Below are 72,089 nucleotides of genomic sequence, written 5' to 3' on the forward strand. Positions count from 1 at the left end.
TAAACAACTCCTTCCCTAATAGACTACAGTATTTAACAAGCTGAATAAGTTGAGATAATTCGGCTGGAGTCCATAACATCTGGCTGGGATTCCGCTGGAGCGCTCGTCCCTTTAATGGAGTGTTTGGAGGAATTCTGGCAAAAAAAAAAAAAGAAGACGCACTGGCCCTGCCGCTTAATAAGCATGCCACATCAAAGATTAACATCGAAAATGCTATTAAAACTCAAGGACGAGCCGGAATGATAATTAGGAAATGCAATCACAAGTATCAGGCCCAGATTAATTGAGAGGCGGCAGCGACGGCGGCGGCGGCAACGTTTGCCTGTTATTTTTCGGGAATGCGCTTTTCACGCTGACGGCAAGCGGCTGCGGCGTGACGGGGGGTCGTGTGCGGCGGCGATAACGGCAAGGAACAGATCAGCACACAAGCAGACTGGTGATATAGTTCCATCTCGCTGTGAAATTCCTGGAGATTAAAATGCCGTTGGACGCGTAGCGCAAGGGGAAGCTAATGAGTCCTTCTCGCCACCCCTGACTAATGCAGAGGCCTGGGCTCTTTATTCGCAAGCGACACCCGCACCTGAATTCATGGCACGCGGTGGATATTACCGTGGCAATGTTGTTGTGAATGCATTAAAGGGAACTTTCGTCACATTCCATCATGTGCTCCGTCTTTTCATACCCGACCTTAGGACGAGATTCTTTCGCCACAAGATACGCTTCCATTTTGAACGCCTCCTTTAATGCGCCTTCCATGTACACTGGGTGAACATGAAGTTATGAACTTGGGTTTTCATTTGCGGTTCATTCCTTGATGAGGTGTAACGCATTACCTACACTCTCTATCCATCTCTCTCCTCTCTCTGTCTGTCTCTCTCTCTGAGTGACTGAGTGAGACTGGAATGAGCAATGTTTTTACTTTGAGATCTCATTAGCACAATTATTTGATTTCCCATTCAAAGGATAACAGTCATTTACATTCCGTGCTTCACTTTCATCAATGGAACCATAATACTAATTTGTTCGCCGACAGTTACGGCTCTTTGTTCATCGAATGCCTCCATTGACATAACGGTCCTTATTTAAGGGCTTCCTAACAAAAGCCGGGGAATTGCAAGAAACTTGCATGCGTCTTTATGCGGCATTCCCTTGAGGAACACAATGGGCGCTTGTCAGGATAACTCGGGCACTCTAGCCTTTATGCGGTGCCCCTGCTAAATAGACTCTTTTAGGGGGGGAAAAAAGAAGGCAAGATTTATTAGGATTAGCTTCCAAAAGCCTATAAATTATGCATGTATCCCTAAATTACCTATCAAGACTAGTCCTGCTGGGGACTCGGCCCTAAATGAGGTATAGCGAGAGGATTGCCAATAAGACAAAAATATCTTCTCTAAGACACAAAGCCTGACAGACAGCCAGAGATAATCGTGAGTGCGCTGCCAACTCTCCACGTGGCTTCACCACGTTGGATTCACCATAACAGCTCATCTCAACACGGCAAACCCCAGCGGTCTCGTTCCCGTGATGCTCAGGCATTTCCAGAACGTCCATTGCAAATTCCCCCGTGTTGGTAATGCTCTTTATTCAGAATTCATACATGCCCACGCAACTTCAGAAGGCCTTGACCAAGGTTGCCCATTTTCTCGGTTTACTCAAACTAGTATACACCGGGAACACTTCAGTTCCTCAAAGGCCGATGTCGCCATTGTTTCCATTCCCCAGTGAAACGTAAGAAAATACGACCAACACAGTGGGATTTTGATATGGAGGATGACGGGAGGCAGGATTCCGTGTACCAAGGCCTCAATCTCATCAATTTGGTCTTTTAAGCCGCTACGACTTGACAGGGACAAACCTGTGAGGTGAGGGACTTCCGTATATAAGTCCTCTCCTGGCAGTTTGATTGACAACTGGACGGACTGATGAGAGTTCTTCGCCCACAACCTTTTGACAATGGCATAAAAGGCATCACACCCAAGCTACCCAATGTTTATCGACTACGGTTACTGGTCAAAGGCAGGTTTTGACAAGAGTTGAGCTGCTAGTTCTCAGGGTTTTGCCAAGAAACCCTGTAAGGCGTTGGAACAGTTAGATATTTGACGAGGAGCATCCGCTGTGGGGATCTCAATCGAATGCGCTTCAAGAGCAATCGATACCGCCACTTGATCTTACTCATTTGTGTTTCTTGTCTTCCACAGGGATCCGCGGGACAGTGACGAGGGGAATACAATGTCTGTTCTGAAGTCGTGGCTTTACTCACTGGTTGTCTCAAGCCCGATCGGAAGCTCGTCCCGGTAATATCACACCAATCCGGACTTTGGTTCCCCAAAACAGCGATTGGATAACCATGATAGCCAATCAGCTCCTGGTTCTGCTAGCGCTGCCCGTGCTGTGGCCGAGCACCGCCCTGCCCTTCCTACCCGGGAATATTGGGAATGTGTTTGGGGCGCCTGACAACGACGGCAGGATACTACACCGCTCCAAGCGTGGGTGGATGTGGAATCAATTCTTTCTGATGGAGGAGTACACGGGCAGCGACCATCAGTACGTCGGCAAGGTAATGTGTCAAAACATATTGTCTGCAGCCTTGTGCGTTTCTCGACAGTTTAGCTTGTTAAAGGAGTGTTTGATGTAATTGGTTGGAGAGGAACCGACTGAAAGTAGAAAACATTCCTTTGCCAAAATGTCCAAATTGACTTTGACGCAATCAGATACACAGCGAGACTGTGCGAGTGCGTGGAATTTGCTCCCGTTTGCCTGAAGCCCTTTTCTGTTTGATATAATACCTATTCACTCGTCTGTCATTTCAAACCTCGAACGTACGAAATGCGACTGTCACCTCACATATGGATTTAATTAATTTCCTGTAGGACCAGAAGACGTGGAAGCAACAGGGGATTAAATAGAACAAATCTCAACGTTGATATGAAAGGAGTGGAAACACAACAACGAGTCACTTCCGCCGACCTTGCGGCGCGGCATGTTGCATCTGAAGAAGATGTGAAGCCCCCACTCCAGCGGTGAATGGGTCGTCCTCTAATTCAGCCAACACAATCCCTTTTTTCCTTCCACGCCACACCACTAAAACATGCATAACTGTAATTATTATCATGGCCTACTGGTAGTGATGCAACATTCGAATAATTTGTTTGTAACGAGCAAATCTTTTCAATGACTCAGGAGTCACACACAAATGAGTGGGCGAGTGAGTCGACTCAAAATAATAATTACTGCGGACCCCTTTAAAGGCCATGCATAATTCCTATTGAATATGACTTAATTACTCTTTCAACGCATTCCACTCAAACAAATAATTTTGACAAATTGGAATAATTATTGTGAGGATTCCATTCAGAATTGAGAGCTGAAACGAAACTTCCGACTCTTCCTCGCGTGTTACACCAACTGAACAAAATCAACCAAGAGTCAGAACTCTTTCGACTCAACTTTTTTTTTACTGAGTGACTCGTCAAGAACCAAATCTCAAAAAAGAGCCGAACCTCTCATCACAGCTAATAGTTCCCTCTTTCCGTGTGAAACTTGATCTTGTTGTGATGAACACAGAGCTGCTGTTCGGCTGGAACTGATGAATCAGATGAATTAGTGCAGCCTTGCAAATTTGATCCTGCAACACAAGAGCTAAGTTTCATTCTTTATCTTCATTTTGTGGGATTTAAAACATTTTCACGGTGCCACCTGGCGAGCCCCCACGGCACCGTCATCCAGTCAACGCTCTGATGGGAATCACAAAAAAAAAAGAGAATAAAGTTTTCACCCACCGCCTTTCCTCCCCCACGGCCCCCCGCCCCTACACTTCCCGAAGATCCGAGCCTTCTACTTATACAAATCAGTGGTGTTGCTGTCAGCTAACCCTTTGCCAGCCGTAGAAAGACAGGTACGGCGGTTATCAACTTGAGGGGAGGCAAATGAGGTGACTGCCGACAGCCAATTTCCCTCAGAGGAAGCCGGCTTTCATCACGCACCTCATTCTCCGGAGTAAACAAGTGTCTCGCAAAAAGGGAGGTTTGAGTCGAGGGAGATGACAACTTGCTTTTACGGAGACCATCATCCTGATGTGTTGAAGAGAGAGAGCGTCGGAGAAACAGCAAAATAAATGGGACAGGGGAATAGGAGATGAAAGATATATGTATGTACTATATGGTGAAAAGTAACTTAGTATTTAGAATATTTTGCGACTGTCCTTGCATTATCCAAGTCGACTTTTTACTCCACAACAGTGACATGATGGTAGTTCAGTTAGACTGGATCCATAGATAGAGATACAGATGGATAGAGAGAGATGGAGGGATGGACAGTTTGATAGATAGACAGATGCGATAGAGAGATGAGATGAGCTAGAGAGATGGATTGATGGATATGAAGCAGTAGTTTGACAAACCGCGGATCCGCCCGTCACCGCATAATTCAAGCTTCGTGACTATTAGTGGAATTACGGTAACATCAATATCGCACGTTTCAGAGAAATAGAGTGATAGAGTGATACATAGAGGTGTAGAGGGAAGGCACAGCGGTAGAGAGAGGTGGCTCAGAGTGAGATGGAGATTCTCGGGACGCAAGATGGACAGGAAAAAGGGAATAGAGAGATGGAGTGGGAAATAGAGTGGTAGAGAGAGAGAGAGAGAGAGAGAGAGAAAGAGAGAGAGAGAGAGAGAGAGCAGAGCAAGGGCTAAAAGCAAAAGCACTTACGAGACTTGATGCTGTTCCTCGTAAAAGATCGTTTAATGGCCGTTGCAGTGCATTGTGGGAGACCTTGTTTATTTCCCATTCAATAAAAGTGCCCTGAGCCTCAAACTCTGTCACCACAGATTGATTCCCTGATTACTGTGATCGGCTTTGATTCAAAAAGAACACTCGCAAACTCTTGAAAGTGAAAAAACCTCTCATCGCTTTTGAAATAACAACCCTTAAAATGTAGTCTGTAAAAAAAGGAACCAACTTCTTTGCTGGGAGAAAAAAAGAAAATAGTAAAAAAAACAACAAATATTTAGGTCAGTTTTTTCACCCAAACCTTTTGTTATTATTATTATTATTATTATTATTATTATTATTATGGCCTACTGATTAGTTAGTCTTGCAAGACTCGCAAACGATTAGTGCGCCGCGAACCAATCTTCTATATGACTCCTTTATCTTCAATTCACAAAAGGGGGAAAAAATAACTACTAAGGTCCAAATTAAAGACCAAGGCAAAACAAAAAGTCGAATCTGTAAATAAATTGAGCTACTTCCTAAAAATGCTCAAAACAAACATATTGGTCAGTCCTCCCAACCTCTTTTCCGCCACAACACTTTGGACAATGAAATGATCCCATGACACTGACTCTTCTTCTTATGATTGTTATTATTATTATGATGATGATTATTATTATTATTATTATTATTATTATTATTATTATTATTATTATTATCATTTACTGATAGCTAGTGATGTAAGACACGCAAACGATTCATTCGTATTTGAACACCTTTTCAAAATGATGGATTCACTCTGGTAAAAGAGCTGTTCGTTCATGACTCAGTCGCAAAAAAAATAAATAAATAAATAAATAAATAAATAATATTCTATTGATGTGAAAGAAGGTGAATGCATTTGGCATTATTTATTTACACATTGCATTCCACCAGAATATATCATTGCGACAGAATTACGGTCACAACTCAGATCCGAACCCAGGGCCGGCTCTTCCTATAGACGATATAGGCAGCCGCCTAGGGCACACCGACGGCGCGCCCGCCAGCAATGGGGTGTGAACCAAGGCGTGCCAAAAACGTGTGTTTTCATTTGAGATATTGGTTAATTTTACTTTACATCTCCTCCTTATGGAACGAAACAAGCACCGTGCATTACGGGGACACCTTCTCCGTCACTCTCTTACACACAGCCCTCCTGCCCTCGCCGACTGTGCTCGTTCATGGTTCAGGAAGTCCTCCCTCTCGCACCGTGCGTTGCACCCACTGAACCAAAAGAACGAAGAGTCGGGAAATTGAACAAATCTTTTACTGAGTGACTCGTCAAGAACCGAATCCCAAAACAGTCGAACCTTCCATCGCTACGAATCGTTCTAATTTTTGGTGTGAAACTTGATCTTGTTCTGATGAACACAAAGCTGCCGTTCTGCTGGAACTGATGAATTAGATGAATTAGTGCAGGCTTGTAATTTGGATTTTGCAACACGAGAGATCGTTTCCATTATTCCTGTATTTTAAGTGGAACTTGAAGCACTTTCACGATACACTAGAAAAACACTGATTCAGAGCACGGTTTTATGAGCGTCCCCTTTCATGCATTTGGCATTCTTAATCCATTGTATCGCACTATTCAGTATTCACAATACCATCGAGAAGGACGTTTAGAGTCTTTTATGGACTTTTTTTTCAAGTGAACAAAAATATATTTCATTTCCAGCTGCCTTGCTATACATTGTGCCTGATAAAGCCAAAAAAACACGCTGCCCTAAATGAGAGTATTCAAGCCTCGACTTTCTAGCCCTGTCGCTTTTTCGTGCTTTTATTTCACTTTCGATTTTTTTTTGTGAATGTGGAAATGTGATTTAGCATGGTCCTGCATGGTCGTCCTCAATGTCATAGTGGTTCTTAAAGAACAGAAAAAAAATCAGACAGATAGATAAATCCATTCGGAAACCCAGTATTTTAGAAATTATTATTTGCTTTTTGTTGAAAATGTCTTTTATGGTAACTTTTGCCAAGTGAAGAAATGGAATAATTTTAATTAGATGATTAATGGATAGACAGACACGAGACAATAAACAAGTACAATTAGGCAATACATGGAAAATCAAAATCAAAATAATATGACGAAGAATGATGAATCTAAATACAAACAAATATAAAAAGAACATTTTTTAAAATAATAAACTTAAATAAAAAAATAAAAACAATAACAATAGCCAAATATGTACAAATAAACAAATATAGGAAAATATACTGAAGATGCAGAATGTGATTCTATGCACATGGTTGAATTATTGGTAAAGGCATATATAGGGAATAAATTATAAATGACTAAATATGTATTTACTAGGTTATTACAGTTTATAGTGTAATAAAGTTTTATTTTGTGTTTTTAACATTATATTGCACAGAACCCAACCTGCTCTAAACTGCATAAAAGCAGTCTAGAAAATAGCCAAATATACAAAAATAGCCAAAATAACTGCACAAAAATAACCAAATATATACAAATATGCTGAATATACAGAATGTGATTCTGTGCACACGGTTGCATTTTTGGTAAAGGTATATAGGGTATAAATGATAAATTATCACTATATAAATAATAGGTTATTACAGAGTCTATGACATTATAAGAATACATTGCACGGAACCCAACCTACTCTAACCTGCATAAGAAGCATTATAGGGGGTTTATAGGATGGGTAAAAAAAAAGAAAAAAAAAACGTATTGTTTGATCAGGACAGAGAGATGGAGGGATGGAGGACAGGAAAAGAGAGAGGGGAGAGAGAGAGAGAGAGAGAGTAATTATTCTGTATCCATTCCCAGCTCTGTTTTGCTATCTCCACTTTGCAGCGCTGAGCTCTGCTTTACCACGGGGGCCTGACCAGAATTGCCAATGATTTGGCGTCTTTACCCACAATTCCGGTCCTCAGTGGGGTTTTTTTGGGTGGTGGTGGTGGTGGCGGTGGCGGGGAGAGAGAGGTGGGGGGGTGGGGGTGTAACTCATCAAGTCTCTCTCTCTCTCTCTCTCTCTCTCTCTCTCAAAAGTGTGTGGGGGGGGGGGGGGGGCTGTGTTTGTGCTTGTAAGGCCTTGGAAAAATAAAGGCCTGAAAGCGGGGACTAAATCTATAACAAATATGGAGGCTTGTGCTAACATTTGTTTTTTTGTTTCGGCTTCCAGTCGATCCTGTGTGGAATTCTTTTTCCTTTTTTTTCCACTCTGGGACACAGATTTAATACAGTGTTGGTGTTTTTTTTTCCCTCTCTTTCTGCATCGTGTTCGTTCTCTTGAAACACTTTGAAGAAAATCATGATTCTACTCGAGTAAATCTTTGAATCGTTCAACTTTGGAAAGAGTTCTCTCAAACTCCCAGACGTCATATTTTGGCCCATTTGGCAATTTTCTCAGTGTATTTATTACTTTTCTTGGTTATTTTTGAATATCTGTCTAATTTTATTTGACTGTTCTTTTGTATGTTTGCCTGTTTTTGTTCATGAGGCTATTACTCTCTTATTTGGCTGTTTTCTCTATATATTTGGCATTTGTATTTATTTGGCTATTTATGATCCTAATTGGCTATTTTTCATTTTATTTGGCAATTTTCGTATATTTGGAATTTTCCTCGTACACAGAAAATGACCTCTGCCGAATAAACTGATTTGGGTTCTAATCCCGATTTGTTGACCCCAAATGGATGTCCCTGAGGACAACTGGGGTCGAATTGTGTCTGAACCGTTATTGCTTTTGCAGCGTGAGCGCCAACAATGTTTCATCTAAAACAATTATTTTACAGGTGAGGGGTTGTCTCCCAATAAGAGACAACCGGGTCGTTTGGCCGTTCATTTGCCAGACAGCGAGCGCTCTCCTCGCCCCGGAGGGGAAGATGCGTTCACTCGTTACCATCAGCGAGCTGGGTTCAGAGAGGCGTCGGGTAATCAGAGTTCAAGGTAAAGGACCTGTTCAACGGCTCATTGTCGGAGGAAACAAACAAAAAGTAGAAGATCCGTAACGCCTCATTCTCCGCCAAGGCCGTCAAATTCCAATCAGCCCGCAGAGCGGAGCAGACAGAGGGCAGGCGCGACAACCGGCCCCTTTGATGGCGTCTCTCTCTCTCTCTCTCTCCTTTTTATTTCATCTTCACTTCCTGCACTCCCGGGTTCTGCCTTCCCCTTTTCCTCTTTCCTGGAGCAACGGAAGCACGGCTGGGGAAATGCGCGGCAACAATCGGCGCAAAATTGCTGCAGAGAGACGGAGAGTGATGAAAAACAGGCTTTGGGGACAAAAAAATAAAAAAACCCAAACAAACGAAAATATCCTTTTGACGTGATGTCACAAAGGATGGGGTCTTGTGATTGCGATGAGTGACAATTAAGGGGCTGGCGGCTGGTGTGCACACATTTGAAGGGAGGAAACGCTTTCGAGAGCGGTGGAGAACGGTGGAAAAAAAAACCGCGCTGCTTCCCCGCGAGCCCAGAAGAGCGGCGCCTCGGCGCTTTGTGGAACAATCCGCGCCTGTCTCATCAAAGCAGGAAATGAAAGCCGAGCGCTCGACTCGTGGCGGCGGCGGCGTCTTCCCTCCCAGACGCGCCGAGTCGTAATGATGTGAACCTCCTTGAAACAATACAATCAGACGCACGGAGTCTGATCGCTGTGGCGTTATCTCTCCGAACAGGGGATAACAGAGCACACACAGAGTTACGGCATAGGACCGATAGCATTGTGGTTCGCCGGGAGATAATCTGAATCGAAAAGCCCATGCGAGCAACACAAACCGCTCCGTCGTTCACGGGGAGAAGTGAGTGGAGGGGGTTTCGCCGAAGTCGCAATCTCAATCACAAATTGAGTCTTGGTTCGTTGATCCGTGGCCCAGATGGAGATTTATTTCAGATCTTACAAATATTGAGCCGGACCGCTCTGCTTCAAGGCCGTAGGGGAAACGGGATTAATGTAAACTGAGGCGCGGTACCTCCGAGACACCTCCAAGTCGCTCTGTATACAACGTGTTCGCTATCATGTTCATTTAAGCCAAATGCCCACGCTTCGTATTGATTCACTGATTTGATGGAATGCGTTGGAAGTATGAGGGCAAGCAGAAGATTGAAACACAACACGTTCTCCCGAGTAGTGACACCAGACTTGGGATACAACGACGCCAAGCGATTAGTTCATAACCAACGATTAGTTCATAACCAACGATTAGTTCATAACCAACGATACGCTCCGGGCGAACAAATTGATCTTCAGGAGTCACTCCAACAAAAGTTGTTAGCTCACTACTCGGTAGCTGCAACCAGACGCACAACTGAGACGAGCAAAGAGTCTCAACAAGATACTTCAGTTTTGATTCAGTGAGTGGGACAGATTGTAAGGGAATCTTCGACTCGCAAAGTGAAAAAATAATAATAATAACGAATGAGGATGAGGATTATATGAATGTGGAAAAACAGGGGAAGCGATCCGGAAATGGTTAGCGATGCAAAATTGGTGAAAGATTCATTTGTAGCAAAAAAATGTACAGGACTTTACAGGACTCAGGAGTCAAATCTTCCCTAACTTTTAAATGGGAGTTTGCTTTCCTTTCCAGCGAAATAAACCATCTCGACAGAATTACGATTCTTGTGGGAATTCCATCCACGACTGGGAGCCCGACCGACTCTTCTGACCCTCTTTACAACTGAAGAGCCGTAAAAATTTAACAAATCTTTTTTTTTTTTTTACTGGAGTCACTCCTAAAAGAGCCGAATCTCCACAAAAAAAGAGCCAAACTTCTTAAATCACGACGACTGATGTCCGTTTGGTATCACCATCTCCTTAGAATGTAAAAATATGACCCTACCCTGGAGATATCTAGCTCTATATATATCCCCTAACTGATCCAACACAATAATGAGCCTGAATCAAGTGTCCGTCACACCGACGCTCCATTACTCTGCCGTGACACTTCGGTTTCGGCCGCTCCGTCCTAATGGATGGGTCACGGGCCGGGACTAATTTTAGCAATTGTTGCTGCGGACGTGGCCGGATCATTTTTCAGAGGCAGCGTTTTGGGGTGGGATAACCAACGGCTAAAATCTGATAAGGATTAATGGGAGTTTGTTTCTTTATATATTTATACTTTTTCAGAAGGAGTATGATACTGATTTTCAGCAAATCATGGACTGTATTAAGACATTCGGGGACATTTCGGACAAAATAAATGCAGCTGTGATCATCCCCCGCAGTGTTATCTTTGCTTACCACTTGAAATATGGCACCACTTTCCAGATGGGAAGAAACAAATACTTTTGAATTAAAACAACTTGGCTTTGGAAGGGAGTTTTGAAGGCGGTTGTTTATGTTCAAATATAGAATATAATGAGAGTACCCCGAGGCAATAACACACATTCATATAAAAAGGGAAAAGATTGACGGCATTTGCTCCGTTTTCTGCGTTTAAAATCAAAACAGGCCAGGAAAAGCCAGTCAAATAGCACACACAAACATTGAATGTGTGTTTATGTGTGTTTATGTGGAAGCATGTATGTGCATCGGTGATGCATTAATGTGCGTCAAAAAACAATATACATTATCTTGTCTACTTTGCTCAAGCACATTAATGGCTTTGGAGATAATGCTCTTAGCAGGGCAACAATGCTGTAAAAAAAAAAAAAAAAGTATGTAAATTTCTATTGACTGACATACCTTTTGTTTTGTTGCCTCAAACGCATAGCGCTATTTGCGTAGAAAAACAACAAAGTATTTAAGATGCACACTTTGGATCTTCGTACCCTACAATCTGCTGCAGTGACAAAACAAATGTTTCCCATGGGGATGGTGAAGGACGATGAATAAAGTTCACTGGAATGTGGATCTGGAGGTGTGACATTCCCCCGTTGACAACAATGGCACCTCCACTGTGGAACCATTTTTAGCTGTTACATTGAAGTAATCATTTAGTAGTGATTACCCATCAATCATGTACAGTACATGATTGATGGGTAATCACTACTAAATCCTGTGCATACAGCAGAATAGCACTTTGTATATTCTGTATATTATATATATATATTGCTAGCTATTTCTGTGTATTTGTTTATTTTTAATTTGATTTTACTGAGATGTATTTAAATTTCAGACAAGCTATTTTTGTTGTATATTTGGCAAATTCATTCTTTATATATTTGGCTTTTTGTCTGTATCTGGCATTTTTTTGTATATTTAGCAATTTTTTATGTGGTTGTTTTCTTAATTTATCGGGCTATGTTCTTTCTATATTTCGCTAGTTCTGTGCATTTGGCTATAAACTGTAATTCATTTATATTTTTATGTTAAGTGTCTTGCAGAGAAACACACCAACCTTCACCACAACAAATATCCTCGTTTATGAAAGAAAAAGCACAAATAATAAATAAACGGATACCGATACTTGATTGTGACGGATCTAATCCAGAAACTCCCCAAACTTTCCCTGCAGCTGCACTCCAACATGGACAAGGGCGACGGCACGGTGAAGTACGTGCTGGCGGGCGACGGGGCGGGCACCCTGTTCATGATCGACGAGCGCTCGGGGGACATCCACGCCACCAAGCGTCTGGACCGCGAGGAGAAGGCGTCCTACAGCCTCCACGCCAAGGTGCTGGACCGCCGTACCGACGCCGAGCTGGAGCCCGACACCGAGTTCAACATCAAGATCCACGACATCAACGACAACGAGCCAAAGTTTGCCAAGGAGATCTACTTCGCGAGCGTGCCCGAGATGTCCGAAGTGGGTGAGTGACTGGCGGCATTTTATCGTTTTTTTTTGAGGGAAGGGGGTCATTCATTCAAAATTTAAAATGATCAGGCCTTCCTCAAAACTCTACCACGTTTAATAGCAAACCAAGACCATTTAAACCTAAAGATTAACAATAAGAAAGAGAAAAAGAAACACAATGCAATAAAAAATACACCTAAAAAAATATATTATAGCATCGGCGGTGATTCCTCCAGTATGGCCAGTTCCACCAGGTTTAGCGAGAGAGAGACATCATAGTGAAGATAGACAGAGTTGCAGTTTGGGATCCCAAAATTCAAAGCAATAGCAACATTTTCAGGACTACAAATTTTTAAAATTAATATATTATAGCGTTTCCTACGAATTTCCAAGGCTTTCTACTCTCCCTGCTACTCAGCTTGTGAGCAAGCCTTGATCGATTGTTGAATAGCAGTGTTCATCCGTTTTTATCAAAGAAAGGTTAAAAATATGGCAGGTCGACGGGAAAATATTTAAACAGGAGGACGTCGGGAGAGAAGGGAAAAATACGGGAGAATCCCGGCACAAACATTAGGGTTGCCAGGTATGGACGATAGCGATGGAAGGCGGAAGAGGAAGGACACATTTTCCCACCATATTTCAACAGGACTTGTAAATGACTCAGGAGTTGGGGCTTCACTCCAACAACGGGGAATCGTCTCCCCGCAAATAAGAAATAATGACTGAGGATGAAATGAATGTGTGGTAAAGGTGAAGGAATTTGGCCATAACTCATACTGAATGTGACTGATTTACACTTTGCATTCTTCCCAAGAAAAGATATTTCAACCGAATTAAATGACTCTGGTGAGAATTCCGTTGACAAATCAGAACTGAACCGACTCTGCCGACTCTGGTTGCACCGACTGAATCAAACCGACGAAGAGTCGGACAGGCTGAACACATCATTTACTTTTTTCGCTGAGTCACTCGTAGAGAGCTGAACTTTTCATCACAAGCCGTTTGTCTGACTGATGTTCTTTTTGCTCGGCTTTGTTGATTGTTTGTTTTGTTTTTCTTACGGGGCTGTTTTGTTGTTAATTTGCTCGGCCAGAACTCATTGGGCATTCATAACCGTAACGAGCTTTGTCGTACCGCCATTTTTTTAATAGGCGGCGGAAATATGGAAAGTTTATATCGTCCCAGTTTTTCTAATTAAAGTGCTCACTTCATTGCACACCACTTCATTCCATTCAAGTGGTTTAAATAAACCAATTGGCGCAAATATAAACAAACCAGGCAGAAATAATTCCGTCAACTTGAAGTCAATCCGTAATTACGCAATGCGCAAATTAATACACAGCACCCAATCTGCGGCAAAATCAAAAAGCTAATTGTCTATAGGACAAACAACACAGCAGCCGCCACATTTGATTTGAATTCATCACCCCATCGATCTTTAGACTTCCCAAATCACAATGAGGTTTATTCAGCCGAGTACATATTCATATACTAGGAGCTTGCTTGTCTTATCTACAGACACTTAACAATAAAACTAGTGTGAAAAAATAAAAAAAGAGAAATAATACAAATAAAATAAATGTAATAAATAGAAATACAGAAATAAAAAAACAATAGCCAAATAGAAAATAGACAAACAAAGTGTGTCTATGCACAGGATGGGTTCTGTTCAATTACTTGTATTGTGTTTATGGTATTACTGCACTTACTGACTTATAACTGCAGCCTACAGTGTTATAACACTGTTATCATATTGATTTTATATATATATATATATATATATATAAATAATTTAAACTGATAAACTTCCTCATGTGCTGGGACTGAGCACACTGGTTAATTTAGCCAGCCGGCTGTGAAGCATCACTGGGTTCCTTTCTCTTGCCGGTGAGGAGCGAGCGGGACAGATGTTCGGCCGTCCAGCTCTTCATTAGTATGCAGAGAGACCAGGCCCAGGTCCCACAACGCCAAGGACAGTATCTGGATTAGACAAGCACTTCCAAGTGGAATCGCAGGGCATTTAGGAAAAGGGGAAATATGCAATGAAACAACCAGGATAGGAAGGATATTTATATATATATATATATATATATATATATAAAAAAGCAGGAATCAAACAATAATTCAATAAAATCACAGAAAACAAAAGTTGATGAATAAGAGCCCGTGTTCCATCTTAGAGTGTTATGGTTGGACTCCATATTGCCATTATAATGATAATAATAATAAACACGATTTAAATATTAAAAAATACATAATCGATATAAAAAAAATATATAATTTTTACATTTCTATATACATAATTTATATAGAAATATAAACAGGAGCAAGTTAAAAAAAAATACAACAAAGAAGTAAGACAGAAAGGAAGCAGTAAATAAAAAGTGTTGCTCGTAGTGTGCTTACAGAGTTCTTTAGTTATGGTTTGAAGGTGTGTCTAAAATAGGGTCTCGTGTTTTTTGGAAGGCGGTTCCACCCAAAAACTTCTGTTTGGCATATCTTTAAATGCAACCCATGGATTCCTCTCAAAGCATACGCTCTTTTTAATGATGTTGCCCCTGTGTCTTTGAAGTGTCTAAATCTTTAAAAATCTGCTTAAGCCGACCTCAGTTGAGAGCAAAACTCAACTCAAAGTACTTTATAATTTCTTTCCTCTTTACAAAAAATAAACTCACTTGTAAATGGAGTCAGAAAGAAGTTTGTAGCTTGTGACCGTATTTAACTTCCCATGAGCAAGGTGCTGAATTAAAAGGTTTTCTCATGAAGGAGACAGCTACAGTAGTCTTTTACTTGGGCTCCGTCTGCTTCAGTATCAAGTGTTCTGGACTAAATGACTTAACGGCATTGCGGAAAAAGGGCCAGAACTGTTCAGCTTGATCAACCTCATCATCGTTTAGTCAGCCAAACTCACTGGCTCGGTCTGTTTCGCTCATTGCTGTGATGCTGCACTTCGTCCGCCACTCGGGCTCCACCTCCATTCCAATTTGGCGATTTGCGCTAATCACTCGCTTATTTCAAAGACAAGTAAAACCCAGAAGCCCAAATCAAACCAATCATGATAGAATAAAGCAAATTATTTCAAAGTACAACTTGTGCGATTGTACTCCCGCCGATCGTCATATCATCATCCCGTCCCATTGATGTCGTTTGTTCTCCGGCAGGTACATCCGTTGTCACGGTAACGGCCACTGACGCTGATGATCAAACCTATGGGAACAGCGCCAAGCTGGTGTACAGCATCCTGCAAGGGCAGCCGTACTTCTCTGTCGACTCCGAAAACGGTAAGAACCTCCGCTTAGGTTATGATGTTGCACTTCCATTATTACTGTATTGATCCAAATGTGTCGTCTATCGGTCTGTAACACATCAAGCTTTGTGTTATTATGCAAACAACAACCCACCGGTATTGATTTATTCTTTGTATCAAGGCCAAAGAATTGATTCATTTTTTTGGGGGGGCGATGAGAAGCCTTGAGTTTCATGGCTGGAGTTTTGTGCAAGCCAACACCGATTAGTGTGATACGGGCTGAGCATTGATCAGTACACACGTTTTAAATTCTTTGTCCGTTAAAAACACATTTCTTTTAAGTATTAATTGAAAAAGATAGTTTGCTCTACAAATTGAGAAAAGTGTTTGGAAAATAATAATTTCCTTCCCTTCTTTGCAATCAGAATCAAGCTTTGGTGGTTGTCTGCCATCGAGGGTTTTCTAGCGCTGGCGCACGATTAATCGCATGATATTTTCCATTAATCCTGATTAATCAGGGTTTTTGAATTCCCTCAAATTTTAGTCTACTGAAAATGTTTTCGATTTAGAAAGCAGGGCATTGCATTAGAGCCTTACTATGAAAAACTATGGCAAAAAAATTTATCAAAATGTATTTAATGGCATTTTCACGCTATATTAACCAGGAAAACCCGCCCGTTATTAATGTGTCAACTATCACAGCCCTAGTTTTTACAGAAAAATTGGAATTCTGTGAAATTTAAAAAATATTCAGATTTTTGTTTTTTTTTGGGGGGGGGGGGGGGGGGGGCATATTTTCTTCCTTTTTCACTAAAATTGTAATTGATTACAATGGAAGAGTCGGAGCTGAAGAAGGCAGCCTCCTCTGCCCCTTCAAGACACTGTTCAGAGCCTGTACATTCAAAACTCTATGAAGTTGGGTACTTTTATTTCTTTTTTTTTCCGAGGTTATGAGCGACGGCACGTCAATGTGCGTTGCTCTCCGTCGGGGACTCACATTCACACTTCAAAGGCAGAACTTGTTCAAAGGAACCCGGTCGCGTTGGTTACCAAAAACAGTCCCTAAAATTAGACGCAACCGACCGCCTTACTCCTAAGTAGTAAGAAGGGATTTGGGTTTTCCTTCTCCTCAGGCACCATCAAGACGGCCCTGCCCGGCATGGACCGGGAGGTGAAGGAGAACTACCAGGTAGTGATCCAGGCCAAGGACATGGCGGGCCAGATGGGGGGTCTTTCCGGGACCACCACGGTCAGCATCACCCTGAGCGACGTCAACGACAGCCCGCCGCGCTTTGCCAACCGTGAGCCTTTCTCTCTCTCTCTCTCTCTCTCTCTCTCTCTCTCTCTCTCTTATTGATCCATCGCTGGACTCGAAAACAAGATTGGAGTTATTTTATGACGCGAATAATCCATCACCCTTGCACACTCATGCGCTAGGAAGACAAAACACAAATGATGTAAGCAATAATGTGCAGCCAGCAGGTCATTATTGCAAAATAACCGCCGACAGGGTGAGAAGGATCTTGTATCAGTCTGAAGGGGGTATTATTTAGCGATAAAGACCGGCTGACTGCACGTTACACCCGCCTATAAACGCCGCTATTAAAGAAAATAACAGGGGGACGGGATTTTAACCAAATAATCAGTATCCCTAGCTGAAATAGTCCACAACATTGTTAGGTGGTTGTTCATTACAACGGTCATTTTCATCAGACAGTGGTCATTATTCAGAAATAATTGATCTCCGATTGACGCTGTTGACCAATCACAATAGAGTATCCCACAGAGCTGTGTTGTAATTAAGGGATTAAGGGATAATGTTTATTGTCGCCAAAACAACCCAACAGGGTGATATTGTTTGACTACAAAACTAGTTTAAAAGCTTACGTTTACTGTTATTAATGTAAGTAATTCAATGATAAATAATAATAATAAAGTCTTCCATTGTAGTTGGTATTACCATCAGCTTGTAGGCAGAGTGATAAGAGGGACGTGAATTCAGGCAGATAGTGGTTGCCCGCGACAACTGTCATCATCATCACCAGATTGCCAGTACTGACCAATCCGAAGCCAGTATTCAACAGAGCCACGGTGTAATAAGCTTATTTTATCCGTCATTTCGTCCTTCATTTCCAGACTCTTTTCGCGTGACGGCGGCGGAGTCGACGGAGGTGGGCGGTGCCGTCGGCCGCATCAAAGCCGACGACCCCGACATCGGACGCAATGCCGAGATGGAATACAGCATCGTGGGCGGACACGACATGTTCAACATCGTCACCGACCAAACCACGCAGGAGGGCGTCATCATCGTGAAAAAGGTCGATTAAAACTTCATTAGCCTTCCTCGCCTTCATTTGAAGGCCTCTGGGAGTTCCAGTGAAAGACACGCTTGAATTGAAATAATTTGAGTGGGAATGAATGTGAGAGAATTTCATTTTTTTAGGAGGAAGCATGAAAGACCATCAAAAAATAACTGAAAAAGTTCCATGATTTTATTTTTTTTATATGTATATGCATATAAATGCATATTTGTTTGTATCATTTTATTCATTATCGACGAACACTATTGAACTGTGGCACGTAAACACCTTATTCACAATATTATTACCATCATATTCTGATTACGCCCCCCCCCTATTCCGAGTAAAGTATGAACTTTAACTTTCCTTCTGTTCATTTCCTCTGGAAGGGAATCGCTTTAAACACTTCACTTCTCCTAGCTCCCTCAAAGTTTTATTAAAAAGGCGACGTGCCGACTCAGAATCCATCTTCCAGTTTCCACTTCCCCATTCAGATCAAACACCATCAGCTCCTCTTTCTATGCCAGGTCACTCTGTAAAGCCTCAGCCAATTATGCAAGCCATTTAAATTCAATGGAAGAATTGGATGGTAGCTGGAGATTAAACGCTCCCCGCCGATAACATTTATCCGTGTAAGAAAGATATACGTCTGAAATAGTTTTTAAGCCGCGGAATAAAACCTGGAGATACTCCGGAGCCTCTGAAATGAATTACAAAAAGCCTTTTTTTTCTGCTGAAAAGGCTTTTTTTTTTTTTTTTTTTTTCCTCCTCCTTTTTTTATGGTTCTCTCTGAAGAAGATACTCAAGATCAATATGCTTCACATTTTGTAACTCGGCCATTTCTCCCAGCGTGAATGAGATAAGCTAGAGCACAACGAGTTCGCTATTTAAAAAACTGCAGAACACAGAGTCTTACTTTACTGTCCTTCACTTACTTTTATGTACTTATACACACACTCACTTGTGCAATAACACTGTACAAACTGTAGTAAATTAGCAATATTCATATATAATTTATTATTATTTATACCCCATTTACCCATACCAAGAAGTTATCCAGTGCATAGAATCACTTTTGTATATTTTTATATATTTTACCTTCTGTAATGTATCTTTCGGCTATCTGTGTATATTTGGATATTTGATATAATATTTCATTTTTTTCAGAATGTGAAGCTTGTTTTTTTAAATGCCTAGAAACCCAACAATTCTCACCATGACACATTCCTCGTTTATTTTACTTTACATTCAATTTCATTATTATTATTATATTTCTAGTCTATTCTATTTTTATTATTGCAATATTACTATTTGTTTTTTCATTGATACTTTTTCCAGACTGATGCCTATTTTTTGTCTGTAGAAACACACCGACCCTCATCACCATGACACATTCCTCCGGAATTTCTAATAGAGTTAAGTCAGTCGGATTGTGATTGGTTGGGATTCAGGGCTTGGACTACGAGGGGAAGAAGGACTACGAGTTCCGGGTGGAGGTGCGGAACACCTACCTGGATGCGCGCTTCATCCACGGCCTGCAGTTCAAGGACTACGCCACGGTGAAAGTGACGGTGGAGGACGTGGACGAGCCGCCCGTCTTCACCCGCAACCCCTACATCATCGAGGTGCACGAGGACACGGAGGCTGGCAGCTTCGTGGCTGTGTTGTCGGCCCGCGACCCCGACGCCGACAACAAGCCGGTCAAGTACGTTGAGTTCAATTCCACTTAGAATGCATCAATAAATGGAAACCAGCGCTTGTGTCGCAAGATACCAATCGCAGGGCCGCACCAATTCAGAACCGCGGCTCTGTGTTCATCAGAACGGGATCAAGTTTCACTCTGAACGTCAGAACTATTAGTAGTGATGAAAGGTTTGACTCTTTTTGGGAGTCGGTTCTTGACGAGTCACTCAGAGAGTCTATTCTATTCTATTTTCCGACTCGTCGTTTGTTTGGTTCCGCTGGTGTAACGCACGGTGAGCGAGGCAGGACTTCCTGAACAATGAACGAGAGCAGGGGTGGACTGGTAATCTTGCATACCGCCCTGTATCTTTTTGACAACTAACTCGTAGACCAAAGGCCTTCGGGGTTTCAAATCAGATTGTTTCCAATGCCATGACTCCAGCTTTATTTCTAACAGCTTATCCATCAATACTGTGTACATAAAATCAAATAGAAGCACCAAGTCCCCTGCTCCCCAAAAAGTTGGACGTAAAACTTTTATTGGAAGAATTGCCACGTGGTTGGTGTGAAGAAAGGGAAATGCATTGGTGGTATTCGGGGGGGACCTTTCTCTGTGATTTCCCAGTGGACGATGGCGGCGTCCGTATAAAGTGAATACAGATACTGTTTATTTCCCCGGAATTACGTAAGCCCTCTGTGGCGTGGCACAAAGTCAAAAAAATAAATAAATAAAACAAATCACGTTGGCGCTGCCATTCCATGCGCATGGCGCCTGGATGTCTCCGACACAGAGATACGGGGCTCACCGCCCGGCCCACATGGAGGATCGTGTTGCATATTTAAATGTCAGCGGAATATCCAAGTTGACGATGATAAACGAGGAGGCGGCGACGGGAGGCGTGGATCATATTCTGACGAAAACAAAAAAAAAAAAAAGCACGGAATAAATATCACGTTGGAGATGAGCAACCAAGCGCCGTTCTCCTAGTACATTTTAAATGGGTTTGATTTCTGTTAAAGGCCAATTGGGGGGCGCGTCTTGGAAATGTCACAAAGTTCAATGGGGATATCGTCAAAAGATATATTTGTTTTATTGCTTAATTGCAGGTACTCCATTGATCGCCATACCGACCTGGAGAGGTTGTTCAACATCGATTCTGTGAACGGAACCATCACCACCCTGAAGGCGCTGGACAGAGAAATGTCCAAATGGCACAACATCTCCGTGGTGGCCACCGAAATAAGTACGAGTCGCTGGATTTCATTTCAACCACATTTTGTTTTGGTTAACACGAGGGCTGGGTATGTAATCAATACCTTTAAGGTATCGACCGGAAAAACCCAATACCGAGTTGTATCAAAACTTCTCCAGTGAAACGATACCTGCTTTCCATCCTTTTTCTACCCACATCTAGAAAAAAATGACTATTTGTATGGTTTTGCTCGCAGCCAATCACAGCGTGCGTCCTTCGATTTAATGCAACGTGTGATTGGCTCACTACCGCAGCAGCAGTCTGTTAAAGTGCGGGTTCACAATTTTTCAAGTCCAACAACAGTCAGGTGTCCATATGCACAGTGAAAGCCAGTACAGAAGGAATGATTACAGCGAGGAAAACCTCTATCTGTTTGAAGAGACACTGCCCAAATACTTCATTGTACAGTTTTGTACAGTTATTTAATAAATATTTCAATAATTTGAACACTTTTCAAATGTATTCATGTAAAGATCATTTGGATGGGGAGAGGTGGTGGCATTTCACGCAACTGAATGCTTCCATTCACATGATGGGTATAGTAGAAAAAACAAAAGGTATAAAATGAAGTACTCCACTGGTAATCTGTGGGTACTGGTTCTGGTCCTGGTATCGTAACACCCAGTGCCAGTTGACAGATATTACATCTACTCTACGAGTCTGTTGCTACTGCAAACGCCATTAACCATATTGCTGTAGCCAAAAGTGGAAAGCTAAATACTGCGAGATGAAATATGTAAAGAAAAGACAGAATGCATGTTTTTCCAACTTCATATCCTCTTTCTGCTGCAGACAACCCACGCCAGACCACCAGAGTATCAATATTCATCAAGGTTTTAGACGTCAACGACAACGCGCCGGAGTTCGCCATGTCCTACGACACGTTCGTCTGTGAAAACGTCAAAGCGGGACAGGTATCCGCCACCTCTGCTTTACCGGTGTTTTATATTTTAAAGTAATAAAATTACTCATCGCATCGGGACTGAATTCAATACCTCGGCACCGTGCAATTTATTTCTGATTCCAAACAACGAAATGGCCCCTGTGTATTGTTAATCCTGAAGTAAAACTTTTATAATACAGACAAATTGCGTTGTTTTCATTTGAAATTTAAGTATCTCTGCGTCACTAGGGTCGCAAATGAGACTCATTCACAAAACTGTCCTCAAATGCCTCTTACGTTTGTTCTTGAGAAAAGAGACAAACATGGGATCCATAAAATATTCAGTTTTATTGCCAGCTTGATTAATACTAATTGTCACTAAACTGCAGGAACGTGCCTGCTCATGCTGATTTGAATTGGTAGACGCCCTGTCACCGCTATAAAAGTCGTGCAGACTTGAGAGTGGCGTCGAAATAAGCCGCAAAAATACAAAATAGCAGAGGAAAAAAGACAATCGCTCTCTGAACGGTCCCTGAAGAATTGTGCTCTCTCCACAGCACAAGGAGCCAGATGTCGAAATGAAAACAAATAACGCCATCGCTGTTGAGTTTGACGGCACACTCTTGGGTCCTTTTATTATATCATCTTTAATCACTTTTATCTCTTGCTTTGTGTCCTATTACGCCTCCCAACTAATTTTTTACTGCAACATTTTGTTAATATGAGGTTTGGCAATGCCGCCATTGTTTTGGTATATTGACTCGAAGCTACGTCAACATTAGTCGGCAGCATTTTCCCCCAAGCGCAAATACTGTATGTTTGGATCATTCCAAAGAATAAATTCAGATTGTAAAATCAAAAGATCAATGCAGAGGTGGATGAGTGGTTGAGTAGAATCAGTCGGTTTGTTCCTAAATCAATATGAATAATGTTTTTTTCTGTTTGAGGATCAGGGCTTCTCCCACTTAACACTGTTTTGGAGACAAAACAAAATAGTGTCCGCAACCTTCGCCAAATGTCCGACACTGGCAAAATGTCGCGGAGGGTTGGTGAGAATGCTGAAGAGTGGAGAGGGGAAGGTGTAGAAGGTCAAACCGGGAAAGTTGGGGAAGGAAAGTTCAAAAAAGGGAAGGCCTGACTGAGAAGTTCAGAGCAAGCTCGCTCATCGTTAGAATGAGGAGGTTATAATGTTGAGGATGTAATATAAAGTCAAACCAAACAGGGTCACTGAGATGGACATGATGGTGAGGTCAAATCAAGGTCACTGAGAAGGTCATGATAGTGAGGCCAAAGCAAGGTCAATGACAAGGTCATAATGGTGAGGTTAAAGCAAGGTCACTGGGGAGGTAATAATGGTGTGGTCAAAGCTATTAAGGCCGCTTAGAAGGTCCTAATGGCGGGATCAAAGCAAGGTCACGTCAATGGCCAAAATGTGGAGGTCAAAGAAAAGCATTCGAGAAGGCCATAATGTTGAGGTCAAGGAAATGAAGGTTACCTAGAAGGTAATGATGGCCAGGTCAATCAAGGCCAATGAGATGGTCATGACGGGGAGATCAAAGCAATGTCACAGAAGGTCAAAATGGCGACTTTAAAGCAAGGTTTCTTAAAAGCTCAAAACAAGGTTACTGAGAAGGCTGTGATGGTGAGGTCAAAACCCGGTGAGGGTGCGAAGGTCAAAGCAATGTAGCCTGCTTTGACCTAGTAATGTGATTCCTCTATTAGAGAACTACTTCCTTTTTTCGGCGTTTCACTGATTTTTGTTTTTGGTCCATCCCACCCTTTAGTTGATCCAGACGATAAGTGCGGTTGACACCGACGAACCTCTCGTTGGCCACAAGTTTGTCTTCAGTATTAGCTCCACCAACCCAAACTTCACCATTGTCGACAGAGAAGGTAAGACATGTTTTAAAATGACTTAATATTCCACTACATAACGGCAATATGGCCGATATTGTATCCAATGGTGATATCAATCAGCAGATATAGTACATTAGCATGACTAGATAATTGGTAATTGGATTTGGTGATTGGAATTTGAAGATAATTGGGTGTGGGTATTCAAGCCCTTATGGAGCTTGTGTTACAGTACATGTTTTTAGTGCAACAATCATGTTTTATTGCTGTGATACAGCCATTATGGACATCACTTCCCACAATTATCCAAAAAGAAGATGTTCCGTGACCTTTCGGTTGCCTGTTGATCCACTGAATTAGCGACGCCCTTGGTTGGCTTGATTTACTTCTTGATTTACAAGTCAACAACTTAAGGATAACCGTTATTCTAACTCCTCCTGAGATGATTGTATCGGATTTGTTTGAGGCCAAAGCAAGGCCACTGAAGAAGGTCATGAAGGCCTCTCACCTGGAAAACCTCATCTAACATATAGAGTATTTCCCCAAAGAGACTATAATGAAAATCTTAAATATAAACACGCATTTGTGTATTACTGTTACAATGACATTTACCATAATTATGTCTCGGAAAACTGTAGGAAATTCAACATGGAAACACTTTCCGAACTGAATTCAAATGCATGGCAAAGCATGCTGACACACACCTTCTTCACACCAGTATGCCATGTCACATATGGACGTATTTCAAACAAAGTGTAATAGGATTGTCTCCTAAATGGAGAGAGCTACTTTGGAAAGAAATGGAGCGTGACTTGTTCAAAACACCGGGGTAATGTGATGTTGAAGGAAAACGCCCCATCTTGAACTTACCGGTCTGAAGAACACCACCATGAGACAAATGCCCTTTATATGTGCTACTAGTCTAATGATTATTATTACAATATTTCATCCACTTTAGCCAAAGAAGCTTGACTACAACCAGCAAAGATCAACATCCCTCGCTGATAAAAACGACACAAACAATTTGATTTTAAATATGAGACAACAAAGGAGTTATGAGACAAAAACAGTTGTCATTTATCATGTTGACACGCTTTGTTCCGAGGCTGAAGACTCCTCCAGAGATGGTTGATTGGCAAAACTCCATCCACGGCTCATGCCGCTGTGAAAGCTCTGCCTTCACATAATTACTCTTCATCTTCCCCTCTTTGTTCTCACAAAGCGCACGTAAACAATAGAAAACTAAATAAAATCGCAGGAATCCTTGGGAAGATATTTGGTCATGAACTGTTCGTTTACTCTTAGCATTTCAGACAAACTATGTTTAGTATTTATATCCTGCATATAGAGTATAGTATTGAACATCTGCTGTGGACTTAAAATGCCCATATAGATGCTATTAAACAACAATAATAATAACAACAATATTAATAATAATAACAATAATACATGCTATTTGTATAGCACCTTCCTGACATCAAATAAAGCTCAAAGCACTTCATATGTAAAAGGTGATATGAGGATTGGGAATAATTGAGATAGGTTGCAAGGTTAGATGTTAAATGTTTACAGTTGTTAAAAGATTATATATATTAATTCAAATATGAAAATCCATATACAGTGTAATGTGCAGTGTAATGTATATAATGTATTATAATTATTCATTATTATTATTTAAAATACTAATAATATAACAATGTATTTTATATTTAGTGCAACCAATTGTATGTGAAATTATCATATTAAATTGGAATTATGAGTCCAAATTTTAAAGGTGTGGACTCTCCAGCTGTTTTGGATACAGCGCTGGTAAGGAACTACAGAGTTAACAGAAACAAAAGAAAAAAATGTTTTAACAAAATAAAGCCCACTTTCTTTCCATTTCCAGCATCAAAAGCTGATCAACTCACATGTAAGACGATTCCCCATAGAGATCATTAGGAAAACAGCCAAAACAAATGTCATCCTAAAATAAACCATCCCTTTGTTGTTGTGCACGTTTTCTAGTGTGCTTATTATTTTGCACTCATTTACACTGAAAAACATGTGTGAAAAATAAATTAGCGTCATAATTAGGCCCCACATTTCTCGGGAAACTACTGCCAATGGCGGGCATGATTTCATGTATTTCTGACAACGTTCCATTAGTTTCTGCAATATTCCAGACACCATATGAACACAATGAATAATAATAGATATCACTAAGCATAATAAGTCAAATGATGACTAGAGCAAAAATAACAAATTCATGAAAATGTATGCAATATGGTGATTCTCACAGGAAATATTGTTTTTGAACATTTGAAGGGATAATTAATTCTAAATGTAAATTTAATATAGAAACAATGTCAACTCATAATTCACCTTACAGCAGAATAAATAGAAAATAATATTAACGCTGCATCTGAAAATTAGTGTAATACAATGAAGAGCAGATGAGATAAACAAATCAGCTTTAAGCGATTATGTCTCATTTTCATGAAATTTTTCCCAATTAAACAATCTCAAAACAATTTTAATTTATTTTGTTTGGCATGAGAACGGTTAAAAAAAAAAAAAACACAGGAGAAAGAGTTAAAAATAAAAACTGAGCTCGTTAGCGATGCAGAGTATCATTTTCTTTCCCTTCGTACCAAGGGCATCAACACTAACAGCAAATTACATCTTTCTTTGCATTCGTATTTCTGCTAATGAAATGAATCTCACTGATAGGAAGGAGTTCCCCCCCCATCAATCATTTCCTCCACTTTTGGTTCATGTACTGTAGTTGAAGACTACAGAAAAATGCCCTCTACAGCCATACTCCTCATACAACATTGATGTATATTCCATACAGCAGTGTTTCTCAAATGGGGTACGCTGGGGTACAGCAGGGGGTACTCTGAAATTGAAAATAAGCGTTAAAAAAATATTGGTTAAACATAATGTTTAAAAAAAAAAAACACATACAATGCACATACACATCATTTATCTTAATTATCTCTTATGCCAGTGAAGAGGGTACTCAGCTGGTACACTACTAACAAGAAGTCTGAGAACCACTGCCATACAGTATATGGACATTTGCGCTATTACATTGTTTGTGTCAATGTTAACACTGTTCTCACAGTATTTTCAACATATACTTGCAACATATGACAGAATATACAAATTATTGCCTAATATTTTTAATATCTTTAAGCTGGTTTCCTCAAGGAATAATGTGCAACCAGCCAGTCATTATGGCAAACTAACCACCGACAGGGTGATCAGGACCCCAACATGAAGCAGAGGCCGTTTATTACACGACGACCTACTAAATAAAATAATACACGGAGACGGAAAAATTGTTTTGGGCTGATTTTAGAACAAGTGTGCCGAGTTTAAGAAATCCCGCAGAGAAAAATTGTTCCACAACAAGGTATCCACAACACTGCAGCAACGAAGCAAACTATTTACCCGACAACAAAAACAACTTCTCCCTACACATGACTCACATATTTACAGTTAATAGTGTGAAATTGGGAGGGCTGCCCTCTGAAAGTCGACATGTCAGATCTGTGGGACACCCGTCAGTCGACTGAGATTCTTCAATTTCAGTTTTATTCAGTTTTTGTTTTGTTCCCCAGTCAGTGTGCATTACAATAACGGGATCAAACAGATAGCTTACTAAAATGCACAGGGATAACATTTCAATGAGGAATTATATCTCGCAGGAAGCGATGCCGTAACTTGGAAATGCCGGAACCTGGAAAACTGTAATTCGTTTCGGAAGGGACGCTGCCGAATAGTCAAATCTTCATATTGAACAGCAAAATCTGATTAGACTGAGTTGGGTACAGCAACTAGAAATTGAAAATACGCACATCCAATTCTTTCAAGTCTTCCATTGTAGTTTATATGTTGCATCACACGTGACATGTTGTCCGTGACAACGGTCATTATGAACAGATCAGCAGTTTTTCAGGAAAAAAAAAACTGCCCGCTGGTCAACCAATCCTAATCCAGTATTCCACAGAGCGATACTACTTCCCCCCCACACCCCACTTTTCCCCCAGACAACACGGCCAACATCCTGACCAGGAGGTCGGGGTTCAGCCGGCGGGAGATGAGCCTTTACTTCCTGCCCGTGGTGATTTCGGACAACGACTACCCCATCCAGAGCAGCACCAGCACGCTGGTGGTGCGCGTGTGCGCCTGCGACAGCCGCGGCAACATGCAGTCCTGCAACCCCGAGGTGCTGCCCTTCTCCGACGGCCTCACCACCGGAGCCCTGGTGGCCATCTTGCTGTGCGTCGTCATCCTGCTCAGTGAGTACCATGAGCTCTGTGCGTGTGGGATAAAACTGAACTCTCGCGTGACTTCAGTTTGAAGTATTTCACCACGCTACGCCTCGCAGAGTTTTCAACCACATACACGCCACGTACTGAATCCACATTTTGTGCCAAAGGATTGCCCGACAGCTTTCCTTTGGGAATATAGAACGGCACAGAAATGCAGTTGCAAGGGAACGCATCTAAAAATGATAGGGTAATCCCCCACACACACACACACACACACACACACACACACACACACACACACACACACACACACACACATTTCAGGAAATAAATATTGAGGACAGCTATTGAACGACATCAGTCTGGCTCCCTTTTGTCTTAGATTACAATTTGTCTAACGATCTCAAACCATTCAGTGTGACAAATATGCAATAATAGAGGTAATCAGGAAAATAATCAGGGGTAAATACTTTTTTCACGGCACTGTGTCTATGTGTGGGCGTGCCTGCAAGGAGCATCCTGTAGCAATTCGGGCCTTTTGTCTCCTTGCTTTATAGTGTCATTCACCCAGTTATATTGGAACCTTTGAAGGTCTCGACTTGATTTACAGTCAGTTGATGTGTCTGTGAACCCCGATTCTAATAGCTAAGCTGCTATTAAATCAAACGCCACACAAGCCTCAATGAGCTACTTACTCAATGCTATGCAAAGGGATTCGTGGGGAGTCACGTAACTACAAGAATACTTCCAGTTTAACATTTGAAGTGGTGTTCTGGTGCAGTGTACAATGAAATAATCCCACGGCACTGCACCACTATCCTGTCAACCACTAAAACGTCAAAAACAGTAAATCACAACCCCACAAACTAAATATAATTACTGCGGACTACATTCAAGTCAAAGGCAAAAGCATGGTCAGCCGTTTGGCATAATTAATATTGAATGTGAATGATGTCATCTTTGCATTCCATCCAAATAATTACGTATGATAGAATTGATTGATTCTTGTCAGAATTCCGTTCACTGAGCCGAGCCGAACTGACTCTTCTGACCCGTTCATCGTTCAGAAGTCCTCCCTCGCGCAGCGTGAGTTTGAGTTTATATTTAAAAAAAAAAAAAAAAAAAGAGTTGCTCGATTTGTTTGAGGGACTCGCCAAAAACTGAATCTCAAAGAGAAGAGTCGGACCATGAATCACTATCGTCACCATCGGAATGAAACCTGTTCTGATGAACGCAGAGCTGCTATTCTGATTGGAACTAATGAATTAGAATAATTAGTGTAGCCTTGCAATTTGGATCCGGCGACACAAAAGCTAATATCCATTATCATTTTATTTAAGCGTAATTTGAAACATTTGCAGGGCACAGTTGTTGAAAAATACTGATCTAGTGGGTGAGAATGAACCGGCGTTGGAGTCCAACACTACTGGGTCTTTCCAGCACACTGACATAAAGGCTGCTGTAGATATGTATTCACAGAGTCCAAACCCCGAGCGCTGTGATTTGTTTGATTCCTTTGGGCAAGCAGGGCCTTCTCGATAAGGTGTTATACTTTACATACTCTGTTATATATAACCCCTATCCCTTGGAAAAACGGTGCAGGGGTTTGAAAGCTGCATTCATGAGCAAAATTAATCCACTTGCCAAAAAAGAAAAAAGGTGTGTAAGGTATATTTTACCTCTGGTGAAGTAGGTCGCTTCCACCCCCTGACATCACAAAGCAGGATGTAAAAGCAAACCGTGCAAAAACTGCCCGAGCACTGGAGCTTGTATCGCTTTACCTGGAAAAAAACGCAGCTGGAAATGGCTCTTATGCGACGTTCAAGGGCGTATCAATAAGTAATGGGCTTCAGTTGTCATCCAATATCAGCGCAGCTCAGACAAGTGTGGGCTTAATGTTGTTACTGGACTGGGTGGATCAAGTGCTGTACTGTAGCGGGGATGGGTATTGGGCACAATTTCACAGCTCGATTGGATTTTAATATAAAAGGGTCACATTACGATCCAATATTGATTCAATTCCAATATCGATGAGAAGGCCCCCGTCATGATTCTAGATCGATATATATCAACATTGCAAAAAAATAATAAATAAAATAAAAAATGCAACAGAAGTTTATTAAAGGAAGACGGAGACGTATCAAAACCACGACATCTTACTATAGTTCTTGGGGGAAAACCCTTCCCCTCTGACCTTCCTATCCAAATCGGTTCAGTATTGTGAAAGGAGTTGGTGATCAACAATCGCCACCTCAGCAAGATGGCGCCACACATGGGAGGTAAGTGCAGCAGGTAAGTAAGTTCAGGTAAGTGTCATTTAGGAGGATTTAAATGTATATTTAATACAACAAGTCAATTAATTCTATTATATGATTATAGAACCCAGAATCGCGATTGTGGCGCCTCCCCTTGCGGCTGCCTGCGCGAGCACCTTGTGTCGATTACACACATTTTGGTATTTTTTAGTATTTTTAGAGCTTATAGAGCTTATTGTGCGTAATCACCGGGTGTCATGACATTTCACTGCATATATGTATGACCGTATGTACTGTATATGTATGTGACAAATAATCTCTTGAACTTGAATCATGTTGTGAGACCTTGCTCAAAAACCAGTGTCAGTCAAGATTTCGGTCACAATTTTAATTAAATATTGATTTGATAATGTTTCGATATGGTGGTTCACGAGATATATATATATATAAAATGTATCTTTTTCATTTATCCTTTGTTCTTTTTTTATAAAAATAAAAAATAAAGAATTTAGAAAAAGAATCAAGCACAATTATTATTGTAAGGGAAGACAGACAAACTGACTGGGTTGGCTCTGTGTTACGATACAAAGGATTAAAGTCAACCCGATATTGACGAGATGGATCACAATACGATTATATATCAAATTTGACGAGACGGATACAATTTTCAAAAAACGTACAGAATAATTCTTATTATTAAAGGAAGACCGAGATGTCCACTTACGTTGGGTATTGGGCAGGATCTCGCAATTTGATTCCAATACAAAGGGTCAAGATTCCGTTCAATACTGATTCAAGCCGATTTTGATTAAATGGTTCACAACATATCGATGTATCCACATTTGATGCATAATTCCTGTGTGTCTTTTGGGTTATATATCTGCAAAATGATGTAATGTTTGCATCATTTGTTTTTTGCATGCTTGTGTGTTTGTGGTCGTGAGTGTCCATTTCTCAGAGTGTGTCCAGGTGTCCGCCTGTCCACACCTGTGTGTGTGTGTGTGTGGGCTTGTGTCCTCCCTTGTCAACGTGTTGACCCCCATCATCTGGACGCGACTCGCTTGTCGTGATCTCTTGTTTTGCAGCTGCCATCTTGCCTGAACTCTGCCCCCAGCTGCCCAGACTCTACGTTGCAGGTGCATTAGTAGTGACGGCCTCACTCCCCTCCCTCCCCCATCCTCATGCCTCTGTCTACCCATTTGAACCCGGATTTCCCCTTCTGTCTCAGACAGTAGTATAACCATCTCCTGGTTGCATTCATTTTGACAGCCTTACCCCTTACCTCCGTCATCTACCAGTTTGAAACCGAAGTACCCAGCCTCACCGCCTAAGACCCCCACCCCCAGTCCCCTGTTCTCTCCGGTCTACCAGGTTGAACCCAGAGTCCTCGTTCTGTCTCACCTGGTGGTAGAAAGATCTCCTTGTTGCATTAGTATTGATGGCCTTACCCCCCTGCCACCTCCTCCCCCCTGTCCACCGGTTTGAACCTTGACTTTGAAAGACCTCCTGGTTGAAGGTTGAACTGCCCTCTCCCTCCTGAGGGAAAAAAAAAAAGAGGGGGAGGGGTGAAATATCGTGAAATTTTTGTGACATCTGCTCATTATCCGACACATTTCGCACTTGGAACGCCCCTGACAGCCCACATCCCGTCCACCTCCGCCCGTCTCCGCCAGGTGGGACAGCCAGAGTTGGCTGTCCTCCTCGTTCCCAAATCATGGCGGCGGTCAATCCGGTCGGTCAGAAAGGTCAGGGTGGATTTATGATATATTTTATTTATTTATTTATTTTTAAACAAGGGCGGGTGAAAGGTGTCATTCCAACTCACAAACCCCTAAACCAACACCTAAACCGACCCCCACAGGACAGGCTTTGTAATTAGCACTCGGGTGGGAGGCAGGTTGACATTGATGGTGCATGCTGGCAGAGAGAAAAGAGAGGATGAGGGGGAGGACAGATGATGGAGGACTTGTACCCGTTCACAACCCCAAAGCCACAGACTCTTGCCCATTTTCCGTAGGCAGATAGATACAGTAGATAGATAGACGATCTAGTGAGCTGTAGCTTGCACCTAAGAAACTTAAGCAATGCACCGAAGAAATTTCCTCCAGCTGCCGTTCAATCTTTGTTGTGCAACTATGAGTGTAATTATGGTACTACAGTGTCATGTGTTCCAGAGTAAAAGCAGCTTGTATATACTAAATACAGTAGATCTATGAACTTTTTTTTCCAATTAAATTTTATTGTCATTGACACAATGTGCAGGCGTGGGGAGGGGCCACATAGGGTCATACATAGCATACAAATAAGTGAGGATAAAAACACAATAATAAACATTTACTAACTTGCATTGAATGTGGTAATATATATCGGAGGTATTTATAATAGAGCTGTTCAAATGGCATTGTAAACATGCCAGTCAGCTCACATGAAAAATAGGCAATGATAACAATAAAGTAATACGAATAAAAATACAAAGAAAATGGCGACATCTAATAAACCTAGGAATTGAGCTGGAAAAATAACATCCAAAAAATCTAGAAATTAAATAAAACATAGAAATGATGGAAAATATACAATAAACCAAAAAAATTATGACGATCAAAATATGGCAATATACCATAAACAATAAATATGAACCTACAAATGTAATTAACCCTAACATAAGGAACGTGAGGAATGATTGTGATCCATCTTTGACCCAAAATTGGGCATAACATTTACCTATGTTTATGAAATGCATTTTGTTTGTTTGGTGTTTTTATAGTCATCATTTGGTTGCCTTCTTTAAATGTAAAGCACTTGCAACTGCAGGGTGTGTATGACAGTTGCTGTACAAATAAAAGTTTTGCTGTTATTTTTCGCTCTTTCTCCCTCTGTACATTCAACCTCTGATGAACTATTTTATGTTCTTGCCCCGAAACAGAGGTGAGTTATTAAATCGTGCGTAAGTGATAACAGCGAAAAAGGAAAAAAAAAAAAAAGTAGAGGAACCAGAAGAAGAAATCGCAGCTCCGCTCCCTTTTTGATGAGCAAATGTGCCGTTCAGGTGGAAAACAGAGCGAAGGTGAGAAAAGAAAAGCTTTTTTCTCCCTGAATCTTTAATAAAAAAAGGAGGTGAAGGCCCGAGGCAGTGCTGAGGATTTATCACGGCTGCGTCTCCCTCCTGCACCGAGCTCTTTAATGCATGACACGTGTTAGCAGGCACGCCGCGGATGCTGATCTCCACCTTCCCCCAATCCGCCCCCGCCCCTCCATATGTTCGCCATCCGCCTCTCTCCCTTTCTCAATACTCACCTCTCTCAGGTGTCACTCCCCTTCAGTCTCTGTCTTCCTTTATTATTACACAGCAGGTCAAATAAAAAAAAAAGAAAAAGTGGTTTATATATCCAGGCAGATATGGTCGGCAAAAAAAGTCAAGGAGTCCACTAAGCTCTAACTCCACCTAACAAGATTTTCCGCATTTTGAAAAAAAAAAAAATAATAAATTGCTAAGGTTTTGTGAGATTTCGACTGATTGACACATTATTTGATAAAGGATGGGGCAGATTCAGAGCCCTCTGGCTCCAAGACACAGAAGATGGGGTTGAGAAAACACAGTTTATTTTAGAGTGTGGGATAAGTGGAATAAGCCCTGAAGCAGATGGAGATGTGTCATGACAAGGGCTCCTCTCCTGAGTGAGTGTGGGGATGGGGGTGTTACCTGTTGCTTGTTAGACCAACCAACGTGCAACAGCTATGCAGCCACTCTGATGATGGGCCCCAATTACCTAGACCGAGGGCAGGTGTGGCTGCTCAAACCACACCATCCCCACACCACAAGGACAGAAAGGGACCTAGATTCACAAAAGTACACTAAAATGTTCACAACCCGATGAGCAATATGATGGCTATTGACCATTAGACTTGACAATGGTGTGGTGTAACACAAAATCAGCCACAATTCATTGAGCGTTAGTCCAGAACCTAACGGGGATATAATGCAGAGGTATCGGAACCTACAGTATGTACCAAATTATATAAAAGCGGAACAGTAAGGGGCGCTACAAATGCCCCCAAAAAAAAGGCTATCTCCCTGTGCTAATTCCAATCACATGGTGATTGGTGGAATTTCACAAAACCTGGTGTACATTGTGACAATATGGAGTTTTATTAGCAGCTTTCACCACCAGCGTAAACCCCCGGAAACACCCATTTTCACAGTCTACCAACCACAACTAAACTCTTCTGTTTTATGTCATTCCGCTTTTTTGTGGAGCCCAATGAGACGAGAGCTGGTTTGGTTTCCCGCTGCAGCCACTTTGACGGCCGCATGATCATAGCCTAACACGGAGCAACACGCTCAGTCGTGCGGTAAAACGTACAAGTAAGGTCGTTTAAATCCCTGGCGAACCTTGAGATTCATCTGCCACCGACACTCATCCTCCAATCTACAACAATCCATGTTCTCTCGGATTGATCCATATCCACTCTGCTCGGCTGTTTCCGGAAGCCGGTCGCTCAGCCCAAAACCCAGCAGTTGAAAAAAAACAGAAACGACTGGATTCTCTGACTGACTGGACTGGACAGACTGACTTGACTCGAGTGTAAAAAAAAGCCGATTTTTACATGAAGGGTTTTTTTTTGTGTTTTTTGTTTGCTCTTTAAGTACTGAACTAAATCTAACTTTGGTTAACTGAACGGAACTAAATTTTTTTTTTTTTTTCCCCTTTGTGCAACAAATTACCTGAACTGAAAAATAGTGTGGAGGAAAACCCGGAGTGGAGTTTTTGAGTTGGATTATTTTTTTACTGTGTGGACCCTAAAACTGTGGGATTTTGGTTGCTGTCTTTAGATATATGAATATTTTGGACAAAGATTCTGTGGTTGTGCTATTCTTGTTGGGTTGTTGGGTCTTTCAATTTTTTATTCGTGTACATCCTTTGTGATGTTTTATTTCTAACATGGGAAAAGACTGATCGTCTATGCTCGAATGCAAGGAGGGCTGGCACCCCTAACAAAGTCCAACTGTCACAACATGCTTACGAGATTATTAGTATTTGGGTGTTATCAGGACATAATGGCGTGACCCTTGGTGTATTTACGTGTGACCTATCTCACAAATGCAATGAATTAGAACTCAAGTCGTGTTAAGGCGATCATTCACACTTGGGTAACATGTTCTGACCACCAATTGGAACATTCATACCAAGTTTGGTGTAAATCCATCCATAGGTAACAATGGTTACACAGGCCAAATGGTGGCGCTAGAATTGAAGACCAACAATTTTTTTTTTTTCTTCTTCGGCCGGAGACTTCACGGGGGGTAAATGGTCATCTCTGCCACTGCGCAGTAGCAGGGTGCTGGTCAGTCGGAAGGTCAGTCAGTTTCACAGCTGTTTAGGATGGTGAATTACTGTGTTTAAGATTTATTATTTACTATTCACATGAATGAGGAGAGCAACGGGAAGTAGTTATGTTCACGTTTTTCTTGTCATACAAGTAGGAAACCGCTGTTGTTGGCAGTATTGTAGAGATCACGCTGATCTTTTGAATAAACCCGCTGAACGTTCCCATACAGCTTGCACCATAAGGCCTTCTAAACGGCCTTCATAGGCTTGAATCCCGTTATTGGCTGCTTGCGGCTATATTTCATATTACTATGATTATTTTTATAATCATCAAAAGGCTTGACTGATATATTTGCAATGCATGTCAGATGGTTTCCTGAAAAGTTGATGACGAATTATTATATTATTTTGGTCTTCCTTCAATAATAATATCAACTTTAATTTATAAAGCTCCTTTCACAGGAACCAAGGACCTAATATTCTCCTCCCTCGTGTCCATTTCTCACTTAACTTTGCCTCTTCCCACCTCTCCTCCTCCCTCCCCGCAGTGATCGTGGTCCTGTTCGCCGCCCTGCGAAGGCAGCGGAAGAAGGAGCCTCTGATCATCTCCAAGGAGGACGTCCGGGACAACGTGGTGAGCTACAACGACGAGGGCGGCGGCGAGGAGGACACGCAGGCCTTCGACATCGGGACGCTGCGCCACCCGGAGGCCGTGGACGGCAACAAGATGCGGCGGGACATCATCCCCGAAATGCTGTTCCCGCCATTCCGCAGGACGTCGCCCATCAAGGACAACACGGACGTGCGGGACTTCATCCACGGGCGGCTGCAGGACAACGACTCGGACCCCACGGCCCCCCCCTACGACTCGCTGGCCACCTACGCCTACGAGGGCAACGGGTCGCTGGCCGAGTCGCTCAGCTCGCTGGAGTCGGCCACCACCGAGGGTGACCAGGACTACGACTATCTCAACCACTGGGGGGCGCCGTTCAAAAAGCTGGCCGAGATGTACGTGGCGAAGAGTCCGGACAGAGAGACCTAGCCCGGGTGCTTCTACAATCTGCTCCCCCTGTTCCACTCCTTCTGCTCTCATTCTCCTTCCTCTCTCAATGCCTATCAGTCAATCCATCCAGCCGATGCAACACACACACACACACACACACACACACACACACACACTTTTGAAAATGGAAAGCCGAGACTTTAACTGAGTTGTGTTTTCTCACGCCGCTGGGAGACATAATTTATTCCAATTTCCATGTTTTTGGGGTCATAATCAGTATTAAAAAAAAATTAAAAATATGCCTTTTTTGAATTTTATGACATTTTTGTGAACAATGGTGTGGACAATGTGTTTTGTAACCGAAGCAGAGAGATAGTAGTATTGTATACTATCGATGTTTAAATGGCAGTGATTTAGGGGAGTGCGGGCCATTTTAGATTGAACTGTTGTTTTGTTTTTTTAGGCCAAACTACATTAGATACTGTAAATGTATGAACTGTTTTAATTCTGGTCATCCTATATACACTATTTGGTATCTTTGTTTGATCAAAAAATGTTCATGTGAATGGTTGGTGCAGTTTATTTGTCAAACTGTGGACTCATGACGTCATCATATATGTGTACTACGTAATGGAAAGTGTATGTTGTAGGATAACTGTCATACACTGGAGATTCATGCCGTTTGAATGCTGAGTTGTATTGTTTTATATTTATATTTTTATACTTATTTTCTTAATAAAAATTATGGAAATCACGATGCTCTAGTCTGTTGCCAAAGAAGAAGGAAAAGGTAGTAGTGATGCGCCACTCGCGGACGATCCGTTCGCTGCGAACAGTGAGTCAGGCAAAGTGAAAATTAAACAGGACTACATCCAAGTCAAAAATAAGGTCTAGTCATTTGGAATCATTCATATTGAATGGGACCGATTTCCTCTTTTACATTCCACCAAAATAAATAATTCTGACAGAATGAAACGAGCCTTGTGAGAATTCCACTCAACTCTGAGCGGGATCGACTCTTCTGACTGCCGTATATCTTTCACAGCGGCTGAATCAAAGGAACAAAGAGTGAACAAATTGAATGACCCCCCCCCACCCCCCCCGCCCCCCGCTGAGTGACTCAACAAGAAATGAACCCGGAAAACGAGTCAAACCTTTCGTCTCTAAAGCTGCGTTTCCAAGTACCCAGAACTTTTGGTCCCAGGAACTTTTCCTCAAGGAACTAATAGGTTTCTTTAGCCGGTTGTTGTCTGCGTTTCCACTGCGGTCTAAAAGACATGTGAAGATTATGCAAGTTAATCTGCTGACGTGTTAGTATACGTATTATCAAAAAACGGAAAATGGGTAGTTTTCCCTTTTTTTGCACACTGAGAAAAATACAAATACAACTAAAAATCTTCAAAAGATTTTTAAAAACGGCGTCTGTAATAAAATGCTGCGAGTACTTGACCGATCAGAAATGTTCAGCGATGTCAGCCCCACCTCCAAAGTTACCGGACGAAAAGTACTACCACCCGAGTTCCGAGTTCCGTGGACTTTGTCTTCTAAACTTAATTAAGACCTTGATCCCTGTGGTGGAAACGCACTGAGTTCCTCCAAAGGTTCCTACGGTGGAAACACAGCTCATATGGTAGTGGTGTGTAGCAGAGTTTAAATTTCTAGATTAAAATACCCAATCCAGTTATTTGGTTATTTTTTTAGTACATATTTGAATATAATTTTTCATTCGTATATATTTTTTCTCTCTTTTTGCCTTTAGTGCAGTTTCCCTGCCTTTAATCATTTAGGGACGGACTGGACTCGGGCCGTCGGGGGAGAATTCCCCGTGGGCCGCTCTATTTATGGGTCTGTGTGGTTTGGCCATCCCTCTTTGTTTCCGGCTTTTCTCCCCCTTCTAATGGCCCATTTCCTATTTTTCCCTTTCTTTTAAAAGGAGAGCAAGATGGAAGTAAACCAACAGCCAATCACCATGACGCTCCCAAGGCCTGAGCTCGGTCTCAGCCAAGAAAATACTGAATTTGTAATTAAAGACAAATTCACGAAAACAATGTTCTGATATTGGATCATATCTGTCCATAAGCAATTTGTAATATAATGCATTAAAATATCAATATTTAACATAATATATTGTAGTAATTATAAATAAACAAAATAAATACTAATTTAAAAATAAACTAACTTTGTTTATTTAAATTATATATAGTTTATTTTTTTTTATTTTAATACTCTTGAGAGGCCAATGTATAGGTTTTACATTACAAAATAAAAATTCCATTAGTGATAGTAAATCTTGTCTGGCAAGGATTATTCACCTACTGCAATTATATATTTTTTATTAAATATTATATTTCCCAAAGAGAAAAATAAACTATAATTTAACAAAAAAAAAAAGGCATTTGTTGTGCCGCAGTGCACTGTTATGCAAAATATGAAAAAAGTCCAAAACAGTCCAAAAGAGAATTGTGGTGTTAAATCCTGAGAGAAAAACTAAAAGCAGGTTGTTGATGAAATTTGGGTGGATTATAAATGATTACCTATACTAATTTTACTATGCTATAATTTAAATTTAAAACAACCATCCTTTATCATAAGCTGGTTTGTGTTCACCTTTGCAAATATAATCACTATGTATAAATCTATACACATTTTTTACAGACAAAAATATGTTATCGTTTTTTATTACTAAGTTAAAAATTATTTATTGTTGGATATAGAGGTTATAATAATTGTCCTATTAAAACACAAAAGTGTAAAGCTAAGACAGATGAACAAACACAAAAAATTAAAATAAAAATAAAAAATCACTCATACACACACGTTCCAAATGAGACATTTTCACCACTGCCGCCTTTCAAATGTCGGGAATTTATAGCTTTGTTCCTTGCATATGTTCCATTTTTGCATTAATTTAATTACATTTTTTTCCCATGTGTCCAGTATGCTGATGATACACAGTAAATCAAATATAACAACACAAACACAAATAAATAAATAAATGTGCAAGAGCTAACATGCTAATTTACGAGTGTCTAATCTGCATTGTGTTGTAAATCTGGACGTCTCCAATTTCCATAGTGATGCAGTAGCGTATAATTTATAATTTATTTTCTCCCCCCCCGTCACTTGCTTCATATCCATTTCCCTCCACCTACATTAACTGTTTTTTTCTTTTTGGTATAATATGTAGGTGTGTGAATGTTTTCTTCGGAAGAAGCCGAAAAATGGATGTCTCTTTACGGAGCAGCTTACACCGTAAATCTGTAGCGATGACAGCACATTTGCCTCCTGAATTTATAGAGTGAGAATTCCAGGCATTTGATGCGGCCAGACGGGCTCCCATGTGGTCCCTGTTACAGAGAGATCCCAGCGCAGGGGGGGGGGGGGGGTTGAACCTCTGCTGAGATTCCTGGATCTGTGGACACTTTTTTTCCTTTAATTCCCAAACAATAAAAAGGTTTCAATTGGAGATGCTCACCAGGCAAAGAAAAGACGTGGACCTTCCACCCCAACGAACTAAGCAAGGCCAGATGTGGAGACGACCAAATGGCTCGGTTATTCTTTTAGCCGGAAACCTGTTCAACACGACTGACTCCCATCCCCTCTTTGCTTCCGCCACTGTGTCAACCCAAGCCTTTGATTTAGGACCGACGAGGAGAGCGATTAGAAGTCGTTCTAATAGTTAGTCACAAATTTATGTTCCTGATAGAATGGTTTTGAAAGATGACGGATGTTCGAATCATGTGTTTATTATTTTATATGTTTGTAAAACATTATCACAAGAGTTTGTTTACAACCGTAAACGGTTTGAGGATAGTGATGTTCAAAAGCTATGAAGTTATGTGACTTTTTTCCCCCGGTAAAGAAATTTAATTCACTAGTCTGAAGCTCCCAGCAAGAAAGGAGACTCACTTAACCCGCATCCTCCGGCTAGTGCCCAAACTCCGCCACTTCTGGCCAGAAAGACTACACCAATCTTTGTGTCCCCCCGCACCTAGCAGCAACCTGTGGTCAGAAGCTCGTCTGTTCGGTTAACCATCACGGTTCACCTGGGAAGCAACCGACAGCTCACACTTGCACAGGGTGTAACCGAAATCACCGGTAGATGAACCGGTAATAATACGAGTTGACCTCGAATGGAATTAACTCCCTTTTTCAAGAAGTTGACTGCCCTCAGCGTGTGCCTCGCTTTGGAAAGAGCGATGGAAGAGTCACATAACTTCCTATCCCATGAGTCTGTCTGTCACAATTTTAAATCCTGTATCAATTTGCTTATTTTCTTTATAATTCTTTAGTCAATAATTTAACATGATAAAATTAACCCCACTTGTTAGAAAGAAGTTTGTCTGTTTGTGTTCTTTAAAAATTTAAGACAGAGGTAAATGTATCGAAAAGAACTTCAGTCCTTATGAGACTGATCCATGATAGTTCATTTGGTTTATTCACTGTTCTCCCAGTCTGGGAGTGGTGCCCAGTTTTAAAAAGTAATTAAATATGAAAATTCAATAGTTAATAAACCATATAACGCTACATGAATAAATACCCTTTTTAACAAGTGCAATTTTAATTGCCAACAAAGTAATAACGCTAACATTTAACAAATGTTGAATTGAACGGTGGAACATGGCTGTTCTTAACTAGCTAGCTATGTCGCTCAGTGGGGACCATACATGTTTGCTCTTAATATGTTAATAAAGGGGAGAACAAGAATTTCATTTGGCAAACAAATTTCGAAACAAAAAAAAAAATATCTTTGTGCGAGAGATTCCATGATGTCGGAATAATCCCGACATCCAGACCGGGAGGGAAGTCACGCAGGAGCTGCGCCAAATATTAATCACGTTTTGAGGAAGTTGAGGACGCTGCAACTATATTACCAACTATATTCTGCAACTACAAGTTAAATTTCTGGTATTTTTTTTAGAACACAGATTATAGAACAGAACCCAAGCTTCTCTCCATTTTGTTTTCTGTTGGTGGCACACCTTGATTCCATCATCACACAAGTCCCGCCAACAAGAACGCTGATGAAAATTCAGATCGCCACCAAGTCAACCTGAAGCTACCGACGCCATTTCTCGCAGACACAGTTTATAAAGGAGGGGCTCGCGATTCAGGCAAGGTCTGTGGTAGAATGGAAAACCCAACTAATATTAGTCAGTAAATAAATATATGCATAGCATTTAAACAAATATAGACACTGTAAACAACTTTGTTATCTGTGAAATAGGGGATTAGCTCTGAATGGCGATAAAGAGAAAACAAAACTGTAAAAAATGAAAGCAAGTTAAAGTGTGAGAGAAAGAAATGTTTCCAAAGAGCATACTTCTCTGGATGAGGATTCTTTTTTCCAGATTGGAATGTCTTTTCTCAATGAACCCGCTGTGTTATCATAAATGTTTAATTAGTGAAACCAAAAGGAAGCCCTAGATTTGCAAGACGTTGTGTCTACATGTATGCTTTTATGTAAAAAAAGAAAGAAAACTTACTTAATCTGGTTATACTATTACACAATTTGTCAGTATTATTTTGAATATGAATAACCATGGAATAGGAAATAAGGAATTAAAAAGATGATCTGAACTCGTGAACAGACGGCTCGGACAGATTCATTATGTGTTTTTACTTTTTAATCTTGATGACTGTAAAAATATATATATACACATACACAGGTGAACAGCAGGAGGACCAAAAAAAATATTTGTTTCAAAGAACTACCAAATATTTACCTGACAAATTCCTCATGAAAACTGCTGCTGTTGTAATGTTTGTAATGAGTTAGTTGAAACTGTAACTCACTGGTATTTGATCTGTGGCATATTTGCAACATTTAGGCACAATTTAATTTTTACCAAATGTACTTAATTACTTTGTTCACAAACAGATAAAACTTTCTTCATGAAATACAGATTTGCAAAACGACAAAAAGGTTTGATTTGGCCAAATCTGTTTCATTCTGTTGAGGCAGACTCAAGACAAAACAGGAACTTGAGAAAAAATAGTGTTAAAAACAAGAACTAACCCCCCCCCCCTTCAAAAAAAATAAATGCTTTGAGAAGGATTCTCCAGAGAGCTGTTCTGCTGGTTGAATGTGGACCAAAGAACATCTGTTGTGTAAAACCCAAAATATGAGAGAGAAAGATGAGAAGAGGAACAAGAGAAAGAGAAGGTTGGAAAATCCATTGGAACAGGGCAAAGCTCAGCTTCAAGCCCTGAAGCTGATGGTGGAATTATACATAGAAGATCTGAAAATAGATTCAGTAATCTATTAATAAAATATTTTTTGTACTCTTACTCTAACTGTTGCATGCAGGCCTTTAAAGCAAAACAATACATACAAATAATTTAGGACATAAATGTATGATACATATACCACATTATAGACAACTATTGTTATAGACAATAATAAGAACACCGTTGAATTGCATTATAAAAACAAGAATGCCATTGACATATATAATGGAGATGATTAAAGGCATGTGTCCCACCACAGCAAAACTCACCATCTCGCGCAATTCTAAAATAACCAGGAGAAGCTAAATAACTTGGAAAAAAACCTTCCTGAAGGAAAATTAGATTTTTTCAGATTTGTGTTCCTGTTTTATTTTTTATCTCTCAATGTATTTTCAAAACCAAGTTTGATTTATAAATAGTAGAAAAATGTTAAACCGTAGAGTTAAATATTCCCGTTAGATTACGTGGGTCACTTACCGAGATGCTGAACAGCGCTGAATAACGCAGATCGATCATTTCCTTTAAAGCGACCATCCAGGTGAAGATCATTCATTCATATTCCATATGATGTAAAGTCACAATGTGAAACTGTTTTGATAGAATTCAACTTTTAAATCGTACTACTTTTACACACACGGAGCCACTGTTGTGAAACGGCGAAGAAGAAGAACCCCTCACGCACCTACGTCGCTTCCGTAAACAGATGGTTAAAGCGCAGCACGGGGGTGTTTCGGTCTCACTTGTCTGTGAAAACTTTCTTCTCCGTATCATCATGGATTATGCGAAGCGGGTGGAGGAAGCTCTGAATCATATTTCGGACTTTAATCTGACCAGTGCGATAGATCCAAGTTACTGTTAGCAGCGCTTACTGGACTTAATTTTCCGCGATGATAGTCAATTCTCCGACGGCAACGCGGAAAACGACAGCGCTGCTGAATCTGAAATTACTCCAGACTTGGAGAACATTTCAAACTTAATGTGACGATGAAATGGAATATTTTCAAGAACCACCGGAGGAAGTCAATGACCTGATGAAGTCCGTTTAGGTTGGTGACAGATTTTCAGATTTCAGATTTTCTGGGATGATATTATTGATAATATTCATAATATTGATAGACTCTACATTGTTGTTCCGTACTTTTAAACTCCAAAATAATTGCAATTTTATAAAACATGTACAGTATTTTCTTACTGTTAAATAAAAGCCTTTCTAATACAAAATTAGTTGTGTGTTGTTGAGCGGTTTGTGGCCCATTCAGCAGTATGTTAAGTAGCCATGAGGCTTTGTTTGTCCGCCAACCCCATTTGCACTCTGGGAGCTGGCTGAATGAACCTGGTGTGGGTAAAACTTTGAAGGTGATTATCTCAGAAACGCGGTTTGCCACACCATTGTCATTAACAATAGCTTTAAAAATATTAGCTTGATTTGCACAAGTGACACCTTGTTTGGAAGCTCTGACTCTCCATTTTCAAATGATGCAAAAAAATAAGAAAATGTGGTACTCTGTCAGTGTGTTTACATGCACTTGAATAAGCCGCTCAAAATTGGGTTAAGGCAATATTTTTGAGTATTGCAACTGTCATGTAAACACCTTACCCCTTATATTTTAAATGAAGTTTAAACTCGAAATAGGCGCAAGCACGACCTGATGAACAGATCTGGATTCCTCAATCATTCCATTTATCACCGTGTATAAAACACCTGTCCCAGATGTGATCAGACCCAAACTGCGCATGCGCCACAAAACCCAACAAAATCCGCCGCAAATATTTGACCCCGGAAACGGTTGTTTGGGCAGATAAACACTGGACATCATGGCAACCACATGCACTTTTGGTAGGAAAATGAGAGCGTTATGTTGAGTTGGAGGAGGGAGATAAAGCTAGTGAGATATTTGGACAGGCGCAAGAACCCGAATAGGGACATACAAACAAAAACAAACAAACACAAAGACAAAGGGACAAAGTGTCCAAGAGGACTGTAGACTGAGGTTTTCTGGATGGTAGAGTAAGTACTTCCTGTCAATAACCCAACAACACCACTCGTCATGTAAACTTGGGTTTTTCAGTAATCGCACTGAACGCTCAATTATATAAACCCGGATATTGAGTATAATCTGGGTATTTAGTGCATGTAAACGCTCTGACCGTAAGAACAATTATGCAGACGTGGCTTAACAGGTGTGATTACTTCTATTGCACTGACAGTATCGTTAAGTATATATACTGTATATAAAATAAGTCGATCTAGACAAAATAAAATGATGTATGGATTTAAAAGAAGAGAAAAGACCAAGGCCTGGTGGTCACAGCCTTGACCCTCTTGAGTCCAAGCTGAATTCAGAGAAGCGTTGTGATTTTGGTGTGGTCTGATATTGACCTAAATATAATCAACTTAACACACTCTTACTCCAAAGTGGAAGGAAAATCACAGCTACATTGATATGCCATCAGTAGTGTGGTCAGTATCATTATGCAGCTTTTAGACAGATCTAAAACACATAAGATATAAAGACTATGTTTTTGTATTTTGTGTTGCCGCCAGAAATATTATCATAGCACACACTAGAATGTATTAACAAACTGTTTTGTCAATACGAAAGTTGTTCATCAAGGTCTTGGGTTTATCATGAAGTCGAAATAGTTGATCAAATCTGATCTTACCTAAATAGGTAAAAACAAGGTTTTCTCACAACTTAATTTCAGTTGACCCACAGTGTGAAAACAGCCATTAGCTAATGACCTTAAAATTCATGACCCCCTGGTGGAGGCCATAAGAGGTGTCGATCTGCAGCCGACTGGGCCCTCCCTCTGTCAGACTGTCAGACAAAGGAATGAGACTATAGGCTAGTGGGACGATGCAAGAAATGTAAAAAATGTTTAGTTTTACATAGATTTATAATAAAAAAATAAATTAAAAAATCACAAACTATATACAAAATCTCCAAAAATTGATTTTAGGTGATAGGTAAGGTGAAAGAGAAACTCTACAACCCACAATCACATTCAGGTCAAATGACAATTTGAATTCATGAACAAAATATATGATATATATAGGTATGTACAGAGAGAGAGGAGTAAGAGCATGCGGTCTTGGCCTGTTAGCTGGTGTAGGTGCAAGATGATTTTCTGTGGCAGCTTGTAGAGTTGCTTTCATACTGTAAAAACGAATAAAAAAAAGTGTAAGGAAATGTGATATTTACGTCAGACATATCTCTACGGACTACATGCATCACACCAGGCAGTGGAATGCCACATATTACATACAGCTCACCAGCTTATGGAACACACACACACACACAGCTTGCGAGCTACTTTTAAATGACCAGGCCAAAATGATCTACCTGCATTAAAAAAATTAGTGAAATTGCGTCGTATTATTCATGAACAGTTCAGAAGTGCCTTTCCACACTTCCCTTTTTCGGAAAAGCAACGGTAGATTGACAGATCAAACAAACGCACTTTGAATATGACATGGTGAAAAAAAAGGCCTCCTCCCATTCTGCATGGAAGTGGTAAGCTTCTGGTTTCTTACTTGGTCTGGCTCGCCACTCATTTGATATAACCCTTCTTTAGGAGATATAAATTGGAAGGCTAACTCGGTCACTTAGCTCGCTAAAGTTTTGCAGTAGCTCACACGTTTTCTAAGTGGTGACCCGTGTGTTAGAAGAGAGATCTTAGTAGTTGTGATTGTAAACCAATGAACAAAGTTTTAAGCAATATTAGACTGGCCGCCCTGTGCGTCAATCAAGTGGCAAATGCCAAATGGAGGATAGATGATAGGCTTACATCTAAAATAATGTACTTGTTTGGCACGCAATCTACCCGCACTACTTTTGCGATCGACTGATCGATCGCGGTCGAACTATTGGGCACCCCTGGTCGAGGGAGACTGCGTGGCTGTTGTGTGACAACTTGGAGCGCGGGTGTGTTTGTCACTTTAACCATGAGTAAAACAAAAAGGTTGTAAAACGCAGGCTAGTGCTAAGTGGAGAGGAGAGCAGAGCTGCATAAAGGCTGCGCGCTACTGTTTTCAGCTATTGCCTGGACGTTCTGTACAAAGCTAAGCTTGCTGAGCAAAAGAAAAATCTCATCTCTTTACCCTGTAGCTACGCAGGGAACGTTAGCTAATTTGACAGTGTTATCCTTGTGGCAAACAGGATTCCATGAAGCGGTCTCTAGCTAGCTTAGCTAGCTACTCATCCACCCAGTACTCTGGCTAGCCAACGTAAGCGTTAGTGAATGGGTGTACCAGACAGAAATAATTTCAACGTTAGCTATTGCTAATAAAAAAAATTGTGAGTTACTCATCGTCAGGTATAGGTTCCCAGCTGAGTCAATTCAAAATGCTGTCTTTCTTCCTCTGAATCTTCCTCAGTATTAGGACATGATGATTTATCAAATCCGTCCACGCGTCACACTGGCGCGTGACCGCAGCCGTGTCACAGCGGGGCGTGCGTCATTCTGTAAAGCAGCATCAGGTGTGAATGGAAGGATGTGGATCCTGGAGCCGCGAAGCCATGGACATGATGAATAGGTGTTGGTTTGGAAAGACAGACAGAGAGAACAAATCCAAGGTCCAACTAAATGCCAAATCGAACGTAATTGAACAAATATCATGTTATTCTAAAACGGAAAGTCGCGATTCAAAGCTTTCTGCAATCTTTTTGCTGCGCGCATATGATAAAACCACACGGAGGTAGAGAGAGATTTATAAACCAAAGACACTTTTTTTGACCTGCGGGTGCGATTATCAACCTGAGAGGGTGAAAGACGCAGTCAAGTCATGTGCTAGCCATTCCTCCTATGTCCCATTATCTTTTAACCTCTCCCTGCACTAGTATCTTTGGCTGTATATGGTACCAGGGCCATTTATATCATGGAAGCATTTGAGAGGATTTTTAAATACCGGGATGGTTTGCAGCATTGTTAATGATTGGAGCCGAGGATGTCGCGTGGACACACGACACATTTACATCTGGAGGAGCTTCTGCGAGGACCATGTTTTTATGATTTCTCCAGGGCTTCGACACAGCCATTTTGCACTCGGGCCGGAGCTGAGCAACATGCAGCTCCATCATTGTCCTACTGAGTGGGTGATGAACTACTTCCTTGGCAGTCTCCCATGAGTAAATACGGATTTGAGAATTCCAGGTCGGCTAAGCTCCTGAGGTGGATCCGGAACCCTCCACGGAACGGATCCCTCAACCTTCGCCTTCATTCCGCCACATGCCTACAGCACAACACAGCCCTCCCTCATCTACAGAATCCCCCAGATCAGTAGTGGAGATGATGCAGCCTGCATGGAAACAGTAGCAGGGACCAACTAAATGCCAAATCGAACCTAATTGAATAAATATCATGTTATTCTAAAACGGAAAGTCGCGATTCAAAGCTTTCTGGCAATCTTTTTGCTGCGCGCATATGATAAAACCACACGGAGGTAGGGGTGGGGTGGACTCCTTCCACATCAACACTACGACCGAGGTACTTGTAGACAATGGAAATAATGGGGTGAAAGAAGGAACAATAAGCAACGATAGCCTGTTAGAACATTATATTTTGTAGTATTTTTTTTTTTATATATATTTGAGTATATTCTTAACCCTTGACTGAGGGGTTGGACATTAGGTATTAGCACTGAGGTTGCGGAATGTTCTTTGCATGAGATGTTTTCATCACACAGTATGTGTCTTGTTTTCTCCTGATTAGGTCAAATAAAATATAAGCAACTGAAAAGTCCTTAAGACACAAAAAGGTCACAACTCGATAACACATCAGGCCACATCGTATTTATTATTCCTCTGATCGGGGAATTGTTCAGCAGTACCACCAATGGACAGAGAATATTAAACTTGCTTGTCATGCCAAATGCCGACATGTCATGTCGAAATTCCTTTCAAGTTCTGCTTACCGCACAAAACATAGCTGCATTCAAACACATACAGCGACCACGACACCCAGGGACTGGACATTCACAGACGAAATAATACGTTGTGGTCCATAGCACAAGCAACGTGGTTATATAGAATAAGTAGAGACAGGTTTATATAATGAAAAACGGTTGAAGCGGATTATGGTTTAAAGAAAAGACTAACGATTAGACATGGCCAGAATGTAGACACTGCCGTCTATGGTGATGAAAAAAGAATAAAAAAAAGGAAGAAGTAGATATGGCGGAAAGGTTCGACCAAGGGAAGGAAGTAAACATAGCGGTCAATTGCCATTTAAAAATATTAAAAATAAGTACACACGGCGGTCCATTGTTATAGAAAAATAAAAGTAGACATGGCAGTCTGCATTCTGAGGAAAAAGGGAGTAGACACGGTGGTCTGCAGTTATAGAAAAAAATAATAATACACACGGCAGTCTGCGGTTATAGAAAAAAATAATAATACACACGGCAGTCTGCGATTATAGAAAAAAAAGTACACATGGTTGTCTGCGGTTTAAGAAAAAAAAGACACGGTGGTCTGTGTTTACAGAAAAAACTAAAAAGTAGACATGGCGGTCTGCAGTAATAGAAATAAATAAAAAGATTAAGCAGACATGTCAGTCTGCGGTTATAGAAAAAAAAAAAACAACAAGTAGACAGTGCGGTGTGCGGTTGTAGAAAAAAAAGGAGACCCGGCGGTCTGCGGTTGTAGAAACAAAAAACAAAGTAGACACAGCAGTCGGTGGTTAAAGAAAAAAAGACACAGATGTCTGAGTTTGCAGAAAAAAAACCAAAAAACAAAGTAGACACGGCGCTCAGCGTTTATAGAAAAATAGAAAGTAGACGCGGGGTCTGCAGTTACAGAGAAATAAAAAAGCAGACACGCAGTCTGCGGCTAGAGGAAAAAAGTAGACACGGCAGTCTGCAGTTGTAGAAAAAAAGTAGTCAGTCTACGGTTATAGAAAAATTAAAAAGTAGACGCGGAGGCCTGCAGTTGTAGAAAAAAAAGGAGACACGGCAGTCTGTGGTTATGGATAAATTAATAAAACAAAGTAGACACAGCGGTCTGCGGTTATAGAAAATTTAAAAAGTAGTCATGGCGGTCTGCGGTTACAGAAAAAAAAGTAGACATGGTAGTCCTGGTTACAGAAAAAAAGTAGACATGGTAGTCTGCGGTTGTAGAAAAAAAAAGTAGACATGGCGGTCTGTGGTTGTAGAAAAATTGAAAAGCAGACATGGCGGTCTGTGGTTGTAGAAAAAAAATAAAGTACACACAACGGTCTGCGGTTATAGAGGAAAAAAAAGGAGACACGGCGGTCTGCGGTTATAGAAAATGTAAAAAAACAAAGTTGACACGGCCTTTATTATTATCTATAACCATAGACACGTGGTTGTCTATGATAAAAATACGTAAAAAACAAATGGTGGTCTGTAGAAAGAAAAATAAGAATACATTGTGGTCTGTTATATAAAAGTAAAAAAAAAATGAAATAGACACGGTGATTGATGGATATAGAAAGAAAAAACTAAGTAGACATAGTGTAGAAAAAGTAAACATGGCAGTATGGTTATAGAAAAATAAAGTATACAAAGTGGTCCATGGTTATAGAAAAATGAAAAACCTAATGGAAAACAATGAATAAGTAGATACAGCAGATGGTGAGGATTGATTAAAATTCTAAATTCAATTTGAAACCGCAAAGCGCTATCTTTTTCTTATTATTATTTATTCCACTTTGGATCAAATACGGGACTTTTTAACTAAACACTGTTTTTGGATTACCACTTTAAGCAGATGGACACGCATCGTTGACTCGCCGCCTTGTACAACCTCTTGTCTTGCCTTCGTCGGCTGGTTTGGGGAATTGTAGAGGCCGGTCTGAAGAGTCTGTAAGAATAAAATAACAAAAATTAACTTTACACTTCATGGTTCCATTAAACCTTCATCCTCCTCCAGGCTTCAAGGTGAATTGCCTCGGATCAATTAGGGCTTTGTTTCCACGACAACCATGTCGGTGCAGGGCCCGTTGCTCATAGAAACTCCCAAGGAAATGTTGTTTCCCGGGAGAATTGTGAGAAAATGTGGCTTATATTTATTAAGAATCATTACATTTATAAAGAATCATTATATTTATATAGGATCATGATATTTATATAGAATCATAATATTTATATGGGATCATTTTGACACAATTATATTATATGCATCATTCTCTTGAAACAACCATTAAACAAAATTAATTTATACACACATTCACAGAGAATGTGAAATAAATATAATTGTGTACCTATATGAAGTATATAGGTACACAATGCCCACTACACATACAGGTACACACATATTATTTTAGTGTTTTTTTCTGTGCTTTTCTTATAAAGTTTACTTTATAAGTTTACTTTAAAAAATCAATTACAAAAAGACTTGAAGTACAATATTTTCTCAGATATAACCCGGTAGTCAAATATAAACTGTGTCTCTAATAAATTCCGGCAGCGTGGTCTACACTCACAAATACAACCCTGCCTCAAATACAGGCCGAGGGAAAACTGACAGGAATGCAAGAGAAATGCAGCAAGAAATGGTGCGTTCAAGACGAACTTCCCCCGTCGAATACTTTCAGGGTAGCTACTAGCGCTTTCTTTTCTTCACCATACATGTGTTTGCATGGTATGGCACCCAGACGGAAGTTTGACTTAAAATTCATACTAATATATGATCAAATATACTTATTAAACAGAGGGAATTAGAAATAAGACCCTGCCTCTAATATAAGCCTGTTTCCCTCTGCATTTGAGGTAAAGAAAGGCCCCAGTCACTATTTGAGGAAATACAGTATTCACAGTAATGTTCCCGAATGTACTGTAATCATGTAGTATCTCATATTTTACATACAACATAGTACGCTTATAATTAATTTTAAACATTACAATAGAAAGAGTAGTAAGGGAATGTGGTGAAGGAGGACTGTTTGCGGCTGGATTTCACTCGGGATTAAACTCTTATTAAAGTCTTATCTTAGCTTATAAATCGATGAATTTGGCAACCTTATCTATCTTTTTTTCAGTCTTGGCATCCAAATCCTGATGCATGGTCGCGCCAACTCGGCAAACACTTCTCAAAGTTACTGTCGGCCCCTGCAAGTGTTGATTTAACTTTAATTGGCGAGTTATTTGCAGAAACAGCTGTTACCTTCGGTGCAGATGCTTCCAGGTTAGTTGCTCCTTCAGTTGCTTTTGAGAGGAACATTTTGTTGTGACTCCACCAAAACCAAACAAAAACACAGCTGAACACTGGGTGTCATTCACATATACCGTATGTATATATATTTGCGAATAACCTCTTGAATCTTGAATCTCGAAACCTAACATCATCACTTTAATTTGAGAGTTTCTCACCCAGGTATTGCTGTCGTTGCAACCAGTGATGTGTCGGTTGAGAACGTCTGAGTCTAATTTGATACAAATCCTATAAGGTATTTGTTAAATACAATCCCGAAATGTCTCACATTTGTGATGACATTAAGAGCCAAACATGGTGAGACTTGTGTATTTTGCGCTAGTCTAAATAAAAGTGGGGTACCGGTTGAATGGTCTATTAAATCCAAGGTTAGGTGAGAATAGTGATATAGGGTATCCTACCTATACCCCGAGTATGAATTTCATTCATAGATACAATTTAACTGGATATAAATATCAGCCTTTGCGTGCCTGTGTACCCATCAGCCAGTGCAGTAGACATTTCCATGGTAACAGCGAGCTCTACCAACAGACCTCGCTGTTACACTTAGGATTATGGGTAGTGTAGTCTCTTTGACATCATTAATAAAACATGTTTTTCTCCAAACAAGGTTGATATGATATGTACTTGTGGCTTCTACAGGATCAAAATCAAAACATTAAATACATTGCGTAATATTTCCGCAATTATTCATAAATGTTTCAAACCCTAACAGTAACCCTAATCCTAGAAACTACAAAAACTACAATTCTGCGCCATTTTGTTATGCATTGGGATGGAATGGCCTCATGGTTAATGTGGTTGTATCATTAAAAACCTACAAATTAAACAAACGTGGGGAATAAAAGTGACATGTCTGTGTTATTAGGGATTCATTTGTTGGGGGAATATTCCTGCATTGTCAGAATTTACATAGTTTTTTATGTTCTAAAAACTTTACTGTTAATAACCTATTCAAAACGTTCAAAATGAAATTAAAACACAGCGGGACTGTTTTACAAATGGGAGAGGGAGCAAAGTGCACGCCTGCACGTGGCGGTGTCCGCTGCAGGAGTTTCGCTTTCACAGAATTCCGAGGTGGGCCGATCGTAGAGAATCTTTTTTTTTTTTGAGCTGCGTCGCGAAATTAGGTTGCATTTCAGATGCCGCTTCAGACAGCCACCACGTGTAGGTAAAACCATGCAGTTCTCTAGTGTTTTCATCGCTGAATATCAAACTCATCATGATTAATTATTTCATTCATTGTTGCCGATATTTGCAAATTCACGCGAAGGAATGCATTGATTGGGAGAAATGGTTAATTCTTAATCCTTCAATTAGGAAACTGAGGAACATATACATGAATAAAACCACACATGTTTTTTTGGTTTTGGTTTGTTCGGAGAAGCGGCGCAAATTGGCGAACGCGGAGAGGAGACGTCATACTCATCCTGTGCTATTGTTTTGTGTCTATAATTAGCTTTCAACGCAAAAGTGCTTTCAATGCATATTATTATATTATTTTAAATTATACAGTTATGTTTACAATGATATATTGAGGGGGGCAACCATCTGTTACAACCCTGATTTCCACCCCTCATTAAGATACATGTTGTGGTGAATTAAGCCGTATAATATATATATTATAATAATAATAATAAACATAGAAACAAACAACAACACGCACATGGAGAAACATAAAGGACGACATGAGAATCTTAAAACAATGCACACAAAAAACAACGACTAATCGCTAAACGCCCCCCGACACGTCGACTCAAAAAAACCAAACTGTGTCGTTAACGTCCCTAGTTAATACCCTGCCGCATCGAAATAAAATAATAAACGCAATAAATGAATCAATGATAAGCCCAATCACTGGAACACACACTGCAGGAATCCACTTTCTCGTCACAAAACATCATCACAAAGTGTTTAAGGCTGAAAAACACTAGGAATTACATTATTATCGCTGGATTACAACATGTTGTTCAACCAGAGAGAGTTTATTCCTTGTAGCCTTGACAACTAACTACGTTTGATCCTAAATCCTAAACACAGCGATCAAAGTGTTTATATGAAGTACCTGCGAGTTGGATGTGTGGGCGGTATTAGAGCAATAAATCCCACACAAAAGAAAATAAAATACACATTAAATGGAATCCACGGTGCAGCTGAATCAGGGAAGGAAGCAGTTTCCAGATTTACAGCCTGATATTATCACACAGATTATTATTGGATACAACAGTTTACATGCAGCATAAAATGTATTTTAGTGCCTTGTGTAACCTTGAACAAATGGTCATTTTATAGAAAGATGAAATATAGTTAATACTTTGATATTATTTGGGAAAGCAAGTGCGCTGGCTATGCCATTTTTATTTTTAATAATGTTCATTTATGTCAGGAGGAGTCGTCCATTACGTGAGATGACTAGAAAGGAAAAACATTATTGTATTTTGAGAAAGAAATTTGGAGAAATAATGATATTAAGACGGAATAGCGAAATTCAAATTTCAAAAATAAAATTGGAATTTTGAGATTAAAGTTGAAATAACTAGATTAAATGTTCCTTTTTACATGAGTTAATAAAGGTCTCTGAGGTCCCCAAAACATGTTTTTGAAGTTTTTTTTGCTGAAAATATCTCTCAGAGTATGCATTTCAGCCATTCTAACATGACTCTAAACCATCCTGCTCCAAATTGGGCTGTTTCAGAGGATGTAGCTTCAAATGTAAATCAGCTGCTAGGCCCCAAGTTCTGTGAGCCAATGGGATTTGAGCAAAAGTGCCGGGTTTCATTGTATTTACTCCGTAACTTTCACTGACTTCCACTAATCAGTCCAGTTTCTGAACAAATTTGAGGCGAGAAATATACAATCCAGTTGCTGAATCTTCACTCAGATAAGGTCTACATTCCTCATTTAAATGTTCGTTCCGCCTGTTGTTGCTGACACCACACCGGGACAACGCAGGCAGGGATATTTTGTTTCATGTAAACGTCGGAAAATTAAATAGATAAAATAAATACATCCCCAATAAAAGACACGCTATTTTTATTGGTGTTGTTTGGTGAAACGCACAGCGGATCGCACGTTGTCTGTCTACGACATACTTTTTATTTTTGAAAGAAACACACAGCGGAATTATTTTTTAAATACTTACATTTCGCTCGTCTGCAGTTTCGTCAAAGACAGGTGGTATTAATTCCTCTTTTTTTTCAAACATTTGTGCGGGTCTGTAAGCTAGTAGTTTCCAGCGATGATTGTTATTCTCCAGCTGTGATTGGAGTTAGTCAGATGGAGGGCAGTTAAAATGCCCTAAATGATGTAGATCAGGGCTGCAAATCTGATTGGGTTGTTTCACCACATGTTTTCTGAAACTGACAGCTCACAGTAAACTGACTGGGTTCTTATTTCAGTTTGTGTGTTGGTAGGTCCATCAGAGACCCAAATGCATGTGCACAAGCACTGAAACAGTGAGGTTTGCAAAATAGGTCCCCTTTAAAGTTATTAATAATTAGAGAATAAAGACATTTCGATGAAAAATATCAAAGATTTATTTTGCCTTTTATTATCAAAGTCATCTTTTCAAGTCATTTTGAGTGAATTTCACAGGAGTAATTCAGTCTTTAATCTCCAAGTTTCTCCCTTTTCTTTATTTTTTTTTCATTCATGTCCGTCCAGTGTGCAAGAGGATAGAGAAAATAAATATGTTGGTTTAGTTTGTGAATGAAATGGAAATTGCAAGATAGAAGTCGAGATAACACATTTTCAGAATGAATGATGTCAAGATTAAAGTCAATTTGAGGGAAAAATAAATGTTGATAAAAAAATAATTCAAAGAACATTATGGAGATGTGCGTACACAGCCTGACATAATACTATATTGCTTTGACTTTAGTATTTGTTTTTTGTCATCTATCTATCTATCAATCTATCTATCAATCAATCAATCTATCAATCTATCAATCTATCTATATATGAACTCCTTTTATGAACTCCTTTTATGAACTCCTTTTATGAACTCCTTTTATGAACTCCTTTTATGCGCGGTTCGAGTCCGGCAGCAACACCGCTAGCTCGCCGGCTAATTGGAGTTACACCGCTGGGGATGAGCGCCCACTCTCAGTGTCCGTGCACGAGGTCAGGAGGGCACTGATGCGGGTGAACACCAGGAAAGCTGCGGGCCCAGACGGCATATCTAGGCGAGTACTGAAGACCTGTGCTAACCAGCTAGCTCCGGTATTCACTACAATATTCAACATCTCCCTGGCTGAATCAGTGGTCCCATCCTGCTTCAAGAGGTCCACCGTCGTTCCTGTCCCGAAGATCGCCTCTCCAACCTGCCTGAATGACTACCGTCCGGTGGCCCTCACCTCGGTGGTCATGAAGTGTTTCGAGAGGCTGATTAAGGATTACATCTGCGCCTCCCTTCCCCGCACCTTGGACCCGTTGCAGTTCGCGTACCGGCAGAACAGATCCACGGATGACGCGGTCTCTCAGGTACTGCACACCACGCTCACGCACCTGGATGGCCAGAAGGGGGCCTATGTGAGAATGCTGTTCATCCATTATAGTTCAGCTTTCAACACCATAGTCCCCACCAGACTGGCTGTCAAGCTGATGGAGCTCGGATTGAATGGTCCGCTGTGCACCTGGATCCTGGACTTCCTCACAGGCCGCCCCCAGGTGGTCAAGGTGGGGAAGTACATGTCAAGCTCCCTCACCCTGAATACAGGATCCCCCCAGGGCTGCGTCCTCAGCCCCCTACTGTACTCCCTGTACACACATGACTGTGTGGCCAGGTCCAGCTCCAACACCATCATCAAGTTTGCTGACGACACCGTGGTCGTGGGCCTGATCACCAACTGCGATGAGAAGGCCTATCGCGAGGAGGTGGCTGACCTGTCACTCTGGTGCCAGGACAACAGCCTACACCTGAACGTCAGCAAAACTAAGGAGCTGATTGTGGACTTTAGGCGTGGATCACAATCGAGGACGCACGCGCCCTTGTGGATTAATGGGACTTCTGTCAATAGGGTGAGCAGCTTCAGATATCTGGGAGTCCACATCACAGAGGACTTAACATGGACTGTTCACACAGACTCTGGTGAGAAAGGCGAGGCAGCGTCTTTACCACCTCAGGCAGCTGAGGAAATTCCGGGTCTCGGTGAGGATCCTCAAGTCCTTCTACTGTGGAGCAGTGGAGAGCATCCTGACAGGCAACATCACTGCCTGGTTTGGGAACTGTACTGCCCAGGACAGGCGGGCCCTGCAGAGGGTGGTGCGTTCAGCTGAACGTACCACTGGAACTACCCTCCCCCCCTTGCAGGAGCTATACACCAGGAGGTGTAGTAGCAGAGCCCGTAGGATCATGAAGGATCCTCATCACCCCAACAACGGACTGTTTCAGCTGCTGCGGTCAGGCAAGCGCCTCCGCAGTCACACAGCGAGAACAGAGAGACTGAGACGGAGTTTTTTCCCGCAAGCCATCAGAACTGTCAATGCTGACCTCACCAGGGGTCCTAACTGAGCCATGCACTAGGCTCCACTACCTACTGTACTGTATGTAGCATACTGTACCGCATACTGTATCACTGTTCAGGGTTGTTCGTGATGCCGTATTGCTGCGCCGTACTGTTGTATACTGTGCTGTATTATCCCAAACACTACCTCACACTATTCACATTCACATGCCACTTTAATTCACATGCCACTTTAATTGCACATATCTGTACATACATAGGCATATTCCTTCTACCTATTCCATTTTATTTCAATTTATTTTTATTGTATTTTATTCTATATATTTTTATCTTATTCTATAAGTATTCCACTTACTGTATTACGTTTTAGGAGTCAGTTAGTCGGTCTATTAGAAAGGAATTCTTTACTTTTATTTCTTTTTTTCCTAGGACATATTGTGTGCTATCACCGGGTGCGTTCCATTACATTTCACTGCATATATGTATGAAAGTATGTATATGTATGTGACAAATAAAAATCTTGAATCTTGAATCTTGAATCTTGAATCTATGTAAGATTCAGGTTACTTTATTTGCACGTGCACTGTAGGTACAGTAGATGTGGTTTGCAGTAGACGAGGCATCTCTGACTCACATTTTCCAATAACAAACAACACAGACAATAGACAAACACGATGAAAGATACACAAGCCTCCAATTATCACTAAACCACTAAAATAAATAAAGGTTGCTCTGCCTCCGAGAGAATCTGTGCAGTGTTGCTACGACTTGTCCATCTGAGTGATGGCTGCTGGAACAAAGCTGTTTTTATCCCACTTTGTCCTACACCTTGGGACTATAAACCTCCGTCTAGAAGGAGCAAGCTGAGCAAAGAGTGGAAGTCGTCATTCAAAATGGAGCCGGCGATCCGCTGTAAATGTCCGGTATACAGGGACGCTGGATTAGGCTGTGACCCGCCAGTCTGCCTACTAGACCAGTTAACAGCTTCTGTTCTTTAGAGATAGGTGTCCAAACCATGACACCGAAGAAAAAGACAACACAGATTCATTAACAGCGCGATGGAACAAGGCCACATGGGTTTTGTCAATGTGGAAAAAGGACAGTTTCCACAAATAAAAGCAAACGCCGGTGCCCCTTTTTGCACACGGCTTCACAATTTGCTTCAAAATTCGGATTGTTTTTTTAATTGAGTCAATGATTGTCACACGATCGCACACATTCCACTGTCTGACCCGTAATGGACATGACTTCATGTGCGTGGGCATGTCTCCTTAGATCAATGATCATGTCTTTGGTTTTAGATGTGTTTAGTTGAAGCAAGGACTCCTCGCACCACGTGTCAAAGTCGCTGACGACCGGGCCGTGCCTAGTCTCATTGTCTTGGTCTAACAATTACAGAATAATCTGCCTACTTTAGGATGGTCCTGTTTCCCCACCTGCTCGGCACATATTTGTGTGGAGGAAAAATAATAGGGGGGATAGCACACATCCTTGTGGGGAGGCGGTGGAGGAGCAAACTTGGTCGGACAGAATTCCAAGAATCCAGCCCACAAGATTGTTACTTAAGTCAAATTGTTTTAAATGAAATATGGGGTTGGAATTGCGTTAAAAGCAGACGAAAAATCACCAAATTGGAGTCTAGAATGAGACCCATTTCAAGAAGAAGTCGGTTGAACAAAGTGATGGCGGCATCCTCTACTCCTCTGTGAGGCCTACAAGCAAACTGCATGGGATCAAGTGTACGCTCAGTTTTCCTTACGATTTCTGGCCTAACCAGTTTTTCAAACGCAAACATGTGTGAGCGCAAATGGTCTAAAATCGTTTACACTTTTGGGGCAACTGGCTTAGTGAACGGGAACTACCACAGCATCCTTTCCGACCTCAGGTACACGCTGTGCCCAAAAGACTTATTAAAAATGAAGTGGAATACAGGACTCGGTTCTTTTGCACAGGATTTGAGTAAACAACCACAGATGTGCTGACTGTCTTCGAGTTTGTAACTCAGGTCCTGAATTTCGTTACCGAAATCAAAATCATCAAAATCAAAATCAATATAAAAACAAATATAGGTGCAGGCAGCAATACGTGGTGTCCAGGGTAGTCGGCCCCTCTTTAATTTTCAATGCTCGAATGTGCTTTGGCTCTCTGTTTCCAGTGTGTTTCGTGACTGCAGAAGTTCATTTGTTTCAGCCTGGTGAGAGTGTAATTCTGTGATCAGGTGGTGTTTGTGGCTGTGGGTGGGTTTCCTACATCGCAACTAACGGTGGTTATCATTCTGAAGTAGGGCTGCACGATTATGGCTGAAATGATAATCACGGCTATTTTAGTTCATATTGTGGTCATGATTATTTATCACGATTATTAATGCATTTGGTGAACATAATTATTTTATGTCACTTTGTAAATCAACAGGAAACTGCCTCCACAATAATAATGTATTTTATAAACCTATAAATAAATAAACTGAGGTAAGTGGTTTAACTGACTTCAGTTGTAGAGGATAATGAACATGACATGAATTGTGTGTAGTGGGCTACACATTTTTAGACATCCACAATAAATACATGTTCCTTGTATTATGTACTTGCTCATAGTTGTTGTTACCAGTAATTATAATCCAGGAAGTTTGTATATGTTGATATCTTTGGAATGTCTATAAATTCTGACAGTGATGTAATTGGGTTTTTATTTTGTAGATCTTACTCTGGTGTGTGCCAGTTGTCCTCAGAAGCGTCTAAGCAATATTTATATATGACGTAGTTTAATACAAGGCTCTATGTTTAATTCAATTGTCTTCTGGTAATACTAAACCTCTTTTCTTTTTTTTTTCAAAAAGTTTAGAGTTAGTAGGAATGAAATAGAACCTGTCATTTTGTAAATTTGCAAGACTTTTTATCACCTTTAGTAACTAAAGTCCAAATGACAAATGCTATCTGTGCGTGGCGTTATCCTGATGAGGTTTTGATTGTTGACTAATCGCTAGAACGCCGTGCTATCGTGTATTCTGTGTACTCTGTCAACTTCCACATGTGTGCAAGGATTTATCTGTTGCAGCAGACATCTGTGCTTGGTGCCATCTTGATGAGGTTGCAATTTTTGATCACAAACTTCTTCCACAATAATGAACCAATCTGGATCAACTTTGGACAATGCCATGTTGGAGCTGCCCCGAATACACATCTGATTCATTTTGTCTGTGAGTTTGTCGGATCCATGACATCCGTAAAGTTCTAACATCAGTTACATCTCTACGTGTGGCCATTTTGGTGAGGTTTTGATTCTTGACCAAATCACTAGACTGCAATACTATCATGTGACCTGGGTGTGCCGTCATTTGCGCATGGGCGAACGTTGCAACAATGATAAAAACTATAGTTTTCTTCTAAATTATTCCACAATAACGAACCAATCCGGATCAAACTTGGACGATGGCATGTCAGGACTGCACCGAAAACAGATGTCTTTCTTCTTGTCTGTGTGTGGCGGATCTATGACATCCATACACCACTGATTTGTCTGTTTTTCATTTGCAAAAACAATAGATTAAAAGCATTAGCAAAACTCAGTATCTGAACTGAAGCCAGCAAAAGGGATTCCGGAGGCCTGCTATGGTTTTCCTGTTAGATCAGGCTGAGCCAAGGTTGTTTGCAGCCATCTTTCATCTTCAATTTATCTATCTATCTATCTATCTATCTATCTATCTATCTATCTATCTATCTATCTATCTATCTATCTATCTATCTATCTATCTATCTATCTATCTATCTATCTATCTATCTATCTATCTATCTATCTATCTATCTATCTATCTATCTATCTATCTGTCTATCTGTCTGTCTGTCTGTCTATCTTAGCAAAGTGAGTTTCCCCAGTGACAGGGCAGCAGTGGATGATTCATTCAACATTAATTCAACACAGTATCCATGAGTCTTCACCATCTTCATCATCATCAATGTGTTTAAACTGATGTGTCTCTTGGTGACCCTCAAAGAGAGAGAGATTGAGGAATCCTCCCCCTCTTCCTCCTCCTTCTCCTCTTCCTCCCAAGCAGCGTAAGGGAAATTCGACTCCCCTGATTGGGACGCTAAGTAGAGCGAGCGGCGTGTGATGTGCGAGAGGCATTTGCATGTCACATGGAATAAAACATGACGGGTTCGTCCTGCACGTCTGAGCCGCTCCTTCCTCCTCTTGTTCCCTTTCCCTTTTTCCTTAGTTTAATTGTGGTTCGCGCTAGTGGGAAAGTATGGAAAAATGCTGATCCTTCTCCTTCCCCCCCCCCTCTTTTTTATCTTTTTGTGGGACAAGTTGCTGGATCCAACGCATTCATTTCCCCTGCAGCCACTGTCGGCATCTTTCTAAGCTTGGAAAGTTAGTTCCTCACATATCGCTTTTTCTAGCTCTGCGATATTTGCTCGATCACAAGTTTCTTTATTTTTGTATTTTGATTTTTTTTTTTTTACCACTGAAGATCTCCTCGTGCTACTTGAACGTTTTGTTTTTGTATGTTCTTTTTAGACGTGTAGCGTCCTGGAATTGCGATGATCAGCAGTTCTGTGAAGATGTAGAAGTTTGTAGTGCGTTGATGGCTGAGACGTGAACACTTGAAAGCCACCCCGGGGGTGGAGCCTCATACAGGATGTAGGGGTAGTCTCAGATAGCTTGGGGGTGGAGCCTCACACAGCAGGTGGACCGCTTAAGGGCGAAGCTCTCCATATCATTTGGGGGAGCCTCGGAAGATATGGGAGAGGATGTGAGCCTTTGACAGCAAGTGATGTGGTCAGGACTTTGGACAGCATGTGGGTGGAGCCTCAGACAGCATGTGGGCAGGGCCTAGGACATCATGTGATCGGGGCCTTATGCTGGTGGAGCCTCGAACAGCATGGGGGCGGAGCCTTGGACAGCATCTGGGCGGAGCCTCGGACAGAATGGGGGCGGGGTCTTGGACAGCATGTGGGCGGAGCCTCAGACAGACGGGCCAACACTTTGATAGCTAAATAACTAAATCACAAATAATAAATGGTGTTCACGGTCAAATGTTGACCATCGGTTGACCAATTTCAAATAAATAACCAGATTAAATAAACACAAATACAGATATATCAGTATTTGTAAAATGCTTTAAATCTCAAACGGAATAGGATTGGGAGCCGCTGACCAATAATCTGATTGTGACCGTACTGCTCATGATATAGGTAAAGAAGCAGATTTAATATTTGGAAGAAATTCAAGTTGAAACAGATTACAGCGTAATGAATACTTAAGTAAGATTGGAAATAAATCTATAAAAAACACTCAAGATTACAAAAAAATACAAAAACAGTGTAGTATATACAGTACAGTATATACAGTGCAGTATATTCAATATACAAAATATTACCAAAAAAATTGATAAGAATCTATTTTAAGAATTTTAAGAAGATACCAAAAAATACTCTAACCTGGGATAAAATAAAATAACCTGCGACTTGAAGACTTTCTCCATTTAGGCCAGTGCCCCCCCCCGCCTCCCACGCTCGGCCTGGTGTAGCGATCCATAATACATGATGTTTTTTTTATGTGTGTTGTGGTGAAAAAGGGGGACGTGGAGTTTTGTGATCAATAATGCAGCTTAAATATCGCAAAGTTTTATCGGATGCGACGGTGCTGAAAGACCACCCACTGTCTGACAATCCCCCCCCACACACACACACCACACCCACACACACACACACACACACACACACACACACACACACACACACTCACACACCCCGTCCTGATGGAAGGGCTGAAATATCCACCTGAATTTTTACATTTAAAAATTATATTTATATATTTGAATTAACCTTATATGAAAGATAGATACATAGATAGATAGATGGACGGACGGACGGACGGACGGACGGACGGACAGACAGATAGATAGATAGAATATTCTTAAAAATATCATAAAAATAGAAAGAAATGGCAAGAAATAGGAAATAATCCAAGTTTGTATACATAGATATTTACTGTATATATAATGTCGAGTAAATAGGATTCTTTACACTGTTGCTTTTAAAAGGAAAAGCATGTCTTCTGACATCCTGAAGAATCACAACACAGTAAATATTACGTCATTTCGATTTTATAATAATAATAACAATATGATTCCTCGACTGTCCATATCCCCACGCCGCAGCAGACTAACTGGTACAGTTTGGGCTGAAACAGCTTCTCACTTGAGCCTGTTGTCCTCGTTGGAACATCCAAGCTGAGTGATTCCTGGCACAGCGTCTCATAGAGGCTCACTTTGAATTTCAAAATCATAATGGACGCTCTCAACCACAAAAAGAGATTTTTACCGCCAACAAAATGACTGTAATAAGCCTTTCTTAGATGACGTTCAAAAACGCTGTGTCGGAATCCGAAACTCTTTCTTGCTCTCATTTCTCATTTTATCTGTGGTGGGAGCATTCTGTGAGCCAGTATTAAAATAATGGATCTTTCACCTCACTACCAGTAGTTTGAACATGTGTTGAAAATTAAACTTTAACATTATAATTTTTATTTCATTTCAAATCTGTAAATCATTAAATCTTTTGTTTTATTTCTTTATTAAAATGCTATTTAATTACAAATTTCAGACTATTTTTTATGCTAATTGTCTGGAGAGGAATTCACCAATCCTCACGACAAAATTCCTTGTCTATGAAAATGTACCCGGCAGAATAAAGTCATTTTCATTCTGATTCTGATTTCCTCCCCCCGACAGGAAAACAAAAGGAGGGAATGGGGAATGCATTGGTGGCGTGGCCCGCCGCCTAGTCAGTTTGTTATAATTACATGCAGAAGAAGCTCTGAATAGGCGTCTTAATGACCAAACAAATTGTTGCATATTTCAAACCCATCTGGATAATTTACTTTGGGGAAAAAAAATGTAATTGGGCTTTTGGAAATGGTGAATGTCTTTGTTGGTGGAAGTCGCACAAAGATGGAAAACCCACTTCTAAGATGATTATGGAGGAAATACATATGCATATTTTTACACTGTCACATATGCATATTTTCATATTGTTGCATATGCATATTGTCATATTGTAACAAGCATATTGTCATATTGTTGTGCATGTACAGTATATTGTCATACTGTTGCATATGTATATTGTCATATTGTTGCTGTGGTAATGGGGGTCTTGGTTGAAATCTGAAGGTGGGGACAGCCAGCACTGGTAACCGGTAGGGACGCAGCTGCAGGAGATTAAGGCAAGCGTGTTTAAAAGCTGCTGTGTTTTCACCTCACTCTCTCTCTCTCCTGACAGCGGGGCTGGGCTCCCACTCCAGTCTGCAGCCTAATCTTGACTATTGTGAAAATAAATACCCAACTAAGGCTATCTTTTGTTCCACCTGTCTCCTGGTCCATCTCTACCCTGCAACCACCAGAGACATATTACAGTCACAAAGTCAACAGGATCCAGATGGGCGAGAAACAGGGTGAATCTCCATTAGGGCAGGCCCTTCACTGCCTAATGGAGGTCCAGGAGATCAGACAGTACCAGCTGTCCCCTCCCCCTTGAAGCCAGCAGGAAGATGAACCTCAGCTGCCACCCGTGTCTAGGCCCACGTAGGCTTCTAGGAGGAGGCACCCAGGTAGCACCCACACACACACACTCACAGTTTTGACGGCAGGACAGTGGTGCTGGCCCGGACACCTCCACAAGGAATGTCCACTAATGGAGGTGGGTCTAGTTGTCCGGGTCCTCGGCAAGCCAGTACCCTCAAGTCCGGGAGGGAGTTATAGTATTCTGGTTACACGGATACAAGTGGGTACAAACCAGGCTCTGTTGGATTCAGGCTGTACGCAGACCCTGATCCACCAGAGCCTGGTTCAGTCTGGGGCTCTCATGGAGGCATGGTGGGTGGAGATAAGGTAGTGAGGTAGTACCGTGGAATTCACTGTCCACGAAAAAATAGCATAGAGTAAAGGCCGTGGTTAGCTTCCGCCTGACACACCCCTATAATTAGGGACTGGTTGCACAGGGTTTAATGGGCTAGTTAGGGAGGTAGTGGGGGCACGTTCGTGACTGGTGGAACACCGTGGTGCGTGGTGTTCAGTGGAGACAGGGTCGTCTGATGCAGCTGAGGGGAGTAAGCCACAGGGTCACTGAGGGAGAGCACACAGGCTCCTGAGGTCAGCCCCATGGCAGATTTCCCGCTCGAACAGTAGTGTGATGGCACCCAGCGCTCAGCCTTTGACCAGGTGATGAAAATTGATGGTCAACTGGTGTTCGCTAGTGCAGCTCCAACTCAACCGTATTTCTTTGTAATTCAGGATAAGATGTATAAGGTGAGTTGTGACATTTAAACAAAGGAGGATGTAACAGAATTGCTTGTGTCGAAAAGCTGCTGGGAAATGGTTTTCCAGGTGGCTCATCACAATCCTATGGCCGGTCACCTGTGTTACAATAAAACACTGAACCGGATAATGGCCGTTTCTATTGGCCAGGGATTCGTGTAGATGTTTGACGGTGGTGTGGGTGCTGCCGCGAATGCCAGTTAGTCAATCTGCTGGCCATCCCAAAAGCACCATTGCGCCCCTTTCCTTTAGTTGAGGTCTCCTTCCAAAGAATTGCGATGGACCTTATAGGAACATTAGTCTGTTCCTATAAGGTCAATAATTATGCAAAACAGTAAGTGGTTCCTCTGCGTAGCATCTCTGCAAAGACTGTTGCGCAGGTTCTGTTTCATGTGATCTCCCGAGTCAGAACCTCAAAAAAGATTCTGACTGATCAAGGGACTTTATATATGTCATGCACACTCAGGGAACTGTACGACTTGTTGGGTGTTCACTCCATTCAGACCAGCATGTACCATCTCCAGACAGATAGTCTGGTGGAACGCTTCAATAAAATGCTGAAGAACATGGTTTGTCAGTTCCTTCACGAGGATAGCCGAAATTGGGATAGGTGGTTGGACCCTCGGTTATTTGCAGTGCAGGAGGTTCCCTAAGCCTCCACAGGATTTTTTCCCTTTCAGCTTCTCTTTGGTAGAAAGCCCAGGGGTGTTAGACCTACTTAAGGAAAGCTGGGAGAGAGGTCCAACCACAAGTAAAGACAGCTGAGACAATTCTCACCGGGAGATGAGGTTCTTGTTTTGCTTCCCACGTCTAGCTCCAAATTACTCGCCAGGGATATTGGTGGGGGATATTGATTATGAGGTTGTACACTCAGACAAGGGGAAGCTACCCAAATTTACCACCACCTTAACCAAAAGCATGGGGTGAGTGACTGTCACTCTGGCAACAGGAGAGATGGCAAGTGGAGAAAGATGAGTTTGGACCAGACCCCAAAGTCGACTCAATCCAACCCAGGCCCTTGTGATGACCATCTCTCACCAGGCCAGAGCGTAGAGATTGCCAATTTGCAACGGTGGTTTGCTGATGTTTTCTCCCCCCTACCAGAGTGCACCACCCTCATAGACCACCACATCGAAATGTCCCCAGGCTATTACATGCGCTTTTTTGTCAAAACTTTTGAGTCCTTTAACTTCTATCTCACCCGCAAGGCTACCTCAGATCCTATTCAGTGGACGGGGCCTGTCTGCTGGCGTTTGAAAGGGTTAGACAGACCCTCTGTGGAGAGCCAGTGCTCTTCCAATGGGAGACCAAGTCCAGCACCAGGGTTGGCAACCGGAAGGGGACGCGGCTGCACAAGGTTAAGGTGATTGGTCAAGTGTTTAAAAGCTGCTGTGTTTTCAACTCACTCTCTCTCTCTCCTGACAGCGAGGCTGGGCTCCCACGCCACTCTGCAGCCTAGCCCAGTTATTATCTATAAATTGGTCTGAAAACACCAACATCGTTGACTTTTGTGAAAAAAAAAAATGCCCAGCTAAGGCTTCCTTTTGTTCCACCTGTCTCCTGGTCCATCTCTACCCTGCAACTGATAGAAACTTGTTACAAAACTTAAAACTTAAAAAAAGAAAATCTTAAAAAATGAAAATGTATAAATAATTAATACTGTGGGTATTACATGTGGATACGAACTGTGGTTAGGGGAAAGAAAATCAAAGAAAAGAAAAACAGAATGATAAAACACTTATGTAATAATACTTGAATAAATTATAAATCAGAATCCAAATAAGAATCTGATTATTTGTCTTATCGATGATATGAGAATGATTATTCAGCTGACATGTGATTCATCTGATGATACTTTTATATACAGTAGTCTGTCCTTGATCAATACACCAATTGTTTTGATAAAGTGTTCATTCATATTATCTATTTTCTATCGATGCTTATTTATTTTCTATTCAGACATAATCTGCACAAATGCACCTCAATTTCCAGTATAAATAAATATTGTAAATAAATATAGCAATGATAATGAAAATAGTTCTATTGTTTCAATATCCATTGTAGTTTTATGAAACAACATGGAACATAACTTCTTCCACTGCAACAATATGACCTTGATCAATGTCATTGAAATTGTAAAACCTTTATCAGTTCACCGATTGATTGGAGGAAGTGTTCACGGAGGCTGTAACTATGAGGTCTGAGCCCGTAATTTGGGCGAGTTTATGTTTGCGGGTTAAATGAAAGGGCAAATAGAAACCGATAACTTAAAACCAATAACTATACAATATAGGGGAACCAATAAAATAACGTTTAATCCAAAATGTCATAAATGAAAATAAATGTAAAGGTCATTTCATTATATACAAAAAAACATGTTTTTTTGGAAAAATATCCTATTTTTAAGCTTTTTCTTGAGGGCAGTTTCTTTCTCCTTCCCTCACGCTGTATTCTGCCAACTCACAGCACACTACCAATGCGATGTCATGTAAAAATCTCTTTGCTTTGTATCTGCCACCATCTTCTGGAAAACTAAGAAATAGCAAGTCCATGCCAGAGATTTTAGGTTCGGATTTGTTGCGTTTGAATTAATACTGTATGGATTCCCAACTGACATAAAATGTACGTAAGTGTGTTATCTTAAAGTATATTTAACATATATACTAAATATACTGAATATACTTTCAGATACCACACTTCTTGAAACCAGTGTAAAGAATCCTATTTACTCGACATTTTATATATGTATATATAGATATATATATATATATTGAGTATATAGAAGTTGTACATAAGAACAGAAGAAAAAAAAAATTGTAATGATATGTTTTTTTAACAATTATACTTAAATACAGCTTAGGTTTAGAGTTTTGGTTTAGTTAATGTTTCCATATAGTTTTAATAAGAACACTTACACTACATTCACATTTTAATTACTGGTATATAAATCTGTACTAAATCTGTACTATATGAACCAAAATAATGGTAATATGTTCCAAAAAATTCTCTTCACTTATAGACTCAAAAACCAAACATGGGTAAAATACACTTTTAACACACTTTACATACGAAAAATGTACTTTTGGTATGAACAAAAAACAACTTTTGGGTTGGGAAGACACAGTGCAGAATGATAATCCCAAAAACTCTGCCCAGAGGGTTGACACCCAATCAAATTCAAAACAGCAATCTAGACCTGGTGTTTCATACATATATATATATATATATATATATATATATATACATATAGTCTGATTTCAATCAACTATATTGGTTTTTTTTTAATTCAAAACACTATCCCCAAAATTAAGTAAATGCTAATTTGCACAGGTTAGAATGCACTGCACAGTGACAGTGTTCTGCCTGCAGAGGGAAGCAAACATCACTAAATTCCTTTACTGTTCAGTTTACTTCTGCTCACTAAAGTTATGCAGGGAGTCAAAAGGATGGAATTAAGGATTTAATTGGATTTAGTTGAGGACTATTTTAATGAAGAATTTAATATAGGTGTCAAAAAGTTTAATTTCCCTCTTTTGACTTTTAAGTCATGTAGTAAAATATATTTAATGCACCTAATAATCATAAAAAAGTGATTCAAAACGTTCAAAACGTCGACCGCTGAGGGACGCTGACCAACCTTTACTAGTTTTACTACTTTACAATTTACTAGAGGACTCTAATGACTCTATATGTTCAAAAAATGTATAATTTGACCTTGAATTCAGATCATTCAACACATTTCAAGGACTTGGAGTCCAGCGACGAATCCAACAACATTCAGTCCATGTGAGGGCAGTGAGGGGAGGGGCCACAAACTGAATGGATTCAATCATCTTTTTTACATTTATTAATTTTATTTTATTAATTAATTCATTAATTTATTTTGTTTTATTTTTGATAGATGAAAAATTAAAAATTCACTAAACGTGGAACAAGAATGGAATAATTCCCTGAGTTGAGGGATGATTCAGAGAGACCCTTAACCCTTGAATTCCTTTTCTTTTGAGTTAGAGTGGTAAAATGTGTTCGGTATTTGACAAAGAAATCCCTGAGACACAGACCAATGACGGACGGTATTATTTTTTCAACAGGATATTTCACAATATTTTAAATACATGAAATGACATAACGTCATCTGCATGAATGACCATATGCTGCACTGCCAAGGTGTCTGTATATTTATATATATTTGGCTATTTCTCATCTGTAGTTTTGTCTATGTCTGTAAAATTTGGATATTCTTATTTATTTATTTATTTATTTATTTGTATTAATTGGTTGTACTTGTTTATTTATTTATATAAATTCATTTTGTTTATTTATTTATTTTCATTTTGTTTTATTTGTTATGCCCAAATTGTCATGACGAATTTCCCATATACGATAATGCACATGACCAAATTAACTGATTGTGACGATGATTTGGCGTTGCGGAGATGCTCCGCCTCGTCCGGGCGTTAGCCTGTCCGAGAAATGTCAGTATCCGTCTCCCTCCTCCCCCTATCTCCCATCTTTCTTCTTCTCCTCCTCCACCTCCCCCCCCTCCTCCTTCTCCCATCTCCCTCCTGCTCCTCCGCCTACTCTTCCTATCTCTCTCCTCCTCCTCCTCCTCTTCTTCCTCCTCCTATCTCCCATCTTCCTCCTCCTCCCATCTTCCTCCTTCCCCATCGCAGTTACTCCCCTTCTCCAAGCCTTCCTCCATCAAAAGAAAAGATAGTGACACGTCCAGTAGAACCCCCGTGTGCTTGCCCTCCTTATTTTTCCTCAAGTTTGTATCCCAAGAACTATTTGTTCATAGAAAACGAGTCCTTCTTGTTCTTGTTCTTGTTCTTGTTCTTGTTCTTGTTCTTGTTCTTCTTCTTCTTCTTGTTCTTCATGTTCTTCTTCTTGTTCTTCTCCTCCTCCTCCTCCTCCTCCTCCTCCTCCTTCACCTTTTTCACAAACTGAAAGTGATCACTAAAGTGAAGTCCCAGGGACAAACAAAAAGTGATGATAATTGACATACTTCATATCGAATGTGAATAATTTATAGTTTTACATTCCACCAAAATGAACCAGAAAAAAACCATTTTGAAAATCGTGAGTTATTTTTGTGATTCACATTTTACATTTCTCTGCCAAAATGAATATTCTTTTTGAGAGAATGAGGCTCAAAGATTGTCTGGGATCCGCAGTTCCTCCCTGCCTAAATAAATACCTTTGATAGAATGAAATCATTCATGTGATATGATTGCATTCGTAACAACTCAGAGCCAAACTGAACGGAACCTACCCTGGTTCATTGTTCCCACGTGTGTTACGCCAACTGAATAAAAGCAACGAAGAGTTGGAAAATCAAAGCAACGAAGAGTTGGAAAATCAAAGCAACGAAGAGTTGGAAAATCGAACGGCTCTTTTTCCTGAGGGACTCGCCAAGAACCAAATCTCAAAAAAGAGCCATAGCTTTCATCACGGTAATGCATTCCGTTGGACACTTGATGTCAGAGGGATGACCGTTGGGCTTTTAAATGGGATTTTTCCCTTTTCCATGTTTTTTTTTTTTTTTTTTTTTGCAGTGCCAGCATTCGACAGATTACAAAAAAAAAATGTTTATTCCCACCGCCCCTTTGAGATAATCTCCGTGACGGGGCGGAAGCCTATTTCCTCCTCCGGGGCGGGTGGGTTGTATATACAGCGGCGGTCCTGAGGTCACCAGTGATCTCATGTCATCTTACATATTTCCTACGTGTGTTGAGCTCCACAGCGTGTCCAAATAGAGTAATTTGGTGTTCAATTAAGCGACAGTGCAGTCACAGGACATTCAACACAATGTCAATGCGACAACGGCCAGAGAGAGAAAAGAGAGAGAGGGAGAGGGAGGGAGAGAGAGGGAGAGAGTGAGCTATCAATTTGATAGACAGTAGTGGAAGAGGTGGATAATAAGCCGCTGTACGTCCCCTGATTCTGCACCACCCAAGGCCATCCACACAATTGAATTACACCGATGCCCCAGTAAGTCACAGCCGATAGGCTCTCATGCATGGTGTGGGAAAAAAAAGCCACCTTCCCTCCTTCCATCCCTTTTCCCTCTCTCTCTCTCTCTCTCTCGCTCTCTCTCTCTCTCGCTCACTCTCTCGTATAATTGTGTGGCTTGTCTGTAGCTATCATGCTTCTGTGTTGCAACCAGCCATGGCCGTGAAGGCAGAATGGAGGGACGGCGAGGGCCACACAAAGCACTGCAGTTGTCCTTAGGCAGCCAGCCAGAGAGAGAGAGAGAGAGAGAGAGAGAGAGAGAGAGAGAGAGAGAGGGGGATAGAGAGAGTAGGGGTTGAGGAGAGGGGGGGTTCTTCTGCTGCGCACACTGAGCCAAATATCCCTGGGCCATGAGCCAAGAGGCCAGTCACAGCGAT

The 72,089-nt window shown here is 40.9% G+C and overlaps 1 protein-coding gene across 2 annotated transcripts; it reads left to right on the top strand.

Moving 5' to 3' along the window:
• Positions 1 to 2,347: 2,347 nt before the first annotated feature.
• On the top strand, positions 2,348 to 36,556 carry LOC307245107 (cadherin-10-like; the record flags this gene model as incomplete). 2 transcript variants are annotated; one of them, XM_080020526.1, is made up of 11 exons in its annotated part: positions 2,348 to 2,557; positions 12,172 to 12,466; positions 15,612 to 15,731; positions 16,831 to 16,998; positions 17,834 to 18,015; positions 19,449 to 19,702; positions 20,788 to 20,982; positions 21,685 to 21,847; positions 23,601 to 23,709; positions 27,708 to 27,959; positions 36,063 to 36,556. In XM_080020526.1, 11 exons carry the CDS (start codon positions 2,348 to 2,350, stop codon positions 36,554 to 36,556), a joined length of 2,442 nt encoding a protein of 813 aa, XP_079876652.1. The 2 variants fall into 2 exon arrangements, with proteins under 2 accessions (XP_079876652.1, XP_079876653.1); XM_080020527.1 differs by having other exon boundaries at positions 20,788 to 20,924; positions 21,726 to 21,847.
• Between the last annotated feature and the right edge of the window lie 35,533 nt (positions 36,557 to 72,089).

This window comes from Zeus faber (assembly GCF_960531495.2).
Source record: "Zeus faber genome assembly, chromosome: 19".
Lineage (NCBI taxonomy): Eukaryota > Metazoa > Chordata > Actinopteri > Zeiformes > Zeidae > Zeus > Zeus faber.